Here is a 72089-nt window from a genome sequence, read left to right on the forward strand (position 1 = left end):
TCCTTTTTGGTGATATACTACTCGTGAGGCTACGATTGGCATTGTTTTTATGTTATGTTACATTGTTGGTCCATGTATATGTTGTTAGGGTTGGTTTCTGGGATTCTCTGACAGGTGGATAAGGCCAGTTACAGGGGAAACTCTAGCGAAAATTTTAGAAATTTGGGGAGTTAGTCAAAAGTTTGGAACTGTTGGTGTGTGTTAAAGCATGGGTTGCATATCCAAATGTTATATCTTTAAGTCGTGATTCAAATGAAGACTATTATGTCAAATTGTGTACTAAATCTCAATATGTTTAATATTCTTATCCGCTCAATATGTGGACTTAAAGTCTTGAATAGAAATGCTCTGTTGGTGATGATCCGTGATAAGGTTTGAAAGTGAAAGAGATGAATGGGAAGTATGAAATACGGCCAACATGCCAAGAGTGACATTGTGTTATGGCCATCAGTGCCAATAAACTGAATGATATAAAAAAGATAATGAAATTAGTTATCAACCCTTTAAATAAATAAACACACTGGAGGTATCGTTGGTCACTGAGGAAGGGTAGGTTGAAATAACCTAACCCCGAAACTACACATGTCGATGTAGGAGTGAATTATGATTTTACCCCTTTATTGGGATGAGATTGATGTGAAGAGAATATTACCCTTCTATTGGGATGAGATGATTACTAGAAAAGGGTGATGTCGATCCACATGACATTGTGGTGAGATGGCCTAGCCGGTTGAGTCGTGATCGGATGCCATGCCGCACACATGGTGGTAATTGTGCTTGAAATTGTTATTGAGGTATTGAATGAAATCGTGATAATGATTGTGATTGTGGTTGATGTCTTTGGATGAGACAGCCTAGCCGATCGGGCCGTGATCGGACTACGTGCTAAAATCCCGGTGGTATATCGGTGCTAAGATCTCCCAACCTAAAATAATGGAAATTTACTTGACACTTATCTTGCTCCTAATTTGCTGTTTTAGTATTTTCTGAGGCTTCCATTGATTTATGACTGTCCTTCCTTGTGTTATCATTTATTCTAAGGAGAGGGTGTTTACTTTTACATACTAGTACTATTCCATATGTACTAACGTCCATTTTGTGGGGGGCACTATATCTTTAATGGATGCAGGTGGTTCTGTAGCAGGTGGCATTGATCATTGATAGCAGTACATCCTTTTCTCAGCAGATTTGGTGAGCCCCACTTCATTCGGGGTCGTGTATATTTTATCCCACATGTATTATATTTTTAGGTATAGTCGGGGCCTTGTTGCCAGCGTTATCATAGTATTTTGTATCCGTAGAGGCTCTGTAGACACAGTGTGGGTTGTATATGGGTGTTGGGAAAGTCAAACTAGCCTTGTTGTATTTGAATCACTTGTTGCATTTTAATTGGCATTGTTCATGGAATCCACTCCATGTTTAATTAATGATATAAATGTATCTTCTCTTTATTTATGGGCGAGTGGGGTAGAAGTTATTGTAAAGGCTTGCTTGACCGGGGTGTCTCGGTTGAGCGTCGATCGTGCTCCCCTAGGTCCTCGTCGATGCTTGAAAATGGGGCTTTGATGGCCCGTCGTACGAGCTTTATCAGCCCCCCCCTCCCCCCCCGAAGATTCAGGGACTGTACAGGCAGAGTAGATGATCAATAGTGAACAATCATGAGTCGATTTTGTTCACAAAGAATAGGAGGAGGATTATGATCCTCCACAGTGATGGGTGGATCCGACCGAGGCACACTTCATACCTCCTACAGAAGTCCAGAATAACTGGGTCCACCGGGACCAGTGTGAAGGGGTAAGTGTAAACACTCATATACCTTTCCACATTGGTAGTAATGTCATCATCGGACCTAGGGATTAATATGTCCTTATCCGCCCAGCCGCATTCCTTGTGAAAAATAGGAAGGACGGCCATGCTGATGGAGCAAATGTACCTAGATACCGCCTCGCATCGGCCTTGCATCGATGATGGTTTTTCTACCTTAAGGTCGTCCGCGAGCGCACACCCTCCGGGGATGAACATTTTCAAGGGAGGTTCGGCTATCGGTTCATCAGTAGTCGCGCCCGGAGCGGACCTCTCAAGGTCAACCACATCGGGAGCGCTCTCCTCAGCTTCGACGGTCGGTCGTGAAGAGAAAGTAACAATGTTTTGGGGAACAGTCTTAGAAGTCTTCGCCATTGCTATCTAGAAAGAAGTTAGAATAAGTTAGAAGAAAGATTAGGAGATGAAGGGTAAAAGCTTGTAGAGAAAATCAAACGTGCTGGTTTGGGTAAAAGATAAACGAAAACTTGAAGTCATATCCTGAAGATAGGAGGGTAGAGGCTTGGTCAAAAAGTAAAAAATGAACGAATGAGGGGAGTATTTATAGAGTCTTCTCGTCGTTTCGTATCCAAGGATGGTCTTCCAATGGCTGACACGCATTTGAAGTCATAGTGACACATATGAAGGGACGTTTTGAATCTTTTGTCATTTCTGTTACGGTGTGTTGGGGAAGGAATTGAGGTGCTCATTTCGTTTCTCGTCGTTCCCGAAAACATACTCTCCGAGAAATGAGGGAACTAACTGTATAGAGGTAAAACCAATCGCATGAGATGTCTCGGCTTTCGATGAAGGAAATAAGGCAAGAGACGTAATGGTAAGGAACCAGAATCGAGACCAGGAGCCCCTCGAGCCGGGGTTCAGGCAAAGCACCTGGCCTCGGGAGTATCGAGGCCATGACCCAGAGTTCGGTTCGAGGAAATAATATCAATATCTGGATCCATAACAACCCGCCCGACGTGGTCAAGGGCTACCAGTCTAGATCATATCACACAGAAAGCATATATACAAGAATGCATGTACATGATCAATGAATTATCAAGTTTCATATATCTGGACTGGTATAAATGACATGCTATGGTTTAGGCATGTGCAATGTGTGCTATCACAACTCAATAAGATAATTTCATCACGAAATAACAGTTTATTAGGTTGAATCAGGAGAATAACCTACGTAACCTCAAATGTGGTACAAATAGCTCACAAAAGGGGCACAAATAGGAGAAACATCAGAGCATGAAGCTTAACTATCAAATCAAGGCATATCATAGCCTAAGCACTACCCCGAGCATGAATAGTACCCTGGTGCACGCATATGGGCTCAACCGCACACATATGCGCCACTCAAAGCATGTAGCCCTCAACCAAGTGAACCCGATCAAGCAAGCCTGTTAGATACATTCTACCCAAACTTACTTATGAATACAGAAAATACATGTTTTCGTTAATTATACAATAAGGAGACCATGTATACAATACCAATTCATTACCATTAGTTACTTCATTTTAAAGTCTCAAATTACACACATTTTTCATGGTCTGAAGTGGAACAAGTAATTCAAACACAACATAACATTGTTTGACTTCCCCAGCACCAATATACAACCCACACTATGTCTACGGAGCCACTAATAGATACAGAAGAGTACTATGATAGTGCCGGTAACAAGGCCCAGGCTATACCTCAAACACAATACACAAGGAACAAAAGATACATGACCTCGAAATGAAGTGGGGCTCACCAAGTCAGCTGGGAAGAGGATGTACTGCTATCACTGATCAATGTCTCCTGCTGTGGAACCACCTGTATCCATTGAAGATGCAGCGCCCCCGGAAAAAGGGACATTAGTACATATGGAATAGTACTAGTATGAATGACAAAACACCCTCTCAATAGAATGATAGATAATACAAGCAAGAAAAATCATAATACTAGTGGAAGCCACAAACAACATCAAACCTCAAATTAGGATTAAGAGAGTGTTCAAATTAATTTCCATATCTTAAGTAGGGAGATTTTTAGTACCAATATGCCACCGTTCACAATACCACTACCACCGTACTTTTAGCACAGAGTCCGATCTTGACTCGATCGGCTAGGCCGTCTCATTCGAGACATCAACCACAATCATAATTTCCAGCAAAATTTCCAACATAATCACCACCATGTGTGCGGCATGGTGTCCGATCACGACCCGATCGGCTAGGCTGTATCATTCGAGACATCATCCTTTTAAACCAATCATATTGTTTCATACTTCTTTCACATTCTTTTCATTTCATTGGCACTAGTGGCCACAATTATAAAATTATTCTTGACACGTCGGCCGTATTTAGTATTTCATGTTCACCTTTTCCACTTTCAAATATCATCAACAATAAGGAATTTCAATTCAAGGTTTTTAGTACACATGTGAGCAATTAAGAGTTTTAGGCACATAGAGGTTTTTCACAAAATTTGGCATAATAGCCTTCGTTTGAACTTGGCTTGAAGTCGAAACATTTTTAATGTACAGCCCATACTTTGAACACATACTCAAATGATAACATAACATGATAAAAGCATTTGGGATACATATTGAACATATAACTTTCAACACGGGCTTATTTGAAATAGTATAATGAACCACTCGGGACTTACATGAATACTGTGGGATTCAATTCCAAGAGAGGAGTTTAGCCAACATACCTTGCTTCGAGCCTTTCAATTTACTACAACGTTCCGGAAATCTTAGCCACTTCGATCTATTTAGAGATGTAGCAAAAATTGAACACAAATTAGGAAGAAATTCATAGTTCCAGCTCACTTGAGCATTTTATCAAATATTAGGTGTGCAAATTACACTACAATGTTCATCCAAATGATTTCCTTCACTCCACAACTAATTCAACACCAAAACCACCCATGATTGTTCAACAACTTCCCCACAATCCCTACTAGCCCACGCATGTGATAAATAACAATTCCCATATACAAAAATCATACTCCCAAATTACCTATATCATACCCCAAACTCGAAATTGAAGACTAGGGTTTGAATCTTACCTTTTAGATGAAGATCTTGTGGTTGGCTTCCTTGATTCTTGAAGATTGGGACAAGAATGGATGATTAGAATGTTAGGTTTCCTCTTTCTCTCTCTAAAATGCTCTTACCTCACTCTAAAATCATCAGATGGATACCCCAAAATAAGCCCCAAAGGTTATTTATCAAAATGGGATTAGGTAAAATTTCCAAAACTTAAGCTTGGCGAAACCGGCTCTGCGATCGCAAACCATACCGCAAAACCATTATGCGGCCCGAATATTGGTTGCATAGTTGACACTCCAAAACTGGGGTTGTCTGGTTGGGTTTGCGGTGATTATGCGGCCCGCAGACATGTTCATCGGTCGCATAATGCACTATTGGTATGCGGTCGTATAGTGTACCGCAGACCTTCCTCTAATCTTGCCCCCCATATGATTTACTTTGCAACCATTATGCGGTCCGCAGAGTGATTCTGCGGCCGCATAGTGGGCTACATAAATGTCTTTTTCTGTTGATAGTTTTCCTTTTACTCCCTAGTGCATTGTTCAACCCAAAAAGTCTAAGCCTAGTTTGACACTACGAAACCTTATCTTCCTTTGCAAAATTTTTACGAGGCCTTACATTCTCCCCCGCTTAGGATCATTCGTCCTCGAATGAGGGTCAAAATTCGTCATTAGCATTCAATATGACTTAACTGTTAATTCACACACACCAACAATTTCAAAATTTGGCTAACTTCCTAAAATTCCAAAAAATTTGCCAGAGCCTCCCCTGTAACTGGGCCTATCCACCTGTCAAAGAATCCCAGAAACCAATCCTAACAACATGTACTTAATCCGATAACGCAATATAACATAAAACAATACCAATTGTGGCCTCATAAGCAATATATTTCTAGAAAGGAAATACCCTTAACATCAACTGTACAAATGATACATAATTCATAGAAGGTAACTCTTAGCATTTTCATAGAACACAATGTTTTAAATACATGGTTATTCAAACAAATAAGGATACTTTTTCTTCATTTCTTCCTTGGCCTCCCAAGTAGCCTCTTCAACCTGGTGGTTTTGCCAATATACTTTCATGGAGGCAATTTCAAGAACATCAATATTCACAACCAAGTGTTTGATTCCTACCAAACCAACTTAGAATGATGTTACACCCCATGTTTTCGTACGTAAGAGTACGTCGTAAGACAATTGATGTAAGCTCGGAAATTAGATCATTGTTGAAAGTATATAAAGTAAGTTAATCATGTTACATTAGAGGATACAAATCTTTAAGATCATGAATAACAAGTACCAAGAGGGTTGGAAATCTTAGAAGCTAAACGAAAAATAAGTTTCATCGAAAGTCGATAAGTTTGGAATGTTATAACATGCACTTTGGGGGTGAGACTAGGGTTCATAACATTATAAGGACATTATGTTATGAGTTATTTTATTTGTATGATAGTCGTGTATTATATTTTGAAGTCTAGAAAGCTGTGGAACAAAAGTAGGCAAAGTCCATCACAAGTTACATTCATAAATGTGATGAAAATTAGGTCAAATGTTGCTGACCTTTTCTCCAAATATACTTAGAATTACGAGGTGATCTACCTACAAAATTGAAGTTCTTGGAATGTAGTTTCCAACACTCTAAACCTTTTATCCATACGATGTCCGAATAAAAAGATATGAGTGTATGAATAAGGGTCAATGCTAGGGTGCCAAGCTAACACCTCTTTGACTTTTCAAAAGTTGATCTATATATAGGTTTTAAATCGTCTTTCTCTTCATTTTTCATAGAACACGAAAAGAGAACCCCCAAAAACCTATCCTTAAGCTCTCTACAAGGTTTTTAAAGAAGATTAACATCCCGGGTACAAAATCAAGAAGCAATAACATTAGAACGATCCCTACGACGTAAGTATCATTATACTGCTTCTCTTTTTCTTTGTAGTTTGAGTTTTGGAAGGTACTTCAGAGTTAATAAAATGCCTAATTTATGTATTTCTTTGTTATATAGTTGGCGCACTAGTTGTCATAAGCTTGTTGTTGAGTTGAATTTACGACTTGAGGTATGTTAAGGCTATCCCTTCTTTCATTTTGGCATGATCCATATGCTACAACGAAACGAGCAAGCACATAACTTTCACAAATAATTCTATTCTTAGAAGTACTAGGGTTGCCTATGTTCTTGATTCTCCATATGTCCTACTATCATATTGTCTGTTCATGGGTCTCGAAAAATATTTAAGTTGATAAAGATTATTTCGTGATATTAACTGAAGGCATATTGATCTTATGACATTCTGAGAGATCTTATTGACTTGCTTCTTATGCATTGCATTCATTTATACATGTACATTAACTCATGACCAGATGGCATTATATATGTGTATATTATATGTATATGGGGTATGGGAAAAGGTTATGGCGTTATATATGCACCACCACCTGATTAGCTGGTATACGTTGATGATTTCGCCCACAAAGGCCAAGATGATATGATGGGATTCCCTCAGAGGCTTGATGATGTTATGTACACATATACATATGCATGATGTGACATTTATATGCATATACATGACATTATAAATGTTTCATGATTCATAGACCTATTCAGACTTACAGGTTGAGTTCTTTACTCCATGTTTCTTTCATATCTTTTATATAATGCTTTCATGCATTGCATACTCGGTACTTTATTTTTACTGACGTCCCTTTTGCTTGGGGACTCTGCATTTTATGCTCGCAGGTCCCGATAGATAGGTTGCCAGTCCTCCTAGCAAGCTATCAGCTCAGCATAAGGTGTTGGTGCACTCCACTTGTTTCGGAGTTGCCTATTTTGTCACTATAATTTGAACATGAATTGATTGGTATGGTGGGGCCATGTACCAACCTTTATGATGTTTATGTACTCTTAGAGGCTTGTTGTCATGACCCAAACTGATTGGCCATGACAGGCATCCGATACCTTACTCAACCGAGTACCAACATAATGTATCTTTCGTATCATACTATCATAGATAAATGAGCCGGAGAGGCTGTCGTGAGATAAGTAGAATAAAACATGAGGAAACACTCAACATTGGATAATCCAACATGTAATATAAAATTATACATATGACATACGGTCCAATAAGACCAAAATGATCACTCGTACACTAAACATAGGCCGACAAGACCATACAATCTTTCACGTACATGACATATTTCTACAAGCATATAAGAGTAGATAAACACCATAAAGGTCATGACAGGGTGTTACACCCTATATTTTCGTACGTAAAAATGCATCGTACGCAAACTAATGTAGGACGAAAAATGAGATAAAATTTAAAAGTATATAAAGTAATTTAATAATGTTACCTCTGAGGTTACAAATATTGAAGATCATGAACAACAAGTACAAAGAGGGTTGGACGGTTTAGAAGCTAAAGCAATTGAAGAAAATAATGTTTCGTCGAAAGTCGACAAGTTGGGAATGTTATAACATGTACCTTTGGGGTGAGACTAGGGTGCTTAACATGATAAGGAGATTATGTCATAATTTATATTAGTCGTATGACATCCGTGTGTTATGTTTTGAAGTCAAGCGAGTTGTGGAACAAAAGTCGATGAAAGTCATCACAAGTTACATTCATAAGTTTTACTGAAACTTTGGGTCAAATGTAACTACAATTTTCTCCCAATATACTTAGAGTTATGGGGTGTTCCACCCATCAAATTAAAGATCTATGAGTATATTTTCCAATTCATTAAACCGTTTGTCAATACGACATTGGAGTAGAAAGATATGGGCATTTGTGCGATACTGCGCAAGCTGCTAGGTGACAAGTAGGTGTGTCACCTACTTGCTTAAATGAGAGCCCAAAAAATGGGCCATTTCGGGTCGTCCAAAGAGGCCTTTTAAAGGCCTATTTTCTTCATATATTAGACTTAAAATAGAGCATAATAACCAGACATAAGCTCTGCAAAAAAATCCTCCCAAAAATTTCCCACAAACCCTAATTGATTTTCTCTCCCTTTCAAGTTCTAATTGGAGGTAAAACCTAGAGTTTGAAGAACCAAGATAGAAGCTGAGTTATCCAACAAATAAGGTGAGTTTAATGATCTCTTTCATCCAATTTTTCTTATTTAAATTCATGGTAAGTCGTTCTATACTTGTAAGAACTCACGGGACGGTGATCGGAAGCCGTGAGTTCTAGTTATTCACTTGTAGCGGACTGTTTTGTGGACTGTTTTGTGTTGCTGTTGGGCTGCATGTTTTACTACTATTTTGTGTAGTTTTGTAGGAGGAAGGGAGTTTATAAACACCATATAAATGCAGGGTGGTTGGATGGTCGTTCGTCATAACATTTTCGGGTCGTTTGACACTACTACGGTGGTCGTTTTGTGTACGAAGAGATTGGGGTGTGTTGGGCTATTTTGTAGTATTTGATGGTGTATATAGGGCTGGAAAATGATGTATATATGTTGTTATTGTTCTGTTCTTGTATTGTTGGTGTTATCTTGAATTTGGAGGAAGTAAGGATTATAGGGGAGATGCTGCCCGTTTTAATACAAAATAAGTTTGTCGTTCGTTGTGCGATAGTTGTACCTTTCGTAACTTAACGATAGTATTATTATCATTCTTGTAGATTAAGGTGCGAAGAGGTGAGTTCAACTTGGTGATTGGAAAGATTGTGATAAGGTATGTTAAGGCTAAGCCCTTCCTTCATTTTGGCATGATCTCGTAGCTACATGTGTTAATAATGAGACATAAAGAGAAGTTCGTATTCATGAATTTATTCACATTATTCTAGTCTCATAAGTTACAATATTATTCCTTATCGGGACTTCATATTCAGTTTAGTTTTGTCTTTATTCAGTCAAGAGAGCATAGAGTCTATATATATATATACAGTATTACACTATTTTCACCACCATCGAGCTATAATCGGTGGGCAGGCCCCTATTGGGCAACCTCTGATCAGATGGTAAGTTATATATACCGAGCCTACTATGGCCGAGCGCTTATGAGCGAGCCCAGGATGGCCGAGATACATAGCCTAGTATGGCCGAGCGCCTATGAGCGAGCCTACTATGGCAGAGCAGTTATATATACCGAGCCTTATAAGGCCGTACAATTATTTTACTTACTATATTGAAGGAGTTGAGTCAGTATCAGCAGGTAAGTATATCTCCAGATCATCTTTGACTCCCAGTTACTTCCAGTTATTATATTATCAGTTCAGTTTCGATTTTCAGTTATGTTATTGCCTTACATACTCGGTACATTATTTCGTACTGACGTCCCTTTTCCGGGGACGCTGCATTTCATGCATGCAGGTTCAGATAGACAGACGAGTAGACCTCCTCAGTAGGTGTTTCCAGAGTTTAGCCTGATCGGTAAGCTCCACATCCTTTGGAGTTATCGGGTCTAGGTTTTTGTATGCATCTTATGTATGTATTTATATATATAATATGGGTAGGTCGGGGCCCTGTTCTGATCACAATATATCTATCAGTAGAGGCTTGTAGACATATCCTGTTGGTTAGTACAGTATGTTGGGTTTGTAGGCCTGGTATGTATAATTTGGTGGTTTGTCACCTGTAGTAGCTATGACGGCCTTTTCGGCCTAGCTTTATATTGATGTTTAGTTAGCGCTAGTTTCCATTCAGTTTTATATTTTGCTTCGCAAACTGTCTTGCAAGGTGGCCCCATGGCCAAAGTATGACATTATATATTCAGAGTCCCTTAGTCGCAATTTGGTACGCCAGGTTAGGTGAGGCATTGGGTGCTTGTCTCGCTCCTAGGTTCGGGGCGTGACAAACTTGGTATCAGAGTAGTTCTGTCCTAGGAAGACTACAAGCCGTATCTAATAGGGTCTTGTTTATAGATGTGTTGTGCACCACATTATATAAGCAGGGAACTATAGGGCATTTAGGAGTTGGTTACTCTTCTTTGAAATCTAAATCGTGCCATAGAACTGAGTTATAGGAAATTTGAATTAAACTTATGTGTTGGTATTCGCATGCACAGATGACGGTGACTATGAAGACTACGGCTAGCCAGAGGAGAGATACAGCAGCAGGTGAGGGGACCAGCAGGGTACCCCCAGTAGATGGGGCTCAGTCTGAGGCTCTAGGCGAGACCCCTACTCAGCCATTACCGGCTCCTCCACCAACTACGGAGATTCCTAGGGAAATCGCACATCCAGTTCCCCCTCCACTTCCATCAGATCAGGACTTGAGAAGTGCGGTGCATTTGTTGACACAGTTGGTAGCTACCCAAAAACAGGCTAGGGCATCAGCTAGTGCAGGAACTTCCGAGGGGTCTGGGAGTTTAAGGGTCCGAGAGTTTATTGCTTTGAGTCCCTCAGAGTTCACGGGGACAGATCAGAGGGAGGACCCGCAGGATTTCATAGATCAGCTTCACAGGATCTTTCATGTTATGCATGCCACGGAGAAAGAGGCAGTTGAGCTAGCAGTTTTTCGACTCCGAGATATAGCCATCCTTTGGTACGAGGTATGGGAGAGGTCCAGGGGACATGATGCACCTCCAGCTATTTGGGAGAATTTTTCAAATGCCTTCCTTGACCAGTACTTACCACGGGAGATCCGACAGGCTCGAGTCGATCAGTTTCTAGCCCTCAAACAGGGTAATATGAGTGTTCGAGAGTATAGTCTCCGTTTTGACTCATTGGCCAGATATGCACCATCCATAATTGCTACTATGCGGGACAGGATTCACAGGTTTATAGCAGGGTTAGCCCCAGAGTTAACCGAGGCATGTGCCACCGCTGCATTGCAGGATAGTATGGATATCTCCCGGATTCAGGCATTCGTCCAGAATATAGAAAGGGGTAGGCGTCGGCAGCAGGGTACAGAGAGGGCTGAGCAAGGGCAACGTAAGAGGATGAGATTTCCCAGGTCTCAGGAGCAATCTCAGGGTAGTTATAGGACCCAGTACTTCGGACAGCCACCTAGGCCTCCGCCACCTCAGTTACAGGGTTACAGGTATGACCGATATACTCAGTCAGGACCAGGTGAGAGCTCACGGGCGTCGGGTTTGCAGCGACAGCGAGGTTCTGCGCAGACATGGTCATTTCCTCCGCGGTGTGACATATGTGGTAGAGGACACTTGGGCCAATGCCGAGCAGGTTCTGATGCTTGTTATACATGTGGGCGTCCGGGGCATATGATGCGAGATTGCCCAAATAGAGATTCTGGGGGAATGGCACAACCAGCGAGTTCAGCAACAGGATCATCTATGTCCGTGCATCCTTCAGGGCGCGAGTCTCAGTCTTCGGCTGGTAGAGGTCGAGGAAGAGGTAGAGGTTCCAGTTCAGGTGGTAATCAAAGCCGTATCTATGCTTTAGCGGGTCAACAGGACCAGGAGTCTTCACCAGACGTTGTGACAGGTATATTAACCATTTGCTCTCACGATGCTTATGCTTTGATAGACCCAGGATCTACTTTATCGTATATTACCCCATTTGTCGCGAGGAAGTTTGGTATAGTGCCTGAAATACTAAGTGATCCTTTTGCGGTATCTACACCGGTCGGAGAATCGATTATTGCTAGACGGGTTTACCGAGGTTGTACGGTGACAATTTGTAGTCGTCAGACCTCAGCTGACCTAGTTGAGCTAGAGATGATGGATTTTGATGCTATCATGGGCATGGACTGGTTGGCAACTTGCTATGCCACAGTTGATTGCCGAGCAAAGGCAGCCAGATTTCATTTTCCGGGTGAGCCAGTCCTTGAATGGGTAGGTAATACAGCAACACCCAGAGGTAGATTTATTTCCTATCTGAAGGCGAGGAAAATGATCGCAAAAGGGTGCATTTATCATATTGTGCGAGTTAGAGATGCAGATGCTGAGATACCTATACTTCAGTCTATTCCCGTAGTCAAAGAGCAGATGTGTTTCCAGATGAGCTTCCAGGTATTCCTCCAGAGCGAGAGATTGATTTTAGCATCGATTTGCTTCCAGGAACTCAACCAATATCCGTCCCTCCGTATAGAATGGCACCTGGCGAATTGAAGGAGTTGAAGGAGCAGTTAAAAGATTTGCTGGAGAAAGGTTACATCAGGCCCAGTACCTCACCTTGGGGTGCACCAGTACTATTTGTGCGGAAGAAAGACGGCTCGCTGAGGATGTGTATCGATTATAGGCAGCTGAACAAGGTAACTATTAAGAATAAGTATCCACTTCCAAGGATCGATGACTTGTTTGATCAGTTGCAGGGGGCTAGATGCTTTTCAAAGATAGATTTGAGGTCGGGGTACCACCAGGTCAGAGTTCGGGAAAAAGATATTCCGAAGACAGCCTTCAGGACCCGATATGGCCACTTCGAGTTCCTTGTCATGTCCTTCGGGTTGACTAATGCACCCGCTGTATTTATGGACTTGATGAATAGCCTATTCCGGCCATTTTTAGATCTGTTCGTGATAGTATTTATTGATGATATTCTGGTTTATTCCCGTTCAGAGGATGAGCATGCGGACCACCTGCGAGCGGTACTCCAAACCCTCCGTGATCGTAAGTTGTATGCTAAGTTTTCTAAATGTGAGTTCTGGTTGAAGTCTGTAGCATTCTTGGGGCATATTGTATCAGATGAAGGGATAAAGGTGGACACTCAGAAGATTGAGGCCGTGAAATCTTGGCCTAGACCTACCACTCCGACAGAGGTTCGTAGCTTTCTAGGCTTAGCAGGATACTATCGGAGGTTCGTAGAGGGTTTTTCTTCCCTTTCGGCACCATTGACGAAGTTGACACAGAAAGAAACTAAGTTTCAATGGACAGAGGCTTGCGAGCGGAGTTTCCAAGAGCTTAAGAACAGGTTGGCCTCAGCTCCAGTTCTAACACTTCCAGAGGGTCTAGAGGGTTATGCCGTGTATTGTGATGTATCAGGTGTCAGGTTAGGATGTGTCCTGATGCAACATGGGAAGGTAATTGCATATGCTTCAAGGAAGTTGAGGAAGCACGAGATGAATTATCCGACCTACGACCTCGAATTAGCTGTGGTTGTCCATGCACTTAAGATATGGCGGCATTATTTATATGGTGTTCATGTTGATGTATTTACTGATCATAAAAGCCTATAATATATCTTTAAGCAGAAAGAGTTGAATTTGCGATAGAGGCGATGGCTTGAGTTATTGAAAGATTACGATGTTAACATTCTCTACCATCCAGGGAAAGCTAATGTTGTAGCAGATGCCTTAAGTCGCCGATCTATGGGTAGCTTAGCACATGTAGAGCCCGAGAAAAGACAATTAGCTAGAGAGATTCATCAATTGGCTTCGTTGGGGGTTCGGTTAGTAGATTCTGAGGATGGTGGAGTTGTACTCCAAAACACTACAAAATCATCCCTCATAGCTGAAGTCAAGGAAAGGCAGTGCGAGGACCCAGAGTTGGTCGAGTTGAGAGAGAGAGTTTCACAGCAGAAGAAGCCACTGTTAGAGCTAAAGGGAGATGGGGTTCTCAGATATAGGGGTCGTTTGTGTGTTCCAGATGTAGCAGGGCTACGAGACAGGATTATGTCAGAGGCACATTATTCATGGTATTCCATCCATCCTGGATCGACAAAGATGTATCATGACATTAAGGATATGTACTGGTGGAACGATATGAAAAAGAACATTGCTGAGTTTGTTGCCCAATGTACTAGTTGCCAGCAAGTGAAGGTAGAGCACCAGAAGCCCGGAGGGCTAATGCAGACTATAGAGATCCCGACATAGAAATGGGAGGCGATAAATATGGACTTTATCACGGGTTTACCTCGTTCTAATCATATGTTTGATTCCATATGGGTGATAGTCGATAGGCTCACGAAATCAGCTCACTTCCTACCGGTCAGATCTACATATACAACAGAAGATTATGCAGAGTTATATAGTAAGGAGATAGTGCGGCTACATGGAGTACCGGTTTCTATTATATCTGACCGTGGGGCTCAGTTTACAGCACATTTTTGGAGGTCATTTCAGAGAGGTCTAGGGACTCAAGTGAATCTCAGCACAGCTTTTCATCCACAGACTTATGGACAAGCCGAGCGCACAATTCAGACACTCGAGGATATGTTACGAGTATGTGTGTTGGATTTTAAAAGAAGTTGGGATGAACATCTATCTCTTATCGAGTTTGCATATAATAACAGTTACCACTCCAGTATCCAGATGGCTCCGTACGAGGCTTTGTATGGGCGTAAGTGCAGATCTCCTATAGGGTGGTTTGATGTTGGGGAATCTGGGTTATATGGGCCAGACCTGGTTCAACAGGCCATAGAGAAAGTAAAGCTTATCCGGGAGCGACTGTTGACAGCTCAGAGTCGTCAGAAGTCATATTCTGACGTGCGGCGACGAGACTTAGAGTTCAGGATTAATGACTGGGTATTCTTAAAGGTATCACCTATGAAGGGCGTGATGAGGTTTGGCAAGAAAGGCAAGCTTAGCCCACGGTATATTGGGCCTTATAGGATCATTCGGAGAGTGGGCCAAGTAGCTTATGAGTTAGAGTTGCCCTCAGAATTGGAGTCTGTCCATCCGGTTTTTCACGTATCTATGCTACGGAAGTGCATTGGCGATCCTACCCGAGTGGTGCCCACGGATGATGTACAGATTACAGAGGACTTGTCATACGAGGAAATTCCAGTTGCCATCCTAGACCGACAAATCCGCAATCTACGAAATAAGGAGGTAGCTTCCGTAAAGGTTTTATGGAGGAGCAAGAATGTAGAAGAGATGGCGTGGGAATCGGAGGAAGAAATGAAGTCTAAATACCCCCACCTATTTCAAACTGAAGATATGGCTCGAGATGGGATGCTACAACACAGCTCTATTCAGGCTAGCAGGTCATTAGGTAAGCTTTTATTTTTCACTTTTAGTATTTATGATTTACGGTCGGTGAGGCAAAGTGTTGCTATTTATAAACATTGGCCATGTGTGGCATGTATAGTATGTTTTCTGGCTATGTGCAGGTTGGTTTTAACCTAATGTACGAAGGATACTCTGGCAAAATTTTCCAAAGTCTCTAAGAGTAAACATTCGAGGATGAATGTTCCCAAGGGGGGAATGATGTTACACCCTATATTTTCGTACGTAAAAATGCATCGTAAGCAATCTAATGTAGGACCAAAAATGAGATAATATTTAAAAGTATATAAAGTAATTTAATCATGTTACCTCTGAGGTTACAAATATTCAGGATCATGAACAACAAGTACAAAGAGGGTTGGACGGTTCAGAAGCTAAAGCAATTGAAGAAAATAATGTTTCGTCAAAAGTCGACAAGTTGGGAATGTTATAACATGTACCTTTGGGGTGAGACTAGGGTGCTTAACATGATAAGGAGATTATGTTATGATTTATATTAGTCGTATGATATCCGTGTGTTATGTTTTGAAGTCAAGCGAGTTGTGGAACAAAAGTCGATGAAAGTCATCACAAGTTACATTCATAAGTTTTACTGAAACTTTGGGTCAAAAGTAACTGCGATTTTCTCCCAATATACTTAGAGTTATGGGGTGTTCCACTATCAAATTAAAGATCTATGAGTCTATTTTCCAACGCATTAAACCGTTTGTCAATACGACATTGGAGTAGAAAGATATGGGCATTTGTACGATACTGTGCAAGCTGCTAGGTGACAAGTAGGTGTGTCACCTACTTGCTTAAATGAGAGCCCAAAAAATGGGCCATTTCGGGTCGTCCAAAGAGGCCTTTTAAAGTCCTATTTTCTTCATGTATTAGACTTAAAATAGATCATAATAACCAGACATAAGCTCTGCAAAAAAGATCCTCCCAAAAATTTCCCACAAACCCTAATTGATTTTCTCTCCCTTTCAAGTTCTAATTGGAGGTAAAACCTAGAGTTTGAAGAACCAAGATAGGAGCTGAGTTATCCAACAAATAAGGTGAGTTTACTGATCTCTTTCATCGAATTTTTCTTATGTAAATTCATGGTAAGTCGTTCTATACTTGTAAGAACTCACGGGACGGTGATCGGAAGCCGTGAGTTCGAGTTATTCACTTGTAGCGGACTGTTTTGTGGATTGTTTTGTGTTGCTGTTGGGCTGCATGTTTTACTACTGTTTTGTGGATTTTTGGAGGATGAAGGGAGTTTATAAACACCATATAAATGTAGGGTGGTTGGCTGGTCATTCGTCATAACATTTTCGGGTCGTTTGACACTACTACGGTGGTCGTTTTGTGTACGAAGAGATTGGGGTGTGTTGGGCTATTTTGTAATATTTGATGGCGTATATAGGGCTGGAAAATGATGTATATATGTTGTTATTGTTCTGTTCTTGTATTGTTGGTGTTATCTTGAATTTGGAGGAAGTAAGGAATATAGGGGAGATGCTGCCCGTTTTAATACAAAATAAGTTTGTCGTTCGTTGTGCGATAGTTTTACCTTTCGTAACTTAATGATAGTATTATTATCATTCTTGTAGATTAAGGTGCGAAGAGGTGAGTTCAACTTGGTGATTGGAAAGATTGTGATAAGGCATGTTAAGGCTAAGCCCTTCCTTCATTTTGGCATGATCTCGTAGCTACATGTGTTAATAATGAGACATAAAGAGAAATTCGTATTCATGAATTTATTCACATTATTCTAGTCTCATAAGTTACAATATTATTCCTTATCGGGACTTCATATTCAGTTTAGTTTTGTCTTTATTCAGTCAAGAGAGCAGAGAGTCTATATATATATATATATATATATACAGTATTACACTATTTTCACCACCATCGAGCTATAATCGGTGGGCAGGCCCCTATTGGGCAACCTCTGATCAGATGGTAAGTTATATATACCGAGCCTACTGTGGCCGAGCGCCTATGAGCGAGCCCAGGATGGCCGAGATACAGAGCCCAGTATGGCCGAGCGCCTATGAGCGAGCCTACTACGGCCGAGCATTTACACGTACCGAGCCTTATAGGGGCGGACATTTATTTTACTTACTATATTGAAGGAGTTTAGTCACTATCAGCAGGTAAGTATATCTCCAAATCATATTTGACTCCCAGTTACTTCTAGTTATTATATTATCAGTTCAGTTTTGATTTTTAGTTATGTTATTGCCTTACATACTCGGTACATTATTACGTACTGACGTCCCTTTTCCGGGGACGCTGCATTTCATGCATGCAGGTTCAGATAGACAGACGAGTAGACCTCCTTAGTAGGTGTTTCCAGAGTTTAGCCTGATCGGTAAGCTCCACATCCTTCGGAGTTATCGGGTCTAGGTTTTTGTGTGCATCTTATGTATGTATTTATATATATAATATGGGTAGGTCGGGGCCCTGTTCCGATCACAATATATCTATCAGTAGAGGCTTGTAGACATATCCTGTTGGTTAGTGCAGTATGTTGGGTTTGTAGGCCTGGTATGTATAATTTGGTGGTTTGTCAGCTGTAGTAGCTATGACGGCCTTTTCAGCCTAGCTTTATATTGATGTTTAGTTAGCGCTAGTTTCCATTCAGTTTTATATTTTGCTTCGCAAATTGTCTTGCAAGGTGGCCCCATGGCCAAAGTATGACATTATGTGTTCAGAGTCCCTTAGTCGCAATTTGGTACGCCAGGTTAGGTGAGGCACCAGGTGCTTGTATCGCTCCTAGGTTCGGGGCGTGACAAACTTGGTATCAGAGCAGTTCTGTCCTAGGGAGTCTACAAGCCGTGTCTAGTAGGGTCTTGTTTATAGATGTGTTGTGCACCACATTATATAAGCAGATAACCTATTTTGAGGACTCTCAACCTGTCTATCGGGATCTGCGGGCATGAAACGCAGTGTCCCCAAAAAAAAGGGACATCAGTACAAATAATGTACCGAGTATGTAAGGAATGAAAATCAATAAATAAAACACATAGAGAAACATGGAGTAAAAGACTCGACATGTAAGTCTGAATAGCTCTGTGAATCATTTCATATTTATAATGTCATGCGTATGCGTATAAATGTCATACCATGCATAGGTATATGCATTCATAACATCATCAAGCCTCTGAGGGCATCCCATCATATCATCTCGGCCACTGTGGGCAAATCGTCAACGTATACCAGCTGATCAGGTGGTGGTGCGTATATAACGCCATAACCTTTTTTCATATCCCATATGCATATAATATACGCGTATATAACGTCATCTGGTCATGGGTCAATGTATATGTATAAATGAATGAAATGCATAAGAAGTGCGTTAATAAGATTTCTCGGAATGTCATAAAATCAATATGCCTTTCGGATAAACTTTATCAAATACGTATTTTTCAGAGACCCATGAACAAAATATATAATAATAATTCACATGGGGAATCAAGAATAGACACCCCTAGTACTTTTATGAATAGAGACATTTATGAAAATTGTGTGTTTACTCATTTCGTTTGTATTGTATGGATCATGCCAAAGAGAAATAAGGGATAGCCTTAACATACCTGAGTCGATTCTCTTGACAATCCATCTAACACACATCAATTGCAAAAAAGACACGTATGGGCGGATCGAAATAGGGAAAAATCTGTATGATGTTCTTGAGAAAGATTGTATTGTGCTCTCTTAGAATTGCAAATCTCATTGCTACTACGCAGTATAACTTCGTATGAAATGCTTGAAGCAATAACGTTGCTATTGCAAAATCATCTTTGTTGTAGCCTTCTTCTTAAGATGTGAGCAATTCAATAACGTTACTAAGATACTAAGAAATCTCGTTTGAATTTTCGTTGTAACCTCATTCGTACTTTGTAGTCATAAGCCTTTCCAATTTGTGAATTTAGAGAGGCTTTATTAATAGCATATTTCAACCAAAAATGAGATAAGGTGCACATGGATTTAAATGGTGCCACCACCTCCTTAAGTATAAGATTAGTTGGCAAGCAATTTGTTGCCACACTTTCATAATCCCACGTGGATAGTTGCCTCCCCTAATAATTATCCAAAGTCCTTATTAATTACCCCTAAATTCCTTAATTAACTAGTTAATCTCCCATTAACCAATAATAACTAATTACCTACATAATTAAGAATTATCCCAAATTACTTAAAATACTACTCACTTTTAACATACTCTATGTACCCTCCTATCGTGGTCATGGGGTACCTTGTATGGCACTAGTCCATAAGTACTGGGTATTATAGCTTGGACCATATTTTATCTCAAAATGTCAAACTTCGATGAAACTCATTTTCTTTGATTAGCTTACCCTCTCACCTTCATGAATTTACTCATCACTTGCTTGAAATAGCATATTACTTATAATCTTATTCTCGAGCTTACGTCGATTAACTTACGACGAAACCTTAACGTACGAAAATGTGGGATGTAACATCTCATTTTCGAGCTTTCATCAATTTACTTATGGCATACTTTCACGTACGAAAATATGGGGTGTAACATCATTCCCCCCTTTGGAACATTCGTCCTCGAATGTTGACTGATGTATTTATCATTATCATAACTTATAGCTCTTGCGAATACTTTAGTACTCTCCTTGCCATCTAGGCAATTGTTTTGTAAACAAATCCAAAGGCCAGGGCATTCCCCCCTTTAGGCCTCTTTCTCACACTATGACTTGTGGTCGGAATTCTTTCAATCTTGTAACTGTTGCTACCTTCTATCATCCATCTTGTACGACTCTGACTTTGTATGTGCGCCTATGCGACTCTTTCCTCCAGCTTTTAGACAATATCTAGGCATACCGAATTTTGACAAGCTATCCCTCTAGGTATCTATGGCTTTACTACATCTAAGTAGGTCATACTATACCATAACTCTTACTTTGATTTACTACCAAACTCCAGGTTACTCTCGTTGCTTATCCCATATGTATAAATCTAAGTCCTTTAATGCTTCCTCATTACTATTCATCTTAAGAATGACGGACTAATCTCATCTTAGGCTTTGTAACTGTTACCCATCCATTGTTGATTCACCTCAATATTGATCTACAATTTACCACTGATAACTTGAAACCTCTTACGTAATCACTAGGGCTCACGTTGCATTGAGAAACATTTGAAGTGATTTTCCTGATCCACCTGGGGGCGATAACATACTTTCACAACCGTATTTCATAGCATCCCAATGTGATTCACCTTACGTGGATATTTTAATCCTGTACAATTCATGAAATCACCCCTTTTTTCTTCAAATTATTACTCAATTGAAGGCCCAAATGTCATCCTTTATCTATCACAATTACACCTTTATTCTACTACCAGTGCAGTATTCCATCTCTTCTAAATGCTACTAGTCTTAGACTCCTTTGAGTTCATTCAGGCTATACTGAACTTTCTATAACTTAGAGAAACCATTAACTCTCTTGGTTTCATGGGCTTAATCTCGATGACTTATCCATTCTTGTCACTTTCTCACTTGCCCTTTTTTATCCTTACTCATGTCTTCCTAAAACTTTGTCGCTCTACCATACTTTAGCTTGCGACCTACACATATCCATTTATACCACTCGCAACTTTCCTTCAACTTGCTTACACCATAGATTTCCTTATGTTATTCTGGAACATCAAGCGAGACATCACATCATCTCAAAACCTTCTCTACTCTTTTAACTAGACCTCTCGATACCTGGAAACCATAGGCTGGAAGATATGCCACTAATGACACTGTTATCCTTCCTGGATACCGAATCCCAACGCTTCTCTCCCTCTATCTGAAGTATAAATTATTCACAACCTTCTGCACCTGAGTATCCCGTACGTTGTTTACCTTTACCTTACTTACCTTAAAATATCGCATCACATTTTCTATCTCTTTCATGATCTCCCTTCCACATAGGTATAATTCACATCCACAACTTGAAGCTCTATTATAATACTTGCACCTCTGGTGCATACACAATCCAGTGGGAGCTTCATACTGACTTCTTATGAGGCTGATACTCTTCTAACTGGCTTTATCGTAGAGCCATCAATATGGTTGTTGTACTATCTCTCTTGTACCTCTGATATTAAGAGTGATTCCGCTATGTTGTCAGTCACGATTTATATAATTTTTCTGGGTCCAATAATCAGACTCCTGATTTACTTGGTTGATGTAACTCTTTAGTTTCCTCTTCCTTCTGATCAGCCTTTATGTAGGCTTAAGCTATCTTCCGATCTGCGGCTCCTGGTATTAGTTATTTTTTTAGCCTTTCATGCGTGCTATGGAATATCCCTAATACAACCTTCTAACAATTTAACCCTTTGTCTATTGACCTGGACTCAATTCTTTCTTTTAACTTATACTGGAGTCTTCTACGGTTGTATGATTGTCAACATATATGTTGCATGGATAATACTCCGTCTTAAGTGCGTTCATAATGTAACTAACTCTGGATCATTGATTGAATAATTCCTTTCGTTCTTTCTCAGCTTTATGCCCCCTTGTTGCATTCATACTTAGCTTATCTTAGTTCCCACGCATGCCGGAATTTTTATACAACTCATATGATCTCGAATATTATTTTTGATTTTTACTTCCCGTTCACTAACCACGGTAGGTGCCACTTTTTATGGAGTGCATGCAATGTTGTAGTGGGACTGTTTTTACAAGACCATTTCCTTTTCAAGTTACTATGTTTAGGTTGAAGCCTTCTTCCTTATTTCCTCAGCTAGTTTTTCATTGTCGCACTTAGGGAGGACCCTCTGACTCTTGTAAAGCTGCGAGCTTATCACATCGTATACTTGACAAAATTTTTGTTGTTCTTCCTCGCCTATAATTATCTGTAGTTACTTACCTTCATGTCCTGGTGCTTGTATGGTTGCTTTTGAACTGATATTTTGACTGTATTTCCAGTGGCATTCTCTTTTATTTTCGTAACACTCATATAGTACCTTTAACTATCCCAACTCATATCTGAATATTTCTCAAGGATCACGATGTCATACCCACGAGACGGAATTCCCCATGTTGGGGTTCACTATATTTATCTTGCACGATCTGTTGATTTGTCTGTATCCTCTTATCTAGCCATAACTAGGCTCTTCCTGAATCAACTACTAACTATTCGTTGGCCCATTCTCATATCAACATTCCGCGTAATCTTTCTTGGGTTATTTCCTTTATCTTAACTTACGTCTCGCACTGGCTCCTTATTTATCAATAACATCTCGGGCAGGAACCTTACTTCCTCTCCTTGACGTCGTGTTTGCATAATGTTCTGGAATCATAGCATATCTGTATGATTTCAATAAGTGCAATCTCATCCCTGTTTCATTTTTATCGCATTCTTCCTTTATCATTCCATAGTTACTAAAACCACTTAATTTTGACTTAATGTCACCTCCCCCCCCCCCCCCCATATTCCCCCTTTAGGGGAGTACTAAGATTTAGTACTACGATGATCTGCGTATAGATGTTTTACCTCGTCATCTTTGGCGTCTTTTCACATCATCGATAACCCTTACTCGCCTTGCGGTAATCCTTCTGTACCAAGGATAACAAAATTCCTTACTCACGAGGGTGTCACCTAGTATAACTGGCACATATAGTCCCTTAAGCTTAACTTTGCTCACATTGCTTGCTTTAGTGAAGCGCCTTCATGAATGACCTTTAAAGGGTAATCTTCTGTCGTCCATTCTATTATCGCCGGAACGCAATCTCTGAAATTCTCATGATGCCGACTATTATCAAATCACTCAATCCCTATTACTCTGGGGTCTAACTTTTCCTTTTGTTAATCATGTTAGAGTCATGAACTTATTTCTCGAAATGAGGATATGACTTTATGGCCTATACTCTTTTGTTGTCTCAAGGCCTGTCACCTCTCGTCTTTTCCTTCTTTTGACTATAGACTCTGTAATACTATTTTTCTTTTATCTACCGTTGTCATCCATGTATCACATCTTACTCATAATACTTCATTAACTCTCTTATTATTTCCTTGCTGACCTTTCTGTCTATCACTTTATTTTGAAAACTTCAACAAAACATTCTTTTGCCTTTAGCTCCCCTTGATCCATCCACTGGCTCTTCGGGTTGCCTAACATTCTCTCTCTACTAGAGATGGGAGACACCTTAAGATAATATTTATCCCTTCCAAGCTTCTAGTGCCTATATTTGTAGTACTCATATCTAGTTGTACTATTTTAGAGTGCACCATCTGGGTGTCTCACAAGGATATCTATTAGCACATTTGCAATATCCTTTGGAAATGTTAGCTAACGCAAACAATCCATCCATCATTTTGGGTTACTCTAACCCCAGCCGGATCTTGATATCCCGTCCTTCTCTTAAACCATATATGTTATCTCCCATATGGCATATCTGAGATGGGGTGGCCGGTTGTACATACATCTGTTATTGTTGAAGGTAACTCAAAAAGCTTATATTTCTCTGCCTGAATTGTAAATACTTATAATCTTCATTAACTGGGCGCCTCATACCCTTCTTCACCTTGCTTCTTTTATTTGTTGAAACTTGTATCTACCTTCTGAATCTCTCATTACTTTTCACCATATGGGTGGATAGATATTCTTACCTTAGTCTCCTTATCAAGAAGCTTACACGTCTTAGTATACACATGTTCTGCTGAAGACCTCACATTTACTCATCATAAGCATGATGCAAAATCGAGTTCCTCTGACTCAACTCTTCCACAGCCACATTCAATCTATTACCAACTGTCTTTCTGGAGGTAGGTATCGTTGTATTCAGAATAAAATAGAATTTAGGAGTTCGAATTCTTACAAGTGAGCTCTAATAAAACCTACTTATAAGTGTGGTGCACAACACACCCATAAACAAGACTCTAGTAGACACGACTTGTAGACTCCCTAGGACATAACTGCTCTGATACCACTTTTGTCACGACCCAAACCGATGGGCCGCGACGGGCACCCGACACCTTACTCAACCGAGTACAAACGTAACATATCTTCCATATCATATTATCATAGATAAATGAGCCAGAGAGGCTGTCGTCAGATAAGTAGAATAAAACATAAGGAAACACTCAATATTTGATGATCCAACATGTAATACAAACTTATACATATGACATACGGTCCTACAAGACCAAAATGATCACTCGTACACTATACATAGGGCGACAAGGCCATAAAATCTTTCACATACATGACATATTACTACAAGTGTCTAAGAGTAGATAAACACCATAAAGGTCGGGACAGGGCCCCGCCATACTAAACAATACATGTCCATATCATACTGACCAAATAAGCAATACCGGAGCAAATGGAGAGCACAAACATCTTCCGCTGAGCTGATAGCCTACTTGGAGGACTCTCAACCTGTCTATCGGGACCTGCGAGCATGCAACGCAGCATCCTCAGGCAAAAGGGACGTCAATACAAATAATGTACCGAGTATGTAAGGAATGAAAATTAGTAAATAAAAGACATAGAGAAACATGTAAGTCTGAATATCTCTATGAATCATTTCATATTTATAATGTCATGTATATGGGTATAAATGTCATATAATGCATAGGTATATGCGTTCATAACATCATCAAGCCTCTGAGAGCATCCCATAATATCATCTCGGCCACTGTGGGCAAATCGTCAATGTATACCAGCTGATCAGGTGGTGGTGCGTATATAACGCCATAACCTTTTCCCATATCCCACATACATATAATATACGCGTATATAACGTCATCTGGTCATGGGTCAATGTACATGTATAAATGAATGAAATGCATAAGAAGTGCGTTAATAAGGTTTCTCGGAATGTCATAAAATCTATATGTCTTTCGGATAAACTTTATCAAATACGTATTTTTCTAAGACCCATGAACAGAATATATAATAATAATTCATATGGGGAATCAAGAATATAGACACCCCTAGTACTTCTATGAATAGAGTCATTTATGAAAATTATGCGTTTACTCGTTTCGTTTGTATCGTATGGATCATGCCAAAAAGAAAGAAGGGATAGCCTTAACATACCTGAGCCGATTCTCTTGACAATCAATCTAACACACGTCAATTGCGAAAAAGACACTTAACGGCAGATCGAAGTAGGAAAAAATCTGTATGATGTTTATGAGAAAGATTGTGCCGTGCTCTCTTAGAATTGCAAATTCCGTTGCTATTACGCAGTATATCTTTGTATGAAATGCTTGAAGCAATAACGTTGCTATTGCAAAATCATCTTTGCTGAAGCCTTCTTCTTAAGATGTGATCAATTCAATAACGTTGCTAAGATACTAAGAAATCTCGTTTGAATTTTCATTGTAACCTCATCCGTACTTTGTAGTCATAAGTCTCTTCCAATTTGTGATGTTAGAGAGCCTTTCTTAATAGCATTTTTCAACCAAAAATGAGATAAGGTGCACATGAATTTAAATGGTGCCACCACCTCCTTAAGTATAAGATTAGTTGGCAAGCAATTTGTTGCCACACTTTCATAATCCCACGTGGATAGTTGCCTCCCCTAATAATTATCCAAAGTCCTTATTAATTACCCCTAAATTCTTTAATTAACTAGTTAATCTCCCATTAACCAATAATAACTAATTACCCACATAATTAAGAATTATCTCAAATTACTCAAAATACTACTCACTTTTAACACACTTTATATACCCTACTATCGTGGTCATGGGGTACCTTGTATGGCACTAGTCCATAAATACCGGGTATTATAGCTTGGACCGATCAAACGCTAAAATCAAGAATGAATAATAAACAAATCCGAGTCAATAACACTTACCCCAATCCAAATAGTGAAAATTCCCTCTAAAATCGCCCAAATCTGAGCTCTAGATCTTAAAATGTGATAAAATAACCAAAACCCTCAAAATAGAGTACTTAAGGGTTTGTCCAGTGATACCCTTCGTGATCGCAGAATCTACTTCTGAAGAGCAGGTTGACAACCAATTATTTTCTGAAGAGAAGCATCACTCTGTTGGAATTTGTGAACATCTTCCTGCTTCATCAACAACGCAATAAACTTGAGGGTGAATACACCGAAATCAAAACTGCAAACACATGCAAGAAAATTGAAAGATTCAACAAAAACAACACAAAAATGTAAGTTGCATGTAAATTAAAAAGAAAAATATATGTCAGTGCATACTTGTTCTCCTGTTGGGGTGCAACCATTCACTTGATCTCAAATTCAGTAACATCGTTTTTGTAGTCTTTATGTTCACCACAAAAATTCATACATTTGAGCATATGCGGGATAAGTCGAGCAAAACGTTTGATGAGCTTTATTGCCCTCTCGTACGGTTTATTGTGTAAGGAGTCATACACATATATTATTTTTGTTTTAAATTCCAACACTCCCAACAAGTAATGAGTTTATAATTGATCTTCAGCTATTTGATCAAGACAATTGAAATAAACACTCTATCGACATAAACCCACGAGATTAAACATGATTGTTCAATGCTTATTATATAATTAGCCGTCTTATGCCTAGTTAATTCTTCTTCAAACCAAGTGAATTCATTAAGTTCATTCGGTTGTATGGGTACACCTACCTCAACTTCTTTCTTCCTACCCCTCTTCGTCTTTGGTTTACTCTTTAACTGCTTAGACACAAGTTTCTTCTTATCCTCTTCTAACGAACACTCTATAGCAAGTTTGACCACAAACTTATTGAAAACCAAATCAGTTGTAGTGCATTTTGATTATGGATAATCCAAAAGGTGATAGCAATTTTTATTGTGCAAATAGTATACCCCAATATCGATATGCTCAACAGAGCAAAAAAAAAAAATAGAAAATATTAGAAACATATACATAAAAGAAAACATAAAGTATGACATCTGAAGTGTACAACTAATTTGGGATCCGGTCACATACCTCGTCCACAAGATCAAAGTTAGGGTCTGTAAGTTCTAAAAGGAACGACTTATCCAATGTGAGTGAACCCAAATTGAACGTACACTCATGTTCCCGCTTGCTCGCCTTCAACCATTTTGTAAATCTCTGCAACATTTGTTTATCTTGCTTCACATAATGGAATGAACATCGTCTTACATGCTTATCTTTTTTCGTATATGCACCCTTTATCTTTGTCTTATGAGTGACATATAGAGTTCTCAACCAATGACTGAGATTGCAATTCTTTTTCCCTAAAGCACCTACTTCAGCTGGTATTGGATGTGCTTCATCCTGCTGTTGTTCGGTATCAACTTAAATCGTTGCTTCAGATGCAGCTGAACCATCCACACACATAGCAACAAATTGCTCTGCAACAACCTCTTGCGTATGACATTATTTTGTTACTTGAGTAGCAACAAAAGAAGATTCGCCTTCTACAGGGCTCTCTTGTAGTGCCAAGTGAAAATGAACAAATATCGAATTGAGGGATATCAGTGACATGGGGGGATAACTTTCTCCTCTTAGAACTTAGTTCAAGTTGTGACCCATCAGATGGGATCTATAAGGATTACGCCAATATATTACAACAACAACAACAAATACAATATAATCTCATAAGTAGGGTTTGGGGAGGATAGTGTGTACGCAGACCTTATCATACCTGGTAGGTAGAGAGGATGTTTCTGATAGATCCTCCGTTCAAGGCAAGATGAAAATAAAGTAGTAGCATAAGAATTAACAACAACAAGATAACGAAGTAAAGAGGACAACACATAAAACTAGATATCTAACAATAATATCGCACCGGACTAACACTAATGCTACTGGTATGTAAAAGAAATACTTTCGACAACCTACTAGCCTTCTACCTTATTTCTTGACCTCCATACCTTCCTGTCAAGTGTCATGTCCTCGGTAAGCTGAAGCAACGTCATATCTTGCCTAATCACCTCTCCCGAATACTTCTTTGGACTACCTTTGCCTCTCCTCAAACCCACCAGGGACAACCTCTCACACCTCCTCCCCGAGGCATTTGCGCTCCTCCTTTTCACATGCCCAAACCATCTAAGCCTTGCTTCCCGCATCTTGTCTTCCACCGGAGCACTCCTACCGTGGCCCAAACATATTCATTCCTAATCTTATCCATCCTGGTATGCCCGCACATCTATCTCAACATCTTCATTTATGCTACTCTCATCTTCCGAACATGAAAGTTCTTGACTGGCCAACACTCTGCCCCATACAACATAATCGGTTTAACAACCACTCTGTAGAACTTACCTTTAAGTTTAGGTGGTACGTTCTTATCACATAACACACCAGATGCGAGTCTCTATTTCACCCACCTTGCTCCGATACGATGTGCAAAATCCCCATCAATCTCCCTATTTTCTTAGATAATAGACACAAGGTACTTGAAACTATCTCTCCTAGGGATAACTTGTGTATTAAGCCTCGCGTCCACATCCTCTTCATTGGGCTTGTCACTAAACTTGCACTCCAAGTATTCTGTCTTGGTCATACTCAACTTGAAACCTTTAGACTCCAGGGTTTGTCTCCAGACCTCTAGTTTCTCATTTAAACTACCTTGTGTCTCATCAATCAATCCAATATCATATGCATATAATATACACCAAGGCACCTCCCCTTGAATGTGTTGCGTCAGTGTGTCCATCGCGAATGCAAATAAGAACGGGCTAAGAGTTGACCCCTGATGCAACTCCATCATAACTGTAAAGTGTTCCGAGACCCCCTCCCCCACTATCCTCACCTGGCTTTTAGATCCATCATACATGTCCTTAATCACTGTAGTGTAAGCAATATGAACACCTCTAACGTCCAAGAATCTCTATAGAACCTCCCTTGGGAGTTTGGCGTATGCTTTCTCTAGGTCAATGAACACCATATGTAAGTCCATCTTCCTCTTCCTTATACTGCTCCACCAACCTCCTTACAAGGTGAATGGCTTTCGTAGACGAACACCCCGACATGAATTCGAACTGATTTTCAGAAATAGATACACTCCTTCTCACCCTTGCTTCCATCATACTCTCCCAAACTTTTACAGTATAGCTCAGCACCTTGATACCCCTATAGTTTGTTATAATTTTGTATATCACCCTTATTCTTATACAACGAAATTATCGTATTCCACCTCCATTCTTCAGGCATCTTCTTTGTCCTAAAAATGTTGTTAAATAACCGAGTGAGCCATTCCAAGTTTTTCATACCCACACTCTTCCAAAACTTCCACCGGGATCTCGTCTGGCCCACTCGCTCTTCCCCTACTCATCTTATGCATAGCCCCCTCGACCTCCTCAATTCTTATACACCTACAATAACTAAAATCTCGACGACTCTCGAAGTACTCCAAATCACCCAACTCAATGACTCTTTCCCCTCCTTATCTAGGCATTTATGGAAGTATGTTTGTCATCTACGTCTAATATGTGCCTCTTCCACTAATACTCTGCCTTCCTCATCTTTGATGCACTTCACTTGGTCTCGGTCATGGGCCTTCCTTTTTCTCGCCTTGGTTAGTCTGTACAGCTTCTTGTCCCCACCTTTATCCCTAAGATATTCATACAAATGTCTAAACGCTACAGTCGTAGCCGATGTAACCGCTAGCTTCGCCTCCTTCTTGGCCTTCTTGTACCTCTCTTTATTCGTCCTCTTCTCCTCCTCGTCCTTGCTCTCTACCAGCTTCATATACGCCACTTTCTTGGCTTCTAAGTGCCATCGTTTTAAGAAAATACTACAATGTTCAACACAACCATACCTTACAAGAAATCACAGAATAAACATATATAACTTCATAAAAACATTTATATGAATTTAACCTCTGAAAAGAGCTAATTTCTAAACACTTCATGAATCATGTCTCTGAAGATAGCCTCCGGAAAGAACTTACTTCGGAATACTTCAGAATATGAAGTTTTGAATAATGTCATACTTCATCATCATTAGCTTTATTACAAAAATCCAAAAACACCCACAGAAATAAAGTATCACACAAAATGATAGCTTGAAACTACAACATGCATCAAAACCTAAAACAAGTTAAACCCTAAAAACAATCAATGAAAGACAAGGGTCTAAACTATTCGTCTTTTTTTAAACACCAAACATGATTAAAATAAACATATGTACAAAACATAAACCAAAAAACCTCACAAGAAATCACAGAATAAACATATATAACTTCATGAATTATATATCTGAAGTTAGCCTATGAGCTAACTTCAAAATACTTTAAAAATCATGTCTCTTAAGTTAGCCTCTGAAAAGAGCTTACTTCGGAATACTTCAAAATATGAAGTTTTGAACAATGCAATATTTCATCATCATTAGATTCATCACAATTAATCCAAAAACACATATAGAAATAAATTATAACAAAAAATGAGAGTTTAAAGCTCCAATAACACAAATTAAACCATAAAAACTAGTAATTTTACCACTAATCAATGAAATACTAGGGTTTAGACTAATTGTCTTTACTTTAAACATTAAACATGATTAGACTAAACATACAGAACATCAACAAAAATAGAAAAACCATCATTATATTACCGCATAATAGGCAAATTGAAGCATAGAAAAAATGTGAAATACTAAAATCATACCTGTAATAGATACTAAACCTTGTCGAAAAAAAAGACTGTTGTTCTTCCGTTAGAGAAATCTGAGAATTTAACAAGAAAAACGAACACAGACGAGAGAAAGAGAAACATTGATAGAAAGAAACCTAGAAATATAGACGAAAGATGCCTTTTAAATGGAAAGGGAAAAATCATCTTTTCGCTACATTTTTAACTAAGTGGAGGGTAACTATGCAAAGAACAAACCAAAGTGGGTATAAAATCAACGTTTGGCGCAAAACTGAGTGCCATATGAAAATTGTAGGTAATTTCTTGTCATTTTCTGTAAATAACCCCAGTCCACCTTCCCCTTAATGGCCCATTTAGGCTAAGCCCATTAAAGGAAGTAGAGGGGGGAAGTGCACAGATAGCTACTACTTAGAGATGTATTTACTCTTAAGTAATTGTTTAAAATATATTTACTCTTTATCCAGTGCTTTAATAAATTTTTGCCCGCCCGGACAAAAATACCTCTGTGCTAGACATTATGGCCTTAACTCATGAGTGCTGTATAAATATTAAGGACAAAGTGTCCTGAATTAGCACCTTTTGTTTTAAACTTTAGGACATCCTGTCCTTAACTTCATAGTGTAGCGTAAATATTAAGGACATAATGTCCTTAACTTCATGAGTGTTATGTAAATATTAAGGACATGATGTCCTTAACATCATGAGTGTCATGTAAATATTAAGGACAAAGGGTGTGTTTGGTATAACGAAAAATATTTTTCGTGAAAAATATTTTCCAAGAAAATATTTTCTTGGAAAACAAGTAGTAATTTTACTCATTTTACGGTGTTTGGTACGCAAATTAAGGAAAATAGCTTCTCAAGAGTATTCTTAAATTTTAATTTAGATACAATAAACATAAATCCATAAACTTTCGAACTAACAACCTTCCGAACCCACAAATTTTATAAACTTCTAAACCGCTAAACTTTCGAACCCGTAAACTCTATAATTTTTAAATCCGTAAACTTTCAAACACATAAACCTCCGAACTCATAACTTTGGAACTCGTAAAATTTCGAACCTGTAAATTGAAAATAAAAAAACAGACCTGAAAATATTTTTTTTTGTGGGGGGTGAAGGGGTTGGGGTGGGTGGGTGGTGCAGAAAAACAAAAAAACAAAAAACAGAAAATCAAAAATACAAAAAAAAAAGTTAATTTTTTTTGCAGGGTGGGTGGGGGTGGTTCAGAAAAACGAAAAAATAGAAAATTAAAAATACAAAAATAAAAAAGTAAAAAAAAATCGGGGGAGGGGGTGGGGGTGGGGGTGGGGGTGGGGTGGGTGGCGTAGAAAAACGAAAAAAATAAAAAATTGAAGTTGGAGGGGGTTGGGGTTAGATGTAAGGGTAGGTAGAGTTTTCGGAAAATATTTTCCTAACTTTTTCTAGGGAAGTCATTTTTCTCCAATTTCAGGAAAATGTGATATCGAGAAAAATATTTTCCAAACTATTTTGTGCAACCAAACAGTGAAAAATGAAAAAATATTTTTCAAAAAATATTTTCCGTCATACCAAACACACCAAAAATATACTGTATTTGCACCTTCTGTCGTCATACCAAACACACCAAAAATATACTGTATTTGCACCTTCTGTTGTATTATTAAAATAATAAATAAATATCAATTACTACTTTTAGTAGGATTACTTCCCGAAATGATGTATAACAAAAAAAATCGATTATCAAATTACTCAAATAAATAAATATGATTATTCCACAATTTCTCAATCAAACAAAAATAATATATCAAAAAATATTTTTGAAATAAGGGTGGGTCGGGCCCTAATAAATCGGGTCAATAAATTTTTGTTGGGTCTGATTATTAATTATTTAAGAAAGACAAAATAGTAGTTCCGTTAAACTAAGGGCATGAATGAGCAAATATAAGATGAATTGAGCATATATATGTGCCACACGCCCTAATTAGCATAGTTAAGTGATATATATGAACCTTTTTCCCTAAAAGATAAATAGCACATTCTGAAGTTGAGGGAGTTTGGTGGAGAGAGAAAAATCTCTTTACAACGTCACTCTGGTTTTCGAAGCTACTGGTACATTCCATTATCACTAGAGAAAGTATAGTGAACTCAAACTTGAGGATGACAACAAACCAATAAACCAAACTAAAAACCCTTTAGTTTGCAATTCTGTTGAAATATACCAAACATGGCCTTACCAATCCCAGCACAGCTCTTGCTCGAGCCACCCAATTATGGAGTCTTGCAAACCCCTGGAGGAGTTATTAGTGTCACAGTTAGAACAAGAAAAGCTAATAATTCCAACTTGTGTTTTTATAATGGAGACAACCCTAGGTTGTATTCAGGTCTCACAAGGACAAGGGCGGCCTGCAGTGATGGAGGGGGTGAAGTTTATGTTAACCCTCACCAGGTGAAGTTTATTTCTCCTACTGGGTTGCTTGTATTTTAGTTTCTTATTGCTTTTTGTCTCTACTCTGTCATGCTGGATTTCGGTTTACTTGCACTAAGCATTTTGATCATCATGCTATGAGTTTTCAAACTCATTTGTGAATGTTATGTGGATCATATTTGTCTCTTATAGGAAATTTCGGTTTACAAAACACAACTTTACAGCTTGTTTGGATGGTTGTTACCCATCGTTTTATAATGTATTGTATTGTATTGTATCATTTTATAAATACAATGTTTGGATGGATTGTATTGTTTGCGGTTGTTAAATAATATTTTGCTGTTTGGTTTGACTGTATGGTACTATACTGTAACTGATAAGTTTACTAAAATACCCTCAATTGTTTAAATATTAAATTTATCAATAATTACGCATAAAAATAATTTAAGAAAATCCCTTTCTACTAATTTATCACCAAATATGTCTTAAAAATAGATTAAACAATGCACCCAAGGGTGTGGCCTAGTGGTCAATGAAGTGAGTGAGAACCATGAGGCCTCAGGTTCAAATCACAGCGGAGGCAAATGCCGGGTGATTTCTTCCCATTTATCCAAGCCTTGGTGGATAGAGTTTACCTGGTACCTGTTGCTGGCGGGAGGTGGCAGGTATCCTGTAGAATTAGTCGAGGTGCGCACAAGCTGGCCCGGACACCACGGTTATCAGAAAAAAAAATAGATTAAACAATTAAATTCATTCAAATTCTAACAAAATTAGCAATTTTAGGTTGAAGTTGGAAGCGGCAGAAGTTCTGAAAAAAAAGGTACGAAGACAAAGTAGGTTATAGGTGGGAGATTTGGAGTTAAAATATTTAAAAAAAAGGTAAACGGTAAAATAGAATTATGGAGTAATAAGTTAGGGCATAATTGGACAGAAAAATAGGAAACAATCCCACCACACCAAATCGGTTGTTTAAAAAATGGGACTTTTCGTTGTTCCGGAACAATGAATTTAACAATACAATACAATCAATTTTAATGAAACAATACGATAAACAATACGATACAATGAGTAACGACCATCCAAACAAGCTGTTAACCTCCAGTTCTTAATCCTAGAGATAAACAAATATAAACCTGTTTGCTTAATGTGTACTTAATCCTTGAGAGTACTTCCATTTTTTAATGGTGATCTTTCTTTCACCAACTCTTTCAGAGCTTATCTGCATCAAGTTAAAGCATGTTTTTTACATGATGATGAATCTTCCTCTTTCATTTACAGGATGTTGATATGTTAAAGGATAGCTCATCTAACACAGGTGACGGTTACATTGCCTTGTTTGTTCGGATGCTTGGTTTGGACTATGACCCTCTAGATAGAGAACAGACAGTCATTGCTCTCTGGAAGTATTCACTTGGAGGGAAGCAGTGTGTTGATATGTTAATGCAGTTCCGGGGTTCTGTTAATCTGGCTGTGAACCTTCTAAGGTCTGAGTCTGATGCTGCTTGTGAAGCAGCTGCTGGTCTTTTGAGGATGATATCCTCAGTGAATATGTACAGAGAGCTTGTGGCAGATAGTGGTGCAATAGAAGAGATAAACGGCCTCTTGAGACGTTCTTCCCTCTTCCCAAATGTGCAAAATCTACCTCATTTTTTCTGTCCTCATGTCTTTTTGATACAAGCATTTGAGGCACAAGCTTGAATTTATTTCTGCAGGTGAAGGAGCCAAGCTTATGTTCATTATGGAATTTATCTGTGGATGAGAAACTCAGAAACAAAATTGCCAACTCTGATCTCCTGCCTTTACTGTTAAAGTTCCTGGAGGATGAAGAAGTGAAAGTGAAGGAGGCAGCTACAAGGGTTTTGGCTAATTTAGCATTGACTGTTTCTAATCACAAGAATATGGTTGAAGCAGGTGTCATCCCAAAACTGGTAAGACACTAAGATCGGTTGATTCATGTTCTTACACTTTTTTTGGGTAGATATCAATTGGTCTTGAATATATTTATGAGTGCTTAAGAATTGCAAATTTTTTATATCAATTACCTTCTGGAACTCCAGGATTTTCCATGTACTATTAAGAAAAAGAGATCTAGAATATAATTAGCTGGTTCTTGAACAAGGATAGGGAGGAAAGAACCTAATAGAAGTTAATAGACACAGAAAAGATGGTGGGAGGTAGTAGGTATCCCGTGGAATTAGTCGAGGTGCGCGCAAGTTGACCCGGACACCACGGTTCTAAAAAAAAAGATACAGGAAAGATCTAAAATATAATTAGTTGGTTCTTGAACAAGGATAGGGAGGGAAACCAAATAGATACAGAGTAAAATCGAAAGAAATGGAGGCCATGGTGCATGATATACATTTACTTCTACAAACCATGTAAAAGATCAGACAAGTTGACAATGTAATTAACTAGTAAGGCATTCATGAAGAGATTGTTATACGCAGTTGGATTAAGCAAGAATGTCTAACGCTTCTTAGTCTCATCTTCTGCTTATAACATGTAGGTGATTTTATCTATAAAAACATTGTTAATTTGTTGAATCTGTTCTATGTCTACTGCAATGTGCTCCAGAAAAGAAGTTAGTTTTTATCATTTTTTATTATAGTTTGTGGCATAATTAGGGCTGGATTTTTTAATCCATTTTTCAGTGGTTAATGTCTTTGATGCCGCAAAACTGAATCTCAGAGAATTTCATTACCTTGGAGCTGTGCAGGCAATGCTCTTGAAAACTGAGGTGGAGGGATCTAAGGTCATTAAAAAAGAAGCGAGGAATGCGTTGCTGGAACTTGCGAAAGATGAGTACAGCTAGATTCTTATCATGGAGGAAGATCTTCTTCTGGTCCCTTTAGTTGGTGCAGTTGCCTACAAGTTCTTCAGGCCAGCTCTGTATTCATGGCCTTCTTTGCCCGATGGTACCAAAATTGACCAGAACACAAAAACTTCAAGATATGGCGCCTCTGAATTACTTCTTGGATTAAATATTGAGGATAAGAATGCAAACATTGAGGAAGCAAAAATGAAGGCAATGGTAGGACACACTCAACAGCAATTTCTTGCACGTATTGGGGCAATAGAAATTGAAGAAGATAATATATCCAGTGGTGAACTTTCATCAAATCCAAGGTTTACTCTTTTGCCGTGGATGGATGGCGTGGCTTGCTTGGTTTTAATTCTTGGACTTGAAGATGAGTCAGCTATTGCTAGAGCTGCAGAGACCATTGCAGATGTATCTATTAATGAGCGAATGCGGGTTTCATTTAAAGAAGCAGGTGCTATAAACCCTCTTGTTCGGCTAATTAACTATCCTAGTGACACTGTTAAATTAGCTGTTATTCGGGCTCTGGAGAGGCTATCTATCAGGTAGTTATCATATTAACTTTAACATGTTATACTCTTCCATGTAGTTAAGACACATTAATGACTTATCTAATTATGTCCTATGTGATTATGGCTCTGTGGTAAAGGTTCATTGATTTACTTTCAGCAGTGAGCCGTGAAAGTTCTCTCCTTTATTTAATATTGATGTTAGGGGCGTAATCATCTGATAATTGCACCTTAGAAAAGGTGAATTCTTCCTCCATTATGTGCTTACTTTGAAGCAAATATGATTCATGGCTCTGGTAATGCACTAAGCTCTTAAAGGGATCTGGCTATAAAGCAACTTGTTCAATTAACAATCCTTGTGATTCTATTAGATTTGCTGTTATTTGCTAAATTTGTCTTGTACTTCTTGTGTTTCCATGGTTATGAGACATAAGTGACTTGTTGCAGCTAAATATTTCAATCTGTATGACTCTCTTTAATGTCTAGAAATCTTCTGCTTAGCACCTAGCAGAAAAAGTTAACTTCCTTCTTTGGATCTTAATGTTAAGTAAGGGCCTAGTGATCGGGTCTATGCATTTTGGAGAGAAAAATTCTTCTGCCATAATGTGATTTTTTTTGAGTGAATATGACTCTGTTGCTTTGATGTTAACCAAAACTCTTTTAAAATGTTTCTTTGAAGCCAGAGCAACATATGTTAGAAAGATTATTTAGAATTTTGATGTTGCTGACACCCAGACTTTTACTAATTTCGTCATAGTACTTTTTCGGCTTGTCACAACTTTCATTCCCGCATTCTTGCAGTTAAGTGTAGTTCTTCCATATTGTATTAGATTTGGTTTAAAGTTCACACTATAACTTGAAAGAGTTTGGAACAGAATTCATTATGCACTTTGTGTTCCTGTTTTGTACTCTCCTTGGCTTAAGATTAAGTTAATCTATCCAGTTCAACGTGCACCTATGGCTAATTATATTGTTTCATGTCTTTCTGGATGAAGTAATGACGTATGCCAAAGAATGGAAGCAGAAAATGTTGTGCATTCTTTGATTTACTTGCTCAGTAACTCGGAGATCTCTAAGAGCTTGACAAATATGGTACTGCAATTTATTTTATATTCTACTAAAATGTTGATTAGTCATATTCTTGTTCCACAGAAGTAAAATGATATTGTTTTCTACACAGATATTGGATATTCTTACTCGGATCCTAGATCCTAGCAAAGAAATGAAATCAAAGGTCTGGAGCTATCACTCTTTAGTTCTTCGAGGGAGCTCATATTCGTTCGACAACCTCTCTGAGTGACTCTTTTCTTTCTGGGTTATCTTCAGTTTTATTATGGACCAATTAATGGGTCGACAAATGAATGGAGTGCAGCAAGAAATGCAGGGTTGACTGGAAATGAAAATGAGAAAGTTGCATCAACAACCAGGTTTCATGTTTGTTTCCATGTTTTGTACTCCTCCCCTCCCTCTTATATCTGTGTTCCATGCCGATCTTGAATTGTTTAGTTCATGAATACCTGCTTCCCATGATATCAGTCTTGCAGAGATTTTTAATGAGCCTACAATTATTTATTTGGGAGATCTGATTCTTAATTATAAGAACAATCACTTGCTACATTAACAGGCTCTTGATTTTGGATATCTGATGCCGAAGAGTGGGAGGGAGGGAATGGTGTGTATGATTGAGCTGGGCAGGAAGGGAGACTAAACATTAAGAAGCTCACAAGACAGCCAGTTAGGTTTGGTGAGGGGTGGGGTTGGAAGAGGGTAACAGGTTGTCTAATAGCCCTTGTACACTCTGTTTCCGTAGCCCATTATGTAAAGTGGAGTGTTCACCTTAAGCGATGTGGATCACTTTCTCTACTAGTCCAATACTTGAGAATTGAGTCTTTTCCCTTCTGTACTTCAGACATTGATGCAAAGTAGACCATACCACTCCATTCTTATAATCCAAGGAGGTCCAAGCAGCAAGTTGTATGATGTTTTAGCATCTATGATGTGAATCAGGGTGTTTGACTTTATCTTGCCAATGGATAATCGTACGCGGATCTTACCTATGGCTCGTTGTCCTCCTTGGTTGAAACCTTGGATTGTTAGGTTACTTTTGGATAGCTCATCCATAGAGATCCCAAGCCTTTTTAGCACCATCTTCGGCATGATTTTGACAGCCGAACCATCATCAACAAGTATGCGATTGAGATGTTGTTCCCGAATGGCCCCTACAACGAACCTAAATCCACTAGTCGTGATGACACCTAACCCAACCCGCTAGGTAAGCCAATTAACAACTATCCAATTCCAATTGATATTTAATAAGACAGTTAAGTAAAGAAATTATCTGAATCTTATACATTCCCCAATGACTGGTAGTACAAATCATGAGCTTCTAAGAATAGAATCTACAAAGCTGAAATGAAATAAATACATCGTCTGTTTGAAAAGTACATAAACAGAATTTTATAGATCTAAGGCTACCACGAACAAGAGGCAGCTACAACCGGGACGCAGGTACATCTTCAATCCAGCTCCCATCGAACACAGCAACATCAGCAACCAACATCTACACGCAAGGTGCAGAAGTATAGTATGAGTACAACCGACTCCATGTACTCAATAAGTAACAAACCTAACCTTAGGTTGAAAGTAGTGACGAGCTAACACAAGGTCGGGTCCAATACCAATATCCCACAACAGTTCATAACAGCATAATACAAGTAATAAAAGATGTATCTCAGAAGTAAAATGCTCAGCTCGTTCACAGTTCCAGAAAATAGTCATGCTTTTCAAATATCTTAGTGAAAACCCAAATCTTTTACCGAAGAAACCCAAATCTTTTACCGAAGATGCCAAAAATACGAGTAAGTTTGAAAACTGTAATTTTTCCAAATATCCTTTCCACAATAAATAAGATGTTTCATTTTCTTTCCAGATAGCAAGTGTGAAATACCTCTCTATGTCCACATTCAATGTGTGTAGAAAACAAAGTCATGAATGACGTGATACCATACAACATGAGGAAAAATGCATCTCTATGCCGGTATGTCATGTGTGCATGCCAATGCCATGTATCTTAGAGATGAATCATGTATTCGCACTCTCAGAGTACTTAATCTCATTGTCTCACACTTTCCACTCATCATGCTCAACCACTCGGTACTGTATATGGCCCGTACGGCCCAGGGAATATATACATCACTGACCATCAGCCACTCAGTACCGAGGAAGGCCAATCCGGCCCCATGGAGAAGATCTATCTCCAGGTATATAAATGCTTCAGACAAGATCCATGTCCCTGGAAGATCCATCCCTCAATATAATCAATCGCGCTCACTGGGGGTGTGCAGACTCCGGAGGGGCTCCTACAGCCCAAGCGCTATCATAAGCCAGATCCAGGCATAAATCAATATAACATGCTGCGGCGTGCAGCCCGATCCCATAATTGTCACTCATAATCAGGCTCTCGGCCTCACTCAGTCATCAATCTCTCCAGTCTCACTCACGGGCTCACAATGTCATGAAACTAGCCCGACATCAATGATATGATGTATCAGTAAATAACAACTGAGATATAATATGAATGCATGAATATGACTGAGTACGAAATATCAATGAAATCAGTGAGATGACAACAAGAAACGGCCACTATGGGTCCCAACAGTATCGACATAAAGCCTAAATATGATCTCTAGCATGATTGACAGCTCAATTACTTTATCACATGGTGAAAACCGGGATATCAACAAAATAGGGCCACTATTCAGTGCCATGGAAACAACGGAGTTCCAATTTACATGCACGCCCATACGCCCGTCACCTAGCATATGCATCACCTCAATACCAATCACATAACACATATTACGGGGTTTCATACCCTCAACTCTAAGTTTAGAAGAGTTACTTACCTCGAACAAGCCAATTCCAACACCGAGCAAGCCAAGCGATGCTCCAAAATGCCATCCCGCGCGTTCCGACCTCCGAGCGGCTCGAAACTAACAAAAAACAACTCAAGTACATCAAACAATGCTAAAGGAACCAATCCCGATCGAAAAAGATCAAATCTTGAATCAAAAGCCCAAAACCGGTCAAAAGCCCAACCTGGGCCCGCACCTCGGAACTCGACAAAATTTACAAAATCCAACAACCCATTCAATTGCGAGTCCAACCATACTAGTTTCACTCAGATCCGACTCCAATTCAATGTTCAAAACTCAAAAATTCATATTATGAAACTTTAGGCCAAAACCCCTAATTTCCTCTTTAAAATTCACAATCCAATTACCAAAAACGAAGATAGATTAAGGAAATATAACCAAAATCGAGTAGAGAACACTTATCCCAATTCATATGGTGAAAATTGCTTCAAGAATTGCCTCAATCCGAGCTTCATAGCTCCCAAAATGAAGAAAGAACCAAAACCTCGATAATATAGCTTCTGCCCGCGATTCCGCATTTGCGGACAATTCGTCGCATCTGCGACTACTGCTTTTGCGGAAAAACATCGCATATGCGAAAAATGGCCTTGCCCAGCAACCCCCGCACCTGCTGTATCAAACTCCGCATCTGCGAAGACACTCGCACCTGCGTTTCCACTCGACGCACTTGCGCCCTTTTCTCCCCTTCTGAGGGCCTCCTCATCCAGCTCTCATCTCGCATCTGCGACGCCTTTGTCGCTTTTGCGGCCATCGCACCTGCGCAAACTAACCGCAGGTGCGATCATACCAGAACCAGCAGCCTTCAGCAATGCAACATGAAGTGAAAATGATCCGAACCTCATCCAAAACTCATCCGAGCCACTCGGGACCCCGTCCGAATATACCAACAAGTTCCATAACGCAATACGGACCTACTCAAGGCCTCAAAACACACATAACAACATAAAAACGATGAATCACACCTCAAATCGAAATCTATGAATTTCGAACTTTCAAATTCAATAACTCGTGCCGAAACATAGCAAATCAATCCGGAATGACTTCAAATTTTGCACACAAGTCACATTCGACATTACGGACCTGCTCCAACTTCCTAAATCGGAATCCGACCCCGATATCAAAAAGTCCACTCCCGGTCAAACTTTGCAAAATTTCAACTTCCGCCATTTCGAGCCAAATTCAACCACGAACCTCCAAATCACAATCCGGACGTGTTCCTAAGTCCAAAATCACCCAACGGAGCTAACAAAACCATCAAAATTCCAATCCGCTAGCTTCGGCCATGACTTCACAAACCACAACCATGAAACAATCTGCTCCTGAAAGCTCCCGGTTTCCAAATCCATAAAACACACGAATCACCATTTCTGATTCCATCTCCACCGCCCAAATGTCTAACACATCTCTCATACACGATCATCCCACGAGGAATACTTCTAAAATTCTTCCGTGCCATCTAGCAAAATTTGAACATCAGCAGTCAATCAACCAGGAGAGTGCCGCAATACCAATGAAGTATCCATAAATCAAACACATTGCCCTTTCTGAAATGTATACTATCATCAGGCCATACCGATTAGTAATATTAGTTACCTAGTCATCTGAAACCGTCCATGCTGCCTACAAATCTATGCCCTTCCCTTCCAAACTGACTTGAGACCTTGCACATGCAAATCTCAATCCCACACAACACCGCATCTACCATGCCATCCTGTGAAGAGTACAGGAGTCTCATAATCAACTCTGAGTTCCAAGCAGAATACATACCCGATAAGTCAGAAACCTTCCATTTGATTTCATCTGGGAGAAATTCACTATACACCACATGCTCCTCACGCCAGCAGGAAATATACCCCTCGAACCTTGGTAAAAACCATTGAGAACTCTTCGAAACCCATTTGCACGTAACCAAGCTATCTGAACCGAATCTCTCTAACTCAACCCAGCCACGCAGGTTGCCAAAACCCAAGAGCATTGCCACGAAACACCTGTAAAGACTAGCCACGTCATAAGATCCAAAGAACCGATTATATCCATTACTGTGCTGATCCAACCTACTACCACGCAGTCCTATTTCTCAAAGTCCCTTCCAAATTGCCTTCAAATTGATACTTCTCCTTGCTGGAACACTACGATCCTTAACCAAAATTCACCACACAAGAGACCCTAGTATAAAACCACAACGCCTAAGGCCCATAAGCCGCTGATTTCCTCTTAAGCACCCCAAGGCACCACAACCGAGATACCCACTCTAAAGAGACCTTATGTGAACCTCAAACTGTTTCCTTCACCTTCTTGATAATGAAATGCACAATCCACAATGATATAAAATGCCACAAGTCTCGACACCATCCAATGCAACTCCCAGTTTCTAGCCATATACAAATCTTGAAAATTCCAAATCACTACATATAAATTTTGAATCCATTAGAACCATTCTCGAGAGTCATCCACTATACTCAAATCTTAATTAAACTGACCAAACGGACCGAACGACCTGTGCCCCATTAGCACACCAACACCCAAGGGAGTAAAGAATAACCCACACTCCTAAGCAACTGAGCAAATTCCTACTCCATGTACACTACATCCTTCGCGAATAACCACTCAATTATTTTGTGATTCTCATATACCTATAGAGTATAATACAACCTGTATCCAGAAATTCCTTTACCCGAGTCATCCTCGATCTCGACCTCTGCAAGTCATAACTGATTCACCAGTATACCCCAAACCGAAACCAATACAACACATAACCGTGCAATCAACTCGTCGATAGCAGACTCCCCCACTTGGCTCAAAGCCATGGAATAAAACATCTGACTACTTACAATAACCATACCCCATTACGACCATAATACCACAGTGAGATTCCATTAAATCCTTCATCCGCTCATGCAACACAAACCATCTAGTACCTCAAATCATCTGCAAATATCGCGTTCATCCTCGTGATGGTTAAGCCAACTTCCACAGGCGATCCAAACTCAAATTGCAACATATATCATTCACTGGTAAAAGAGAACTCTCTACAAAACATCTTAGGGATCACACAACCTCAGGACACCTCGCAGGGGATAACCCACCTGTTTTGCCTCAAACTGACATCTCTCTACACCCTTCCACAGTCACGACTACTACGCAATCACTTAATCTTCTCGATTCTGAACTCATCAACAAGACATGAGAATCTACTTCACTCCACAACTAAACAACATGCGAGATCCCTCAATACACCCATAACTCGAGACCATACGCCAAATCAAGACAGAAATCAGACACCCCATAGTCCTTTCTACATCTTAAGTAAACTCTTCTCGTCACATTCGAACAATCTGAGCACATCTCGCAGTCACATCATACTCACCACATAGCCATTCTACCGCTCATCGAGCCACAAATTTCACTCATAGAGACACTACTGGATGTATAAGTCCTAAAAGCACGTGCTCACACAATCAAAATCTCCGTGCTCAAGCTACAGTCAAAACCCGGCCTCAAGTCCTCCAGCCTGGCCCATCATCAGCACGCCAAAATCACATCTCGCACCTCAACCATGGAATCACAAGCCGTCGTTGCACAGCTGATACCGAGCGTTTATGTGCGCATACGAATGCGTGGAAGGAATTCAAAGAGTTACGCTTCAAGCTGAATCAATGTCGCACGATAAGGAAAGAAAGATGGGAAGTATATCCTAAATGTCCTGTAGCCTCTCGAAGATAGGTATGGACGTCATCATACCGATCCGCAAGACTCTACTAAACACTTGCTCATGACTTGTAGAACCTATGAACCTAGAGCTTTGATACCAACTTGTCACGACCCTAAATCCACTAGTCGTGATGAGACCTAACCCAACCCGCTAGGTAAGCCAATTAACAACTATCCAATTCCAATTGATATTTAATAAGACAGTTAAGTAAAGAAATTATCTGAATCTTATACATTCCCCAATGACTGGTAGTACAAATCATGAGCTTCTAAGAATAGAATCTACAAAGCTGAAATGAAATAAATACATCGTCTGTTTGAAAAGTACATAAACAGAATTTTATAGATCTAAGGCTACCACGAACAAGGGGCAGCTACAACCGGGACGCAGGTACATCTTCAATCCAGCTCCCATCGAACACAGCAACATCAGCAACCAACATCTACACGCAAGGTGCAGAAGTATAATATGAGTACAACCGACTCCATGTACTCAATAAGTAACAAACCTAACCTTAGGTTGAAAGTAGTGGCGAGCTAACACAAGGTCGGGTCCAATACCAATATCCCACAACAGTTCATAACAGCATAATACAAGTAATAAAAGATGTATCTCAGAAGTAAAATGCTCAGCTCGTTCACAGTTCCAGAAAATAGTCATGCTTTTCAAATATCTTAGTGAAAACCCAAATCTTTTACCGAAGAAACCCAAATCTTTTACCGAAGATGCCAAAAATACGAGTAAGTTTGAAAACTGTAATTTTTCCAAATATCCTTTCCACAATAAATAAGATGTTTCATTTTCTTTCCAGATAGCAAGTGTGAAATACCTCTCTATGTCCACATTCAATGTGTGTAGAAAACAAAGTCATGAATGACGTGATACCATACAACATGAGGAAAAATGCATCTCTATGCCGGTATGTCATGTGTGCATGCCAATGCCATGTATCTTAGAGATGAATCATGTATTCGCACTCTCAGAGTACTTAATCTCATTGTCTCACACTTTCCACTCATCATGCTCAACCACTCGGTACTGTATATGGCCCGTACGGCCCAGGGAATATATACATCACTGACCATCAGCCACTCAGTACCGAGGAAGGCCAATCCGGCCCCATGGAGAAGATCTATCTCCAGGTATATAAATGCTTCAGACAAGATCCATGTCCCTGGAAGATCCATCCCTCAATATAATCAATCGCGCTCGCTGGGGGTGTGCAGACTCCGGAGGGGCTCCTACAGCCCAAGCGCTATCATAAGCCAGATCCAGGCATAAATCAATATAACATGCTGCGGCGTGCAGCCCGATCCCATAAGTGTCACTCATAATCAGGCTCTCGGCCTCACTCAGTCATCAATCTCTCCAGTCTCACTCACGGGCTCACAATGTCATGAAACTAGCCCGACAATAATGATATGATGTATCAGTAAATAACAACTGAGATATAATATGAATGCATGAATATGACTGAGTACGAAATATCAATGAAATCAGTGAGATGACAACAAGAAACGGCCACTATGGGTCCCAACAGTATCGACATAAAGCCTAAATATGATCTCTAGCATGATTGACAGCTCAATTACTTTATCACATGGTGAAAACCGGGATATCAACAAAATAGGGCCACTATTCAGTGCCATGGAAACAACGGAGTTCCAATTTACATGCACGCCCATACGCCCGTCACCTAGCATATGCATCACCTCAATACCAATCACATAACACATATTACGGGGTTTCATACCCTCAACTCTAAGTTTAGAAGAGTTACTTACCTCGAACAAGCCAATTCCAACACCGAGCAAGCCAAGCGATGCTCCAAAATGCCATCCCGCGCGTTCCGACCTCCGAGCGGCTCGAAACTAACAAAAAACAACTCAAGTACATCAAACAATGCTAAAGGAACCAATCCCGATCGAAAAAGATCAAATCTTGAATCAAAAGCCCAAAACCGGTCAAAAGCCCAACCTGGGCCCGCACCTCGGAACTCGACAAAATTTACAAAATCCAACAACCCATTCAATTGCGAGTCCAACCATACTAGTTTCACTCAGATCCGACTCTAATTCAATGTTCAAAACTCAAAAATTCATATTATGAAACTTTAGGCCAGAACCCCTAATTTCCTCTTTAAAATTCACAATCCAATTACCAAAAACGAAGATAGATTAAGGAAATATAACCAAAATCGAGTAGAGAACACTTATCCCAATTCATATGGTGAAAATTGCTTCAAGAATTGCCTCAATCCGAGCTTCATAGCTCCCAAAATGAAGAAAGAACCAAAACCTCGATAATATAGCTTCTGCCCGCGATTCCGCATTTGCGGACAATTCGTCGCATCTGCGACTACTGCTTTTGCGGAAAAACATCGCATCTGCGAAAAATGGCCTTGCCCAGCAACCCCCGCACCTGCTGTATCAAACTCCGCATCTGCGAAGACACTCGCACCTGCGTTTCCACTCGACGCACTTGCGCCCTTTTCTCCCCTTCTGAGGGCCTCCTCATCCAGCTCTCATCTCGCATCTGCGATGCCTTTGTCGCTTCTGCGGCCATCGCACCTGCGCAAACCAACCGCAGGTGCGATCATACCAGAACCAGCAGCCTTCAGCAATGCAACATGAAGTGAAAATGATCCGAACCTCATCCAAAACTCATCCGAGCCACTCGGGACCCCGTCCGAATATACCAACAAGTTCCATAACGCAATACGGACCTACTCAAGGCCTCAAAACACACATAACAACATAAAAACGACAAATCACACCTCAAATCGAAATCTATGAATTTCGAACTTTCAAATTCAATAACTCGTGCCGAAACATAGCAAATCAATCCGGAATGACTTCAAATTTTGCACACAAGTCACATTCGACATTACGGACCTGCTCCAACTTCCTAAATCGGAATCCGACCCCGATATCAAAAAGTCCACTCTCGGTCAAACTTTGCAAAATTTCAACTTCCGCCATTTCGAGCCAAATTCAACCACGAACCTCCAAATCACAATCCGGACGTGTTCCTAAGTCCAAAATCACCCAACGGAGCTAACAAAACCATTAAAATTCCAATCCGCTAGCTTCGGCCATGACTTCACAATCCACAACCATGAAACAATCTGCTCCTGAAAGCTCCCGGTTTCCAAATCCATAAAACACACGAATCACCATTTCTGATTCCATCTCCACCGCCCAAATGTCTAACACATCTCTCATACACGATCATCCCACGAGGAATACTTCTAAAATTCTTCCGTGCCATCTAGCAAAATTTGAACATCAGCAGTCAATCAACCAGGAGAGTGCCGCAATACCAATGAAGTATCCATAAATCAAACACATTGCTCTTTCTGAAATGTATACTATCATCAGGCCATACCGATTAGTAATATTAGTTACCTAGTCATCTGAAACCGTCCATGCTGCCTACAAATCTATGCCCTTCCCTTCCAAACTGACTTGTGACCTTGCACATGCAAATCTCAATCCCACACAACACCGCATCTACCATGCCATCCTGTGAAGAGTACAGGAGTCTCATAATCAACTCTGAGTTCCAAGCAGAATACATATCCGATAAGTCAGAAACCTTCCATTTGATTTCATCTGGGAGAAATTCACTATACACCACATGCTCCTCACGCCAGCAGGAAATATACCCCTCGAACCTTGGTAAAAACCATTGAGAACTCTTCGAAACCCATTTGCACGTAACCAAGCTATCTGAACCGAATCTCTCTAACTCAACCCAGCCACGCAGGTTGCCAAAACCCAAGAGCATTGCCACGAAACACCTGTAGAGACTAGCCACGTCATAAGATCCAAAGAACCGATTATATCCATTACTGTGCTGATCCAACCTACTACCACGCAGTCCTATTTCTCAAAGTCCCTTCCAAATTGCCTTCAAATTGATACTTCTCCTTGCTGGAACACTACGATCCTTAACCAAAATTCACCACACAAGAGACCCTAGTATAAAACCACAACGCCTAAGGCCCATAAGCTGCTGACTTCCTCTTAAGCACCCCAAGGCACCACAACCGAGACACCCACTCTAAAGAGACCTTATGTGAACCTCAAACTGTTTCCTTCACCTTCTTGATAATGAAATGCACAATCCACAATGATATAAAATGCCACAAGTCTCGACACCATCCAATGCAACTCCCAGTTTCTAGCCATATACAAATCTTGAAAATTCCAAATCACTACATATAAATTTTGAATCCATTAGAACCATTCTCGAGAGTCATCCACTATACTCAAATCTTAATTAAACTGACCAAACGGACCGAACGACCTGTGCCCCATTAGCACACCAACACCCAAGGGAGTAAAGAATAACCCACACTCCTAAGCAACTGAGCAAATTCCTACTCCATGTACACTACATCCTTCGCGAATAACCACTCAATTATTTTGTGATTCTCATATACCTATAGAGTATAATACAACCTGTATCCAGAAATTCCTTTACCCGAGTCATCCTCGATCTCGACCTCTGCAAGTCATAACTGATTCACCAGTATACCCCAAACCGAAACCAATACAACACATAACCGTGCAATCAACTCGTCGATAGCAGACTCCCCCACTTGGCTCAAAGCCATGGAATAAAACATCTGACTACTTACAATAACCATACCCCATTACGACCATAATACCACAGTGAGATTCCATTAAATCCTTCATCCGCTCATGCAACACAAACCATCTAGTACCTCAAATCATCTGCAAATATCGCGTTCATCCTCGTGATGGTTAAGCCAACTTCCACAGGCGATCCAAACTCAAATTGCAACATATATCATTCACTGGTAAAAGAGAACTCTCTACAAAACATCTTAGGGATCACACAACCTCAGGACACCTCGCAGGGGATAACCCACCTGTTTTGCCTCAAACTGACATCTCTCTACACCCTTCCACAGTCACGACTACTACGCAATCACTTAATCTTCTCGATTCTGAACTCATCAACAAGACATGAGAATCTACTTCACTCCACAACTAAACAACATGCGAGATCCCTCAATACACCCATAACTCGAGACCATACGCCAAATCAAGACAGAAATCAGACACCCCATAGTCCTTTCTACATCTTAAGTAAACTCTTCTCGTCACATTCGAACAATCTGAGCACATCTCGCAGTCACATCATACTCACCACATAGCCATTCTACCGCTCATCGAGCCACAAATTTCACTCATAGAGACACTACTGGATGTATAAGTCCTAAAAGCACGTGCTCACACAATCAAAATCTCCGTGCTCAAGCTACAGTCAAAACCCGGCCTCAAGTCCTCCAGCCTGGCCCATCATCAGCACGCCAAAATCACATCTCGCACCTCAACCATGGAATCACAAGCCGTCGTTGCACAGCTGATACCGAGCGTTTATGTGCGCATACGAATGCGTGGAAGGAATTCAAAGAGTTACGCTTCAAGCTGAATCAATGTCGCACGATAAGGAAAGAAAGATGGGAAGTATATCCTAAATGTCCTGTAGCCTCTCGAAGATAGGTATGGACGTCATCATACCGATCCGCAAGACTCTACTAAACACTTGCTCATGACTTGTAGAACCTATGAACCTAGAGCTTTGATACCAACTTGTCACGACCCTAAATCCACTAGTCGTGATGACACCTAACCCAACCCGCTAGGTAAGCCAATTAACAACTATCCAATTCCAATTGATATTTTATAAGACAGTTAAGTAAAGAAATTATCTGAATCTTATACATTCCCGAAGGACTGGTAGTACAAATCATGAGCTTCTAAGAATAGAATTTACAAAGTTGAAATGAAATAAATACATCGTCTGTTTGAAAAGTACATAAACAGAGTTTTATAGATCTAAGGCTACCACGAAAAAGGGGCAGCTACAACCGTGACACAGGTACATCTTCAATCCAGCTCCCATCGAACACAGTAACATCAGCAAACAACATCTACACGCAAGGTGCAGAAGCATAGTATGAGTACAACCGACCCCATGTACTCAATAAGTAATAAACCTAACCTTAGGTTGAAAGTAGTGACGAGCTAACACAAGGTCGGGTCCAATACCAATATCCCACAACAATTCATAACAACATAATACAAGTAATAAAAGATGTATCTCAGAAGTAAAATGCTCAGCTCGTTCACAGTTCCAGAAAATAGTCATGCTTTTCAAATATCTTAGTGAAAACCCAAATCTTTTACCGAAGATGTCAAAAATACGAGTAAGTTTGAAAATTATAATTTTTTCAAATATCCTTTCCACAATAAATAAGATATTTCATTTTCTTTCCAGATAGCAAGTGTGAAATATCTCTCTATGTCCATATATCAATGTGTGTGAAAAACAAAGTCATGAATGACGTGATACCGTACAACATGAGGAAAAATGCATCTCTATGCCGTTATGTCATGTGTGCATGCCAATGCCATGTATCTCAGAGATGAATCATGTAGTCACACTCTCAGAGTACTTAATCTCACTGTCTTACACTTTTCACTCATCATGCTCAACCACTCGGTACTGTATATGGCCCATACGGCCCAGGGAAGATCCATCCCGGAATATATACATCACTGACCATCAGTCACTCAGTACCGAGGAAGGCCAATCCGGCCCCATGGAGAAGATTCATCTCCAGGTATATAAATGCTTCGGATAAGATCCATGTCCAGGGAAGATCCATCCCTCAATATAATCAACCGCGCTCACTGGGGGAGTGCAGACTCCGGAGGGGCTCCTACAGCCCAAGCGCTATCATAGCCAGATCCAGGCATAAATCAATATAACATGCTGCGGCGTGCAGCCCGATCCCATAAGTGTCACTCATAATCAGGCTCTCGGCCTCACTCAGTCATCAATCTCTCCAGTCTCACTCACGGGCTCACAATGTCATGAAACTAGCCCGACAATAATGATATGATGTATCAGTAAATAACAACTGAGATATAATATGAATGCATGAATATGACTGAGTACGAAATATCAATGAAATCAGTGAGATGACAGCAAGAAACGACCATTATGGGTCCCAACAGTATCGGCATAAAGCCTAGATATGATATCTAGCATGATTGATAGCTCAATTACTTTATCACATGGTGAAAACACGGATATCAACAAAATAGGGCCACTATTCAGTGCCGTGGAAACAACGGAGTCCCAATTTACATGGTGCACGTCCACACGCCCGTTTCCTAGCATGTGCGTCTTCTCAATACCAATCACATAACACGTATTACGGGGTTTCATACCTTCAGCACTAAGTTTAGAAGAGTTACTTACCTCGAACAAGCCAATTCCAACACCGAGCAAGCCAAGCGATGCTCCAAAATGCCATCCCGCGCGTTCCGACCTACGAACGGCTCAAAACTAACCAAAAACAACTCAAGTACATCAAACAATGCTAACGGAACCAATCCCGATCAAAAAAGATCAAATCTTGAATCAAAAGCCCAAAACCAGCCAAAAGCCCAACCCGGGCCCGCACCTCGGACCCCGATAAAATTTACAAAATCCAACAACCCATTCAATTACGAGTCCAACCATACTAGTTTCACTCAAATCTGACTCCAATTCGATGTTCAAAACTCAAAAATTCATATTATGAAACTTTAGGCCAAAAAACCCAATTTCCTCTTTAAATTTCACAATCCAATTACCAAAAACGAAGATAGATTAAGGAAATATAACCAAAACCAAGTAGAGAACACTTACCCAATTCATATGGTGAAAATGTTTCAAGAATTGCCTCAATCCGAGCTCCATAGCTCCCAAAATGAAGAAAGAATCAAAACCCTCGATAATATAGCTTCTGCCTAGCGATTCCGCATTTGCGGACAATTCGTCGCATCTGTGACTACCATTTTTGCGGAAAAACATCGCATCTGCGATAAATGGCCTTGCCCAGCAACCCTCGCACCTGCGGTATCAAACTCCGCATCTGCGAAGACACTCGCACCTGCGCTTCCGCTCGACGCGCCTGCGCATCCGCACCTGCGCCCTTTTCTCCGCTTTTGCGGGCCTCCTCATCCAGCTCTCATCTCGCATCTGCGATGCCTTTGTTGCTTCTGCGGCCATCACACCTGCGCAAACTAACCGCAGGTGCGATCATACCAGAACCAGCAGCCTTCAACAATGCAACATGAAGTAAAAATGATCTGAACCTCATCCAAAACTCATCCGAACCACTCGGGACCCCGTCCGAATATACCAACAAGTTCCATAACGCAATACGGACCTACTCGAGGCCTCAAAACACATATAACAACATAAAAACGACGAATCACACCTCAAATCGAAATCTATGAAGTTCGAACTTTCAAATTCAATAACTCGTGCCGAAACATAGCAAATCAATCCGGAATGACTTCAAATTTTGCACACAAGTCACATTCGACATTACGGGCGTGCTCCAACTTTCGGAATCGGAATCCGTCCCCAATATAAAAAAGTCCACTCCCGGTCAAACTTTCCAAAATTTCAACTTCCGCCATTTCGAGCCAAATTCAACCACGAACCTCCAAATCACAATCCAGACGCGCTCTTAAGACCAAAATCACCCAACGGAGCTAACAGAACCATCAAAATTCCAATCCGAGGTCAATGCTAAAAAGTAAAACTTGGTCAACTCTTTCGAATTTAAAGCTCCCTAGTTGAGAATCATTCTTCCAAATCAGTCCCGAATAACCTGAAAACCAAACCGACGATTCACACAAGTCAAAATACCTCATACAGAGCTACTCACGCCTGTAAACTACCGAGCGAAGTTCAAATGCTCAAAACGACCGGTCGGGTCGTTACAACAACACTGTGACAAATTTTCCGTTATCATGATGTTCTTGTGTTTTCATTGGACCAAGCTCATCGTTGCTTTCCTTTGTTTCATCGGTACTAGAAAATACATGAGTTGCACCAACATGACCTACATAAAGGAATTTTCCAGGAAAGAATTCATGCAATGTGATGGTCTTTCAGAACTTCGACGATAAGGTACCGTTAATCTTCTTGCTAATAGAAGATTTGATAATTTTTGGTGTTTGTAGCTTATCCATATCGCTCATTTTTGCTCTTGGCTTAGGAAGTCGTAGCCTCATAATTGCTTGATGTTTTCGTTTCTTGTGAGTGACTAGAGTCCAACCCTCATCGTCTTTGTCTTTGGACTCAGTGTCTAGCTCTAGTGAACCTTCAAGAGTTTTCCTTGGAAGATTAACTTCAACGGGCTCGAAACTTCCAAATTGTAAGAAGGCAGTGCTTGACACGTTCTGCAACCTTGAACACTTCTTTTCCTCGAGGGCGGTACTTGCATGATTTGCTTTTGCTATTTCATCCATGTCTATGATGATTTTTCCTTCACTTACAAGAGCCATGATTTTCTCCTTCAAGACGAAGCATTTCTCTATAGGGTGGCTAATGACGCGATGAAACTGTAGTATTTCGGATCGCCAACTTTACCAATTTCCTCAGGCCTTTTTGATTTAGGGAGATCGATGAATTTCTTGGCCAGCAATTCATCAATGATTGTGGGTACGTTTGAATCTGGAAACGGATAAACCTTAGCCTCTAATTCCTTCAAGGTGGGACGACGTTTCTCCTCTTTGGGATATTGACTCGTGGTCTTATCCTCCTTCACCTTTTGCTTGGTCGTGACTTTCACAGAAGTTGCTTTCACCGCCATAGATTCTTTGGTTTGGTTCTTTGATGTAACATTTTTCTTAAACTCCTTCTAATCAGCAAATGGAGATGCCTTTCCATGACTTGCGATGCTTGAATCCATGTCGTGCGCTCGCATTGCAAGTTCTTCAAAAGTTCGCGTTTTGATCCCTTGTAGGATGTACAAAAGGCCCCAGTGCATTCCTTGAATGCACGTCTCCACATTAGATACTGCTGAAAGGCGATCCTTGCAGTCCAAACTTAGCGCTCTCCAACGATTGATGTAATCCACCACGGGCTTGTCTTTCCTTTGCTTGGTGCCTGTCAACTCTATCATGCTTACAGTTCTTCGGGTACTGTAAAACCGATTGAAGAATTCCTTCTCATGTTGCTCCCAACTATCAACGGACTCGGGCTCCAAGTCAATATACCAGTCAAATGCGTTCCCTTTCAGCGAACGAACAAATTGTTTTACCAAAGTGTCACCATGCGTTCCAGCATTGCTATAAGTGTCGACCAAGTGGGCAATATGTTGCCTTGGGTTTTCTTTGCCATCAAATTGATGCAGCTTTGGTGGTTGATAATTGGTTGGCATAGTTAGACAATCAATCCTCTTAGTATAAGGCTTAGAGTAGTACAACGAACTTTGTGATGGTCCGCCATATTGAGCTGTGATGGTGTTTGTTATTATGTCTTTCAATTGTTGGACAGATAACGCAGCAACCGAAGTGGATTGCTTTTCCTTCTGAATGCTAAACTTGGCAAGCGATTCCTCAATAACCATTTTTTGCGAGGTGAAGACAGGTGAACGAGGAGGGACGTGGCTCGACTCTCCAGGTGCGTAGGCCTCCAATTTGTTCATGAGTTGAGCGATTTGAAGGTCTTTGTCTTCAACAGATTTCTTCAAGACTCCTATAGTCTGTTCCATCATGGCAAACTTTTCGTCCACGTTAGTTGCGTCAGTCATTAAGGCGTTGACTTTTGTTAAAACTGAAGAATCCACAAAATCCTCAAATCCACCAAAGTTGGAGGCTGTTTGAGAAAGTTCGTCAAATAGCAAGAATGAGGTGTTGCCCCCAAAGATTGTAGTTGCAGACGTCATGTGAGATTTGCTCTTCTTTGAGATCACTTGAACTTGCTTCGAGTGATCGGGCCAACATGGCTGAGCTCAACGGATGCGGCAGTAACATCTTTGCATGGAACATCATCACACTTCCGGAAGGCCACTGCAGCAGTGGATCTGAAGTTTGTGGTTTTCAACTTATAAAAGGAAGAGATGAAGGGTAGAACTGGTCCCACTAGGCGTGCCAAAATTTGTTCGCAGCTAATTTTCGTAGTACGGAAAATAAACTGCAACAAAAATAATATGAAGAAAAAGATATTTTATTGATGAATATTTGTGAGTACAATTCTATGTATCCCTTGGTTCTCCTCTTTGAAATTCTCCGTGATTCGAGGGCTTGAGAAATATCTTTCTCGAATGTAGGATGATGCAGACCTCCTTGTGATGTATTTAATCGCCAAGAACGTCGAGCAGCGCTTCGTTGTTTCGGGTTGATCTCCGGAAGAACTCCGTTAATCACTCCTTTGTCGAAGAACTTTGCACTTGATGATTGATCTCTCTGTTTGCGGTTGCCTTCACCAATAGCGGAATTCTCTTCTCCAACTCTGAATGTCCTTAAAGAGTTATGTAACCCCTCTATTTATAATGGTAGAGGATGGACAATCCAGCTACATATGAACTCTCTTGTTTGATTATGATTGGCTCATGTGAGTCATCGAACTTATCACATAAGTTATGTGATAAGCTTGCTTGTGATTGGCCAAGACATGTCGTTTTAGACACTTGGCAACTCTTGATTGGTCACTAATTTAGGCTGGGATTGCCACATATTTCACACGTGGCGTGATCTTGTTGGCTTTGAGTTTGACTAGATATGCCATGTCACTTGACACATGGCATGAGTCTGGGCCTTAAGATGAAATGGACCTTGGGCTTGAAATAATAAAATGGACTAATTTAATGTAAAGTCCAAATTGATTATTCAACCCAAATAAAACTAAGATTCAACCCCAAATTTTATATGGATTAAACTTAATAAATTTTATATGTCTACAACGACGAAACTGTTAAGTTGGTTGGGGCACTAGTTGGAACTTGCGTTATTGTGGTTTGAGTTGATGTTGATTTGTAACTCGCAATATATAAAGGTGATGGTCATCATGTCTACATGCATTATTGGGATTTCGGAGGTTACGATTAAAAATGATTGTGTAAACTTTATGCTCTTAGGTACAAAGACTCATTCCTTCATCATCCTTTTATTTTGACTAGACAAAGGGTAAAGGGTATATCTGGGGAAGTTTCGGTTCCTTCTCAATTTTGGTGGAAGTATTCTTCCAACTGATTTTGTTGACATGGTAAATGCATTGTGTAATTAAAGTTGCATAATAACAACATTGTTCATGTTGCAATTATCTTTACTTCATCAAAAAGGCAATTGTTTGTGCTGCAGACGAGCAGTTGATCATCTTCACCAGTTTTGAGATTTTCAAAATGTAGGACTGTATTAAGTGCTTCATACTAGTTGGTGTTACAGCAGATGTAAAGATGAATCAATTCACTATTTCATGGTGAATCAAACTCTGAGTTTCTTTTTTGCAGCTTGGAAACTGCCAATGTGGTGGATCTCTTAGATTCTGCTGTTCTATCTCGCCTAGTTGATATCATGAGGACGTCATCCGCAGATTTGCAGAGGAAATCTGCTTCAATCCTTGAGTTCGCTGCAGTTGTTGAGTCATGCACGGAAAAGATCCTGTCCGTTGACCTAGAAAGTGGGCTGGATGCTGTTTTCCAGCAGAGAACTTTAAATGGTATGAGAGATTACTTGCCTGCAATCCTCATTAAGGCCCAGTCTGTCAGAAAGTGTGGCTTCACTTTTCCCTTTTTAGTAGGTTTCTTGATCCTTCTTTGAAGTACGTAGTAGTCTGTAACTGCTGCTGTTCAACATAACATGGTAATATGGAAGTCTTAGGAAATCTTCTGGAGAATACTACCTTGAAGAAGGAAACCATGGTTTCTGTTTGATTTCAAGGAATGTCAATGTGCTTGTAAATTTCAAAAGTAGTGCCTCCTACTATCAAAGTAGGAGATTAGGATGTTCTTTTCTGGCATTTAAGCCACAAATTACGCCCCAAGAACTTACAAGTTACAATTAATAGTTTTCCTAGTTCACCTCAGGCCTGTACTGGTTACATTTTGGATTCAGTTGTGATCCACAACATTTTACCTTCCATTTACACCAAATTATTATCACTCACTTGCCAATCGTCTCTCTCTCTCTCTCTCTCTCTCTCTCTCTCTCTCTCTCTCTCTCTTTGGGTACATGTACAATTCTACTTTCCACCTTTCAGTTTTTTCATTCATCCTATTTGTCTATGCTTCAAATACCCTGAGTATGCTTAGCAAATTCACCAATATTATTGTTCATGTGTCTCTGAGCTTCTTTGGTGAGGAAATGTCCCAACTCCAGAAGTGCTCAGCATATACCAAGTTCTTGACAATAGTGGTGTGCCTTTTGTGTTCATTGCTTTACTGTTATGTTGTATATATTTCTCTTTAGTTCTGTGGAAATGCTCATTCTTAACCACCACAAGTTGATTTTTGTAACTGAGTAAACCTGTAGACTACAGATGATTTGGGAGTTCTTACATTTGTGACCAGTTCACTGTTTTCCTCAGGCCGGTACTGAGTAAATCATTTGAGTTCTTACATTTGTGACCAGTTCACTGTTTTCCTCAGGCCGGTACTGAGTAAATCATTCTTTAAGCAGAAACTGGAAGATAAATTGGTGGTCAGTGATCTGCCTTAATCTGTTTATCTAAGACAAGAAATTTTTGGCATAGGGTTTTCACATTCATGGGCTGCAGAGACTTGCTTTAGTCTTTTGATTTATGTAGCGTAGCCAGCATACTGGAGGCTGTTTCAAGTAGTTTCTAAAAGATGATTCTGCACAGTTTGACATGTTAGCCATTTAATAGCTCGTTCCTAATTTATGTTACTTGGCTAAACGAAGAAAACTTAGAAGCATGGTGGATGATCTGATGATATTTAGTCAATTTTCTTACTTTGGTGGTGTGGGGATCCTATGCTAAATACTAGCCTCTATCAAGACTTGAGAATATTTGCCTTAAATTCTATTGGAAATAAATAACTTGCTGGATTCATCATGATATTGCAGACGCAGAATCTGAAATAGATCTGCAGAACCCGGAGTTTCATGCGCTTGAGGTTGAAGAGGCTGGTCATGCGATAGCTGGAGCATCCCGGCTACTTACAAGACTGCTGGACTTTGAGCAGTTCTGTCGTAAAGCAAATGCATCTCATTTTACAAAGTTACTGCGAAAGGTTCTCAAATCAGACATCCCTCTTTACCACAAAGACTGGGTTGCTGCCTGTTTTGTGAAGCTCCGCTATCTCTCTGGTCCATATTTTGACTATGATAATCCGATCAACTTAGAGGTAACTCTTTATGAGACGATCCCAATGCTGGTAGAACAGATCAAGACTTCATATTCATTGGAAGTACAAGAGGCTGCTGTTGTAGAACTCAACAGAATAATCTCTGAAGAGGTGGTGAATTCCACCAGAGCCGTGGCTGCCGAGGGAGGGATATTTACATTGGTGAAGCTGCTCGAAAATGGGAGTGAACGAGCTGTTGAAGCATCTCTAGCAATACTGTATAATTTGAGCATGGACAGTGAGAATCATGCTGCGATTATAGCTGCAGGAGCTGTGCCAATTTTGAGAAGACTTGTACTAACGCAAAGGTCACATTGGATGCTTACCTACATGATGAATTCAGCTAAATTCTTACCAGTTGTAATATATAAATTATGAGTTCATGTTGTTAGTAATATAACCCTTCTTTATACAAAACCCTCTATTTAGTCTTCAAGCTGATCTCTTCTGCGATGAGAGAATTTTGTGAATTGAGCCAGGAACAGATATTTAATGCTATGTATCTTATACAGAGACAACTGTGTGGCCTTCAAAGAATTGGGTTTAGTTTTTTATTTTTTGTTTGAAAACTAAATTGTTTTTCCAAAGCTGAACCAAAAAAAAGAGATATTATTATTCTTATAATCATTAATTAAATGAGACCCATACTTTTTTTTCAAACTTATATAATTTAATAAGTGGTTACAAGCTGAAATAAGTTCCAAAATCATTATCTTGTGAAATCCATTAATTGACATCCACGGAGATTTTCATAATTACTTATGGTTTCGTAAAATATTACAATTATTAGTTGAATAACATGTTCAACAACCTTAACATATGGTAAAAGTATAAAAAAGATATACCCTAAAATACGGTAGTTCACTATATAAAAGGAAATTAGAATGATAGAGAGAAAATTTGGGCGTCTTGTACAAGGATAACACATGCAAATTGAGAAATAGTCCAAAACCGATAATAAGAATCGCAAAAGGCCAAATATACCCCTGTACTTTCGAAAATGGTCTAAGAATACCCCTCGTTATACTATTGAGCTATATATACCCTTCCTGTCATACTTTGGAACAAATATACCCTTATTTTGGATGGAGTGCCACATGTCAGCACCAGATGAAAACGACACATTTCTTTTTTTTACCCGATCCGTTTTAAAAAATCCACCACCCGACCCATTTTAAAATTCAGTTTTTTTAAAGCATATATTTTGTAAAAACTGGAATTTTTTTTTTTTGTAAAAATTAAAAAAAAAGAAATTTGCAAAATATATATTTTTAAGTCTTTTCAATTTTTTTAAAGTATTGTTTTTGTAAAAACTGAAAAAAAAATATTTTTTAAAAATGCTTTAAAAACTGAAAAATATATATTCTGTAAAAATTGGAAAAAAAAGAATTTGCAAATTTTCAGTTTTTTAAAGTATTTTTTTGTAAAAACTGAAAAAAAATAATATTTTGTAAAATATTTTTATTTTTTTAAAACTAATTCATATGTAGTCCACTGCTTTAGGAGTCTTTTTTTTTTTCCAGCTTTTTAATTATTTTTTTCAGGTTTTACAAAAACAAAATACTTTAAAAACACCGAAAAGACTTAAAAATATATATTTTACAATTTATTTTTCCCAGTTTTTACAGAATATATTTTTCAGTTTTTAAAGTATTTTTAAAAAATATTTTTTTTTCAGTTTTTACAAAAAAAAAATACTTTAAAAAATTGAAAAGTCTTAAAAATATATATTTTGTAAATTCTTTTTTTTTTTTTTTGTTTTTACAAAAAAAATTCCAGTTTTTACGAAATATATGCTTTAAAAAAACTGAATTTTAAAACGGGTAGGGTGGTGGATTTTTAAAACGGATCGGGTAAAAAAAGAAATGGGTCATTTTCATCTAGTGCTGACACGTGGCACTCCATCCAAAATAAGAGTATATTTGTTCCAAAGTATGACGGGAAGGGTATATATATCATAATAGTATAATGAGAGATATTTTTAGACCATTTTCGAAATTATTTGTTCTTTACCGTAATAAGAATATTGAATTTTTTCCTGCAAAGAAGACGATCCATGGGATATTTTTGAGGAATTCCTCACAAAATACAACTGCTAAGACAATTTCATTCTATAACAAAAAAAGTGTAAACAAACATATCCAAAATGATTGGGCTAAAGTTCATCTCTGTGGCAAACCCTCGGAAAATACTTGCATCTTCATCTCGACCCACTGACCCTTCACCCTCTCTTCCATCTCCTTCTCCTTCTTCTAATAACTTAAACCCTCCACTCCTCAAATCCCAACCAAGACTGGAGCTGCAGAAGAAAAAGAAGCAGAATCAAAGGCAACTTTCAGTTGCAGAGATTGAAAGAGCCATTGGTGCTGGCATTTTCCGAGACAGAGATACCAGCAGGCAAATACCCTTTACTTTTTTCAACATACTACTATCTTGGTGTTGCTATTTTGCTGAATCTTTCAAAATTATTGTCTAGCTAAGCTAATCTAAGAAAAGATTCATTGCTCTGATTTGTTAAGGGAAGCAAAGGAGAGCAAGACCTTGTTTGATTCAATTTTGTCAAATTCTGAAGGAGATGTGGAAAAGAAGCTAAGGGAAACTGGTGAATGGCTTATTGATAAAACTGAAGACACATCTGCCTCTGCTGGTAGTAAATTCCTTTTATATTTACTTCTTTTATTAAATACTTAACAATCTTGAATTTTTGTTTGTTGTCACAGGAAAGAAGATTTTAGTTGTTGTGTTTAAATGGATTCTACCCTTGTGGATACTTGCATTTCTTGTGGCTTCTGGGATGGTCAATCTACCATTTAGCACCCCATTTCTTGATGACTTACTTCTGTAAAGCAGTTTAAACTCATAGAGACTTTTTGTTACTTTCTCTTTTATAAAATATCTGTACTACTTCTTCCTTATTAAAGAGGAAATCTGGACAATAAACTACTTAAAAGCTGAAAAATAAATTCAAAAGATCAATGTGTTGAAGCCAATGTTGAAAAAAATAAGAGAAGGGGTTGAGAGCTAGCTGACTTGGTGGGCTCATTTTTTTCCGCAGTTTAGGTGGGGGGTTCAGAACTCATTAGTAGCGTTGTATCCCCTCTTACCCTCCCCCCAAACCCTTTTCCTCCTCCTGATGTTAAAAAAAATCAATAGAAACATGGTTTGTAGATATCTAAAGAATATGATCTAAGCTTGGACGTAGTTATCGCGATCTATATAGTTTAGTGATAGTAGTTTCTTCTACCTCTGGCAGAATTTTCAATTCTGGCGCGTTTGAAGAGAATGTGTTGAGAACTATGATTCTGTATATATCCTCTTTGCACCATTTTGTGTGTTTCTCACAAATTACATGAAAACATTATGTTTAAATGTCGTATTTAAATGAGAATGGCTTGTACTCATGCATTAGAGACAGGGATTAAAAATAAAATGCTAAAATGTCACAAGCTTTGTCATTACAATGATATCTTTCTTTGTATTAATGAGATTGATGTAACGACCGACCGATCCTTTTGAGCTTTAGCATTTTATTTGGTGGTTTGAGACTTTGAGTAGCTTCATATGATGTATAACTTGAGTGTATGGTCGGTTTTGGTTTTCGAGTGGTTCGGGATTTATTTTGAAGAATGACTCTTGATTTGAAAACTTTAAGTTGGAAGAGTTGACCAAGTTTTGACTTTAAACGGATTTGGAATCGGGTTTTGATTATTTCAATAGGTTCGTATGATGATTTGGACTTGTACATATGTTCGAATTTGGTTTCGGAGGTTCCTAGAAGAATTTGACATTATTTGTCCAAAGTTGGCAATTTGAAGAACCTAAGAGTTCATAAGTTTGACCAAGAGTTGGGTTTGATGTTATTGGACTCCAATTGGTGTTCCGAGACTTTGGATAGATCTATATCGTTGAATTGAACTTGTGTGCAAAATTTGAAAGTAATCCGAAGTATTTACTTATGATTCAGACACTCTTTTGAAAGAATGAAAATTTAACAACTTCAGAGAAATTTTATTCGGTTTGAGCCTCGATTCTTTGTTGTGATGTTTCCGTGGGTGTTTTGTGGCTTTGGATAAGTTTGGATAATATATTTATACTTGTTGGTATGATTGGATGAGATCTCGAGGGGCTCAGGTGTGTTTTGGATCATTGGTTGAGAAACTAGTTAAGTTAAAGATTTGGAGTTTGACCATGATCAATATCAGGTTAAGATGACCTCTTTTCGATATTTTGAGTGCACGAGCAAGTTCATAACATGTTTTATGATTGAAATGCATATATTGTTTGTTTTCTGGAGGTTCTGAATGTGTTTTGGGTGCTAAAATGATGATTTTCTCATTGTTTTTTTTTTTCTGGTGTAAATAATTACGAAAATGCCATTTATGTCACTAAAATTTTCAGACTTCCTTTAAAGCTTCAAAATATCACATCTCCTTCGTTCTAAGGCCAAATTCGGTGATTCAAAAAGCTATCTTGGGTGCAATCTCGCAAGGATCATGTTGGGCTTATCAAACGTGAGTTTCGAGATCATCTAGGATCTGATTCGGGCTGGGACAACTGCTGCATTTTTACTTATTTCGAAATTTAGTTACTTGTTCTCATAAGGTTTTGGAGTTCAGTTTTGAGCGATTTTGGAGGGAATTTGCACTACTTGGATTGAGATAAGTATCTTGCCTAACTTTGTGTTAGGGAGCTTCCCAGTAGAATTTGGTTTAATTGCACTACTTGAATTATGTGAAAGATGGGTACATGAGGTGACGAGTGTGTACACGAGCTTATATGTGATATTTGACCGATTTAGACTTTTATGCCTTTAATTGAATTTGTTATTATATGGAACACCTTTCATTGTTCATTTATTTACCGTTTCTTTTTGTTGTTGAAACTATTGTACACCTTGTTGTTGAGCCGTGAGTTATATATCATTGTGACATTAGTATTGTTCTTTGAGAAATGTTGTGGAATTGGTGTTGTACCCTATTTTGCACGAGTCAAGACAAGATTCAACTAGTGATTTCCGTGTTGATGAAAAAGAGTCACCACCTAATATTTAAAGGTATACTAGGGTACCTATTTAGATTATTATCCTATTAGTCTACTAACTGGTGAGATTTGGGTAAGGCTCTTGTTCTTCTAAGGGTAGGTGTTAGGCACCCCCTAGAATCTACCTGAGGTAGCTCCGTAGGACATAGTCAGGAAATTAGATGTTTGTATCCTACTTAGTTTAGTGCTTAAAATTTGCAGCTCATTCTACGTATTGTCTTTAAAGTCTATTATTTTGAAAGGAAGTGATATATGCATTTTGAAAAGAGAACATAGGTTTAATTTGTAAAAGCCTTTTGAAAATATTTACATCTACAAGATTGAAAAGATTTATAAAAGTGTGGCTATGTTATGATTTTTTTTGTCTTTTGAAATAATGTGGTTGTTTTGTGTAAATCTAGTGGAGTAAAAGACTATTGGGAAATGAGTCTTGGATATACCTTTGAAAGTTAATTTTGATTTTTAGCCATGTTTTGGAGAAAACTCATTGGGGTTTGATAACCCTTAAACCTGTCTGTGTTTGACTCTTGTTTATAGAAAACCAACTTCGTAATCCTCCTTTCAATTCCGGCTTTTAAGAAGGGTCACTTGCCTTTTCAAATATGTTTTAAAACTTCAAAAGAACTTAGTTAAAGTGGTTAGCATAAAAAAATAAAATCTTGCATAGTAAAAATAAATGACTAAAGTGTTGAAGTTTTGTGTCTAACACAGTATAAGTTGTGATTCCCTTTTTAATTACCTATGGGCTTTGGCTTGCCAATATTCCTAAAATGATTAAAGCATAAGTAAATCATTCAATAACAATGTTAGTGTCATAACATATATAGAGAATAAACAACATGTACGATTTATCTAAGAGTGAGGAATGGAAAGGTAACTGGACTTGAGATTTGAGCCGAAAGAGAGGTAGGCCCATCAGGTTTCGAACATAACAGTGGCAGGCTTCGGCATTATGGACTCAAGGCTGGAACTTGGGCTTGAGTTCCAAAGAACTCAGCGGTCCCAAACATGCATACAAAAATAGAGAAGACATTAGTGGTGCTACATGAGGCCCAATGAACTATAACATGCATAGCGTGATGAAGAGTACAGTAAAGCCAATATGAGGCCCAATAAAATAATCAAAGAGTAAGCAAAATTAATGATCACAGTGAAGCCATCTTCATTTGCATTAATCCGAAAAAGATTAATAAGTGTCAATGATTAAGAGCTTAGGGTAAAATATCATTCATGGACAAGATAGCCTTTGGATCTCTGGCACTTCAGAGTTCACAAGGGTCTCAGGGACCCCGGCCAGTGCTTGTTTCAGGGAGGACATCTCAACCACAAACTAGATCCGACTCCCAAATACCCTTAACCACTCAGACTCACTCCTCTCTACAGGTTTAGTTGCAAATGAGGCATTCACTGTAGTAACCGGTATATTAACAACAGTAAACACACAGATTTAGGTATAAATAATTTCCACAGAAGCTGTATGGAACACCCTTATCAAATTATGAACAATACAAGATTACATTATTGATTTTGAGACCACAATCCAGACAAAAGAGTGTAACCTACTGCTAGTACTTTTTATATTTAGAGATATTCAACATGTATAAGAATGCTCAAAGAAACCAACAACTGAAGTGAAACAGGAGAAGCAACCACCGGTAGACTAGTTTAAGTTTAAAATACTAAGTCAGGTAGAGAAGACATGTATATCAACCTCATTAGTCTTACTGATAGGTTTAAATTTGCAGGAGTTATTAATTGAGTTCACAATACTTCAACAGTTAATAGACTATATTCAGAACAATCAAAATAGTTCACACACATTGGTTAAATCCTCAATCTTGTCAAGATATGTAAACTAACAATCTTGTCCAGATTTTCCTAAAGAGTAACAACACCAACAAATGTACTTCTATAGGAAAGAAGGTCAATCTTAATCTAATCCAAACCAGTAACATGATCATTATCCTATCAGGTTCATAATCCAGACTCACATTAGATTATTAAGAGTTAAGGTATTCAGCCAAACACAATGCATTATTCACTCAAACAGGGCAAGCAAATGTTAATGAGTTTCCCTTTAGTTCATAAGTGGTAACAATTAACTTTACATTCCAAATTCTATGTGATTAAGCTATCTAGATTCAACTTCTTCCTTATGGAATAATACATTTGAAGTGAAGAATATGAGGGCTCAAGCTTGAGTATTCTCTTAAATGAAAGACAGACAAGAAGTCTGTTAACAAACAACTAGGTGTAGAGGCTTAACAAAGGATACTAAAACACATAGAAGTGATGTTCCTAAAGAATTGCAAGATTACAGAGTATTGCAGAGGAGCAGATGATATAGAATCAGATTAGTATGTTCATTATAGAGATCTAAACCATAAGAACATGCGGGTTTTACATGTATTAGGCAGACATGGTTCTAGTGACAAATCAATCAATCCAGTTAAACATACGTTCAAAATAAATCCAGTCGGGTCATTACATTCTCCCCCACTTAAACATACGTTCTTCCTCGAACGTGCCAAGAACTATTCCGGAGTTGTTCAAAATCACATTTTAACGCCTCGCGCACCTGCCCGTGCCACCACAACCCATGTGGGCACATTAGCTCGAGCCAGATTTTATTTAGTCAGTAAGCCTTAGAACCAAATTCCAACCTCCGAATTTCTCTACCAGACCTGATTCTAATATACGAACACCGCATCAATTACCCGAGACTGTACCCCACATGACCATGTTGCTCCGTTGAAATCACACCATGCACCACATAAGTCACTTGACCATAATAACATCCTCTGACCACAATAGCTGTAATTTCATGAACCCGGTGCCCGCAATACACCTCATAACATATATAAGCCCTATTCCCACTCTCGCAATACTGCCACGACGAAATAGATGTGTGGAAACGCATAACCACTTGCTGAATCAACAAATCATGGAGTCTCTCCTCCTGACAAGGACCATTACCTCATTATGAATTGAATAACGATATTTGCTCTCTAATATACCTTATATAAATTTGATTGCACTGATTTCAGGTCCAATAACCTCGTCTCACCCAGTACAAGCTGTTCAGGCAACAAGCCACCTCAAACACTGACCAAGATCTCATATGACACCATAAATGTGCTGACAAGCTACAACTCGAATATGACACATAAGGAGAAACGAACTTTGGAAAAGAACTACCCGGCCCGTGCAGCGAATGAAATGGTCGAACAGATTCTATGAGTCCTTCTCAGAGAATGAGAAACATAATACACAAGCATAGATATAGGGAACCGTACTCAGCATCTCACTGTTGCTGCATGCAACCCGATCCACACATGATACCGTTGCGGCGTGCAACCCGATCCAAACAACATACCCTTGGCGGCGTGCCACTCGATCCACACATAAAAATAAATAAGGAAATACCCATCAAGCCATAATGCTTACACTTACGAGATACCCGAATATCGACCACAAGCACGCTAAGTGCAAAAATGCAACCCTAGGGAGACAGATAGCGCCATACGCCACAAAACCCAAGCACGACAAAGGTGCAATAAATGACCTGCATCTTGAGGGCCATCCTGCTCATATAATACCACAAGCTACACGGGACCACGACACATGTGCGGATAATCAAGTTGCCTTATAACCTACATGGCACAATAGAGTATTACATGGAATAGCTGACGACGGGAATAACATCCAATGCCCGACGACTCCTTCGTGAGCAGTGCTATGCCGAATGAACATATCCGACCTGATGTAGAGCACACATTCACATTAGATCCACCAACGGACCTCAAGTCGATTATGATCATATCATATTGGGCCAACAACCTTCCAATGTTCTACAATGGCCCTATTCATGACTCACATGAGCAACCGTCCAATCTGGAACAAACCCCACAGTCCACTACCCAAGGAATAGAGTGCCTTCCAGGCATAAACTCTCGCATTAGCGATAGTACCATAATCTCCATACTTGGTTTCAATCTTTAACAATCAAGTGACTAACATGTCACACTTATATAGATTTCCCCGTGTGATACGCTCCCACGACCTTCCACATCAGGTAGCAAGGTCTACACCTCCATACCACCAACAATGCTAATGCTATAAAGCAAATCGAGAATCCACAAATCAGTACACGAAGCCTCTTACAAAGGACACCGTTCTCAGGTGACACTAAAGAAAATAGCAGCTTACTCTGAACATCTGAATTCTTTCCTGCTCATCCGAGCTCGTAACATTCTTGTCGACACCGAACTGTAACCTTGATCCTCAACTTCCAATTCCCATGCTGCTCACTGTACCTATCATGCCGCTACGCGAGAGTACAAGAATTTCATCATAACTCCTAGACCACCAATAGAATAAACTCTTCATCGTCTAAAACCTCTTTCACTCAATACATTTCAGAGGAACGATGGCAACACGCAACCAAATTCCCATAAGCGCAGCAAGTACGAACCTCAAGTTGTGGTCTAAACCATCATAACTTTTTCGGGATCCATGTACACATAACAGTCCATTATAATCAAATACCTCCAAATCAACCAAATTACGGCAGCTGTCAAGCCCTCACGTACCACCATAAATCACCTGTATAACATCAACACGCCGAAGGAACTGATCATCGCCTCAATCAAGCTGATTCAAACCATTACCAACCGACCCAACTTCCCCCGATTTACTCTTGACCTGCATTAGAAATAATAATAGCTCAATTCAAAAATATAACGAAACTCAACAACAATCCTCCCGAGTTACGTAATTTACGAGACCACATCGTCTCAATACCCGTGAATCATCTCACACCCTCTTCATGCGCATAATAACATCTCAAACTGGTACACCAATTCTGAAAGTCCTTTCGCGAATCCGAAACCGTTTCTCCCATTTTTCTAATACTGCCTCACAGACCCGGTGATAACATAAAAAATTCCCCAAGTATTCTTTACACTCGCTGCAAAATCCTGATCTTCAGCCATATAACAAACCCATTAGAACCTCTGTTGAGAGTCACCCACTCTGACTTGGTCCCAAATATAAGCCAAACTCTAGTGCGCTGCTAGGACATGAACACTTTCTCAAAGAAGCAACCAGTTTAATTCTTTTCCTTGTACATCACATCCACAAAAGCAAGCATAGACTTTGAGTCTTCCCAAAACCTACACCTGAGTCGATAAGGCGAAATATGACACACATTCATCAAGTTCTTTGCTCGATTTACCCCTGATATTTTCTTTTCTTAGTCATAAATACTCCACCAATGCACCGATAACCAGAAACCGCACAAGCAGACAACCACGCGATCAAATCGTAGACGGTGGGATCCCCACTTAGCTTTAAGCTACCATCACATAAATCTAGAACTTACAAAGATTCATCTTTCTAAATTCACCATGATCTCACACTGTTAACCCGCCAAAATTCTCGAAATCCCTTGTTAAACTTTTCATGAACACTCCGAATTATCATCCACAATCGCATATTCGACCTTCTACCGGGTAGTAAGTAGAACTCTTCATAGAAACTTCATCAACATCATGCAACCGCTAACCTGCTCACATGAGATAACCCACATGTGGAATTCCATGCTGACATATTCCAACGACGCTGCACTGGGTACAACTACCACGCATTTAGTAAACCCTCCTGAGCCCATGCTCGTCCACCTGCTGTGCAAGTCTGTTCATTCCCCATTGACATCGACTGAAAGTCCTACAATACGTTCCAAACTCGAAGTCACGTTGCATCCAAAAATAATAATCAAGTTTCCACACCCCTCTTCATTTCAAGAAAATCCTCTTTTCCATATTCAATCTTCATCAGTGCCGTAGTCTCCATCCCAAATAAAATCCGTAGACCTAGTCACTTTCCACCATGATTCCCAAATCGCTCTAAACATTTCTCAAGGCATGTGGCTATCTTACCACAAAATCCATATGCTAATCTGCCACTCTCACTTCGGTTAAACCATCTCCTTTAAGAAACGTCTCGACCTTTGCTTTTCATACTTGAGCTTTTAGTAATTCTACTACCGCAAGACACCTCCCGCCATGTCCTTCCTCATCCTTCGCTGCCCAAATGTTGCCTCAAATCAAATCCATACCTGTAGCACATGAACTAATAAATTGCTACCAACTCTAAACCTCCTAGAAGATCATCTTTCTCGAGCCATCAACATTAGAAACACCAATTCAGTTCCGAAACTGCTACACTCCGCTATGTCTGACAATTACTACTCAGGCACCATTTTACAACACCCTGTCCCGGAGGCAAATCGAAGAAGACATAACACCGGCAGACCTTAATGCGTTCAAACAAGGATGAAGACACCACCTCGCTCGAAAATATCAAGTCTTGTTACTTCATTACCCAAAGCTTGAACATCCATAGTGCGATTGCCTCTCCTCCGCAGGAATTGAATGTCGAACCTCTAAACTATGAATTGAGAAATCCTCCTTTTGGGTCATTCACTATTACGATCTATAAATGAGTAACCTACCACTCACAACCACACAACACGACAACAATGCACGAACATCATAACAATCTGTGCATAGCCTCAAAACCATAGGAAATACAGCTACTAAGCTGAAACGACAAAACATCCTTCCGCAAGGTGACGATAATAGCCTGTCCAAATACACATGAAAAAACATTGTGCACCACGTCTGCAGTACCACTACAACTCCTCGATGCCCAATTGTTAACAAACTCTTCACGTCTCATAATATTAAGTAGGAAGGAAGTAAAGGCATACGCCTCAAAGGAATCAAATCGCACGATGGGGAATCAAGAAGGGATGTGCTCCTAACAGTCCTGTAGCCTCTCGAAGATAAGTACAGACGTCTACGTACCTATCCGCAAGACTCTACTAGACTTGTGCATGACTCGTGAGACCCAAGTGAACCTAAAGCTCTAATACCAAGCTGTCACGACCCAAAATCCACTATAGGTCATGATGACGCCTAACGCCGCCGTTAGACAAGCCAATGGTGATTGATCAATTTGATTACTCATTTTATTACTTTCGAAATCATAAATTTTAATAAGGAAGGAAATTTATACTTTTAAATCCACGGGAACATATAAAATTTATAGTTTATAAGAGAAATGAAAGGCGATGAAAATATACAGAACCATAAGTATCAACTAGTATGTCCCAAAACCCGGTGTCACAAGTGCATGAGCATTTACTAAGGAGTACAATAACAATACAACATCTGTCTAGAATGTAAATGAGAAAGGATGCAATAAATAGTACGATGGAGACTCTATGGAATGCAATGCGTAGCTTGGAATGCAGCTCACATAAAGTCTCCACAACAGCTGCGCCTACGCGCGAAGATGATCACCAAATGAACCTTTCAGATCCTGCACATTTAGTGCAGAAGTACAGCATGAGTACGTAAATCAACGCGTACCCAGTAAGTATCTAGCCTAACCCCGGAGAAGTAGTGACAAGGGGTCGACTTCGACACTTACTAGTGGTCCAATATATCAACATAGTAAATCATAAACAGATAAGAAGCACAACAGTAGTAGTGAGGTAATACTATAACTAACACAATATTCCAAAATTTCTTTTAACGATATCAATTTCTCAATCCCGTATTCTATCTCAACAGCTCAGAAATATCAAGTGCTAATATCAAACGGATAAGGAAGTGCCATATAATATGCAAGCCATCAGTGGAAGGAAGCACCTCGTGAACATTCAAACTATTGGCGATATAACGCATGATTATGCTGAGGTCGTACAACTAGATCTCAGAAAGAATATGATAATGTCGGGACGATCGACCCTATCCCATCATAATGTGTACACTGCCGAGGGTCGAGCGGCCTGAACAATAGATGCATCTATTATACTGCCAAGGCGAACGGCCCCATCTGCATCTATGGGCAATCATTCACACATGCGAAGGCGCACCTGCGCCCGTCCCTCCGCTTTTGCAGAAATGTCCCGGCTACCCGTTTCTGCTTCTGCGCCTTCATTTTTGCTTCCGCGATCACGCAGGTGCGAAAAACATCCTCGCACCTATGACCTCAGTCCAGCCCTGCCCTGGTCGCTTCTGCGAGTCACTGCCTCGCTCCTGCGACACCGCACCTACGATCCTTCATGCGCATGTGCGAAAACACCAGCAATTAGAATTTCCAGCTTTTTCTTAAGTCCAAAATCCGATCCATTGATCACCCGGAATCCACCTGAGGCCCCCGGGACCT

At 39.6% G+C, this 72089-nt stretch overlaps 3 protein-coding genes across 4 annotated transcripts; all 3 read left to right on the forward strand.

Moving 5' to 3' along the window:
* Window positions 1-33265: 33265 nt before the first annotated feature.
* Window positions 33266-35344, forward strand: LOC138891394 (uncharacterized). The gene is made up of 2 exons (XM_070191456.1): window positions 33266-33667; window positions 34925-35344. The coding sequence occupies exons 1-2, from the start codon at window positions 33446-33448 to the stop codon at window positions 35342-35344; spliced, it is 642 nt and encodes a 213-aa protein (XP_070047557.1). The 5' UTR covers window positions 33266-33445.
* A 94-nt stretch (window positions 35345-35438) lies between these two features.
* LOC104087868 (uncharacterized) lies at window positions 35439-59363 on the forward strand. Its single transcript, XM_070191455.1, has 7 exons — window positions 35439-35574; window positions 36363-37009; window positions 37969-38065; window positions 38154-38207; window positions 38300-38400; window positions 56955-57163; window positions 58531-59363. Exons 2-7 carry the CDS (start codon window positions 36468-36470, stop codon window positions 59187-59189), a joined length of 1662 nt encoding a protein of 553 aa, XP_070047556.1. The 5' UTR covers window positions 35439-35574; window positions 36363-36467; the 3' UTR covers window positions 59190-59363.
* Window positions 59364-60897: 1534 nt separating this feature from the next.
* LOC104118838 (probable NAD(P)H dehydrogenase subunit CRR3, chloroplastic) lies at window positions 60898-63693 on the forward strand. Of its 2 annotated transcripts, none has more exons than XM_009630206.4 (3): window positions 60898-61208; window positions 61331-61458; window positions 63210-63693. In XM_009630206.4, the coding sequence occupies exons 1-3, from the start codon at window positions 60958-60960 to the stop codon at window positions 63218-63220; spliced, it is 390 nt and encodes a 129-aa protein (XP_009628501.1). In that variant the 5' UTR covers window positions 60898-60957; the 3' UTR covers window positions 63221-63693. The 2 variants fall into 2 exon arrangements, with proteins under 2 accessions (XP_009628501.1, XP_009628500.1); XM_009630205.4 differs by lacking the exon at window positions 63210-63693 and adding an exon at window positions 61532-61787 and having other exon boundaries at window positions 60903-61208.
* The last annotated feature ends 8396 nt before the right edge of the window (window positions 63694-72089 follow it).

This window comes from Nicotiana tomentosiformis, chromosome 12 (assembly GCF_000390325.3).
Source record: "Nicotiana tomentosiformis chromosome 12, ASM39032v3, whole genome shotgun sequence".
NCBI classification, from domain to species: domain Eukaryota; kingdom Viridiplantae; phylum Streptophyta; class Magnoliopsida; order Solanales; family Solanaceae; genus Nicotiana; species Nicotiana tomentosiformis.

Excerpts from the sequence above, each read along its gene's own strand:
- LOC104118838 (XM_009630205.4), top strand. The coding sequence starts at position 60,958 with ATGATTGGGCTAAAGTTCATCTCTGTGGCAAACCCTCGGAAAATACTT. Across the intron at positions 61,209-61,330 it reads CGAGACAGAGATACCAGCAG|GGAAGCAAAGGAGAGCAAGA; the intron begins GCAAATACCCTT and ends TGATTTGTTAAG. Across the intron at positions 61,459-61,531 it reads AGACACATCTGCCTCTGCTG|GAAAGAAGATTTTAGTTGTT; the intron begins GTAGTAAATTCC and ends TTGTTGTCACAG.
- LOC138891394 (XM_070191456.1), top strand. The coding sequence starts at position 33,446 with ATGGCCTTACCAATCCCAGCACAGCTCTTGCTCGAGCCACCCAATTAT. Across the intron at positions 33,668-34,924 it reads TTTATGTTAACCCTCACCAG|GATGTTGATATGTTAAAGGA; the intron begins GTGAAGTTTATT and ends TTTCATTTACAG.
- LOC104087868 (XM_070191455.1), top strand. The coding sequence starts at position 36,468 with ATGGAGGAAGATCTTCTTCTGGTCCCTTTAGTTGGTGCAGTTGCCTAC. Across the intron at positions 38,066-38,153 it reads CTAAGAGCTTGACAAATATG|ATATTGGATATTCTTACTCG; the intron begins GTACTGCAATTT and ends TTTTCTACACAG. Across the intron at positions 38,208-38,299 it reads GCAAAGAAATGAAATCAAAG|TTTTATTATGGACCAATTAA; the intron begins GTCTGGAGCTAT and ends GGTTATCTTCAG.